This window comes from Balaenoptera acutorostrata, chromosome 8 (assembly GCF_949987535.1).
Source record: "Balaenoptera acutorostrata chromosome 8, mBalAcu1.1, whole genome shotgun sequence".
NCBI lineage: Eukaryota > Metazoa > Chordata > Mammalia > Artiodactyla > Balaenopteridae > Balaenoptera > Balaenoptera acutorostrata.
Window position 1 is genome coordinate 25,542,815 of NC_080071.1, and position 72,089 is coordinate 25,614,903.

Below are 72,089 nucleotides of genomic sequence, written 5' to 3' on the forward strand. Positions count from 1 at the left end.
ACATCTTTGTCTGGTTTTGGTATCAGGGTGACGGTGGCTTCATAGAATGAGTTTGGGAGTCTTCCTTCCTCTGCAATTTTTTAGAAGATTTTGAGAAGGATGGGTGTTAGCTCTTCTCTAAATGTTTGATAGAATTCACCTGTGAAGCCATCTGGTCCTGGGCTTTTGTTTGTTGGAAGATTTTTAATCACAGTTTCAATTTCAGTGCTTGTGATTGGTCTGTTCATATTTTCTATTTCTTCCTGGTTCAGTCTCAGTAGGTTGTGCATTTCTAAGAATCTGTCCATTTCTTCCAGGTTGTCCATTTTATTGGCATAGAGTTGCTTGTAGTAATCTCTCATGATCGTTTGTATTTCTGCAGTGTCAGTGGTTACTTCTCCTTTTTCATTTCTAATTCTATTGATTTGAGTCTTCTCCCTTTTTCTCTTGATGAGTCTGGATAATGGTTTATCAATTTTGTTTATCTTCTCGAAGAACCAGCTTTTAGTTTCATTGATTTTTGCTATTGTTTCCTTCATTTCTTTTTCATTTATTTCTGATCTGATCTTTATGATTTCTTTCCTTCTGCTAGCTTTGGGGTTTTTTGTTCTTCTTTCTCTAATTGCTTCAGGTGCAAGGTTAGGTTGTTTATTCGAGATGTTTCCTGTTTCTTGATGTAGGCTTGTATTGCTATAAACTTCCCTCTTAGCACTGCTTTTGCTGCATCCCATAGGTTTTGGGTCGTCGTGTCTCCATTGTCATTTGTTTCTAGGTATTTTCTGATTTCCCCTTTGATTTCTTCAGTGATCACTTCGTTATTAAGTAGTGTATTGTGTAGCCTCCATGTGTTTGTATTTTTTACAGATCTTTTCCTGTAATTGATATCTAGTCTCATAGCGTTGTGGTCGGAAAAGATACTTGATACGATTTCAATTTTCTTAAATTTACCAAGGCTTGATTTGTGACCCAAGATATGATCTATCCTGGAGAATGTTCCATGAGCACTTGAGAAAAATGTGTATTCTGTTGTTTTTGGGTGGAATGTCCTATAAATATCAATTAAGTCCATCTTGTTTAATGTATCATTTAAAGCTTGTGTTTCCTTATTTATCTTCATTTTGGATGATCTGTCCATTGGTGAAAGTGGGGTGTTAAAGTCCCCTACTATGATTGTGTTGCTGTCGATTTCCCCTTTTATGGCTGTTAGTATTTGCCTTATGTATTGAGGTGCTCCTATGTTGGGTGCATAAATATTTACAATTGTTATACCTTCCTCTTGGATTGATCCCTTGATCATTATATAGTGTCCTTCTTTGTCTCTTGTAATAGTCTTTATTTTAAAGTCTATTTTGTCTGATATGAGAATTGCTACTCCAGCTTTCTTTTGATTTCCATTTGCATGGAATATCTTTTTCCATCCCTTCACTTTCAGTCTGTATGTGTCCCTAGGTCTGAAGTGGGTCTCTTGTAGACAGCATATATATGGGTCTTGTTTTTGTATCCATTCAGCCAGTCTGTGTCTTTTGGTGGGAGCATTTAATCCATTTACATTTAAGGTAATTATTGATATGTATGTTCCTATTCCCATTTTCTTAAATATTTTGGGTTTGTTATTGTAGGTGTTTTCCTTCTCTTGTGTTTCTTGCCTAGAGAAGTTCCTTTAGCATTTGTTGTAAAGCTGGTTTGGTGGTGCTGAACTCTCTCAGCTTTTACTTGTCTGTAAAGGTTTTAATTTCTCCATCGAATCTGAATGAGATCCTTGCTGGGTAGAGTAACCTTGGTTGTAGGTTTTTCTCCTTCATCACTTTAAGTATATCCTGCCACTCCCTTCTGGCTTGCAGAGTTTCTGCTGAAAGATCAGCTGTTAACCTTATGGGGATTCCCTTGTGTGTTATTTGTTGTTTTTCCCTTGCTGCTTTTAATATGTTTTCTTTATATTTAATTTTTGATAGTTTGATTAATATGTGTCTTGGCGTGTTTCTCCTTGGATTTATCCTGTATGGGACTCTCTGTGCTTCCAGGACTTGATTAACTATTTCCTTTCCCATATTAGGGAAGTTTTCAACTATAATCTCTTCAAATATTTTTCTCAGTCCCTTTCTTTTTCTCTTCTTCTTCTGGGACCCCTATAATTCGAATGTTGGTGTGTTTAATGTTGTCCCAGAGGTCTCTGAGACTGTCCTCAAGTCTTTTCATTCTTTTTTCTTTATTCTGCTCTGCAGTAGTTATTTCCACTATTTTATCTTCCAGGTCACTTATCGTTTCTTCTGCCTCAGTTATTCTGCTACTGATCCCGTCTAGAGTATTTTTAATTTCATTTATTGTGTTTTTCATCGTTGCTTGGTTCCTCTTTAGTTCTTCTACGTCCTTGTTAAATGTTTCTTGCATTTTGTCTATTCTATTTCCAAGATTTTGGATCATCTTTACTATCATTATTCTGAATTCTTTTTCAGGTAGGCTGCCTATTTCCTCTTCATTTGTTAGGTCTGGTGTGTTTTGACCCTGCTCCTTCACCTGCTGTGTGTTTTTTTGTCTTCTCATTTTGCTTATCTTACTGTGTTTGGGGTCTCCTTTTCACAGGCTGCAGGTCGTAGTTCCTGTTGTTTTTGGTATCTGTCCCCAGTGGCTAAGGTTGGTTCAGTGGGTTGTGTAGGCTTCCTGGTGGAGGGAACTAGTGCCTGTGTTCTGGTGGATGAGGCTGGATCTTGTCTTTCTGGTGGGCAGGTCCACGTCTAGTGGTGTGTTTTGGGGTGTCTGTAGCCTTATTGTGATCTTAGGCAGCCTCTGTGCTAATGGATGGGGTTGTGTTCCTGTCTTGCTAGTTGTTTGGCATAGGGTGTCCAGCACTGTAGCTTGCTGGTCGTTGAATGAAGCTGGGTCTTGATGTTGAGATGGAGATCTCTGAGAGATTTTTGCCATTTGGTATTATGTGGATCTGGAAGGTCTCTTGTGGACCAGTGTTCTGAAGTTGGCTCTCCCACCTCAGAGGCACAGCCCTGATGCCTGGCTGGAGCACCAAGAGCCTTTCATCCACACGGCTCAGAATAAAAGGGAGAAAAAAATAGAAAGAAAGAAAGAGGATAAAATAAAATAAAATAAAACTATTATAATAAAAAATAAGAAAAACATTAAGAATAAATGTATTAAGAAATAAATTTTTTTTAATTTTTAAAAATAGATTTATTAATTTTTTATAAAAAATTAGAAAAAAATTAATAAAAAATTTATTAAGAAAAAATTTTAATTTTAAAAATAGAAAATATGAAAAAACTTAATACAAAATTTTTTTTAATTTCTAAAAATAGGAAATAAGGAAAAAATTATTAAGAAAACATATATTAGGAAAAAAAAAATTTTTTTAAGTAAAAATAGAAAAAAACAAAACAAAACAAAACAAACGGATGGACCTAACCCTAGGACTAATGGTGAAAGCAAAGCTATACAGACAAAATCTCACCCAGAAACATACACATATACACTCACAAAAAAAGGAAAAGGGGAAAAATTAATATATCCTGCTCCCAAATTCCAGCTCTTGAATATGGGGTGATTCGTTGTCTATTCAGGTATTCAACAGATGCAGGCACATCAAGTTGTTTGTGGAGCTTTAATCCGCTGCTTCTGAGGCTGCTGGGAGAGATTTCCCCTTCTCTTTTCTGTTCGCAGAGCTCCTGGGGTTCAGCTTTGGATTTGGACCCGCCTCTGCATGTAGGTCGCCTGAGGGCGTCTGTTCCCCGCCCAGACAGGACGGGGTTAAAGGAGCAGCTGCTTCGGGGGCTCTGGCTCACTCAGGACGGTGGGAGGGAGCGGTACGGAGGAGGCGGGGTGAGCCTGCGGTGGCAGAGGCCGGCGTGACGTTGCACCAGCCTGAGACGCGCCGTGCGTTCTCCCGGGGAAGTTGTCCCCGGATCACGGGAGCCTGGCCGTGGTGGGCTGCACAGGCTCCCGGGAGGGGCGGTGTGGAGAGTGACCTGTGCTCGCACACAGGCTTCCTGGTGGTGGCAGCAGCAGCCCTAGCGTCTCCTGCCCATCTCTGGGGTCCGCGCTGATAGCTGTGGCTCGCGCCCGTCTCTGGAGTTCGTTTAGGCGGCGCTCTGAATCCCCTCTCCTTGCGCGCCGCAAAACAAAGAGGCAAGAAAAAGTCTCTTGCCTCTTCGGCAGCTGCAGACTTTTTCCCGGACTCCCTCCCGGCTAGCACCGAAGCCGGACCCTCAGCTCCCAGCCCCCGCCCGCCCCGGCGGGTGAGCAGACAAGCCTCTCGGGCTGGTGAGTGCTACTCGGCACCGATCCTCCGTGCGGGAATCTCTCTGCTTTGCCCTCCGCACCCCTGTGGCTGCGCTCTCCTCCGTGGCTCTGAAGCAGTCTCCGCCCGCGAAGGGGCTTCCTAGTGTGTGGAAACCTTTCCTCCTTCACAGCTCCCTCCCACTGGTGCAGGTCCCGTCCCTATTCTTTTGTCTCTGTTATTTCTTGTTTCTTTTGCCCTACCCAAGTACGTGGGGATTTTCTTGCCTTTTGGGAGGTCTGACGTCTTCTGCCAGCGTTCAGTGGGTGTTCTGTAGGAGCAATTCCACGTGTTGATGTATTTCTACTGTATCTGTGGGAAGGAAGGTGATCTCCGCGTCTTACTCTTCCGCCATCTTGCCTCTCCAAGCTCCATTTTAAATAATAGTGAAGAATCTGGTTGAGTTTTCTCTTTGTACAAATAAGTATATCAATTTATATTTCAGTGCAATTTTACCAACATAATGATCAGTTCTTGAAAGAAGGCCAAATCTAACATAATTTTTAAAAAGATACAGGAAGTGTTTATGGTGTCTTCTCCTAGGAGTCCTTGGCCAGTGTTGTTGGCCTCTCATGGCACTAAATTCACAAATGTACGAAAAATTAAAAACAAATTACCTCCTCCTCTTTTTATGTTTTCAACAGTACCATTGTCTCTGAGTATTCCCCAATGGGGGTACACAGGGTCAGTTTGCACATAACTAGCAAGGTTTTAACACTATTTCAGTTTTGTTGCAATCTTCCCTTTATGGGAAGGCTAACATTCCAATATTATTAAAAATGCAAACCAATAAGACATGAAATGGCTTACTTATTGCTAACATTTATGCAAAACCACTTAAAATGTTAAAAAATATTAATCTCCTACCCTATGTAGCAATTAATGCTGCACAGATGATGACAATTGTTTTTTCCACTGGAAAATCACCAGCAATCCACATTCTCTTCTTCTGCTTAATTAACACAACTATATATATCCTTCAAAGTCACAGGAAACTGGTGTAATTGCTTTTGTAAGTTCAACCAGTCTCCAATGAAGAACAGATTGCTAAATTAATTGCAAGTAATTTGAAGCTTTAAAAAAAAATCAGGAATATAGACATTCTTGCCCCCATATAGTATGAGGTGATACAAAGGTCAGGGAAAGAAAAGAAAAAGTAAGAATTCCTGGACATGTCTTAGATTCTCTGTTGAGATATTAACTACATTTTAAAGACCATTTGTCAAGCAGACATCATGTTATATAAAACAATTATACTTTATAATCAACCGCAATATTGTTGTCAACATAGATGTGTGCTGAACTGATTTGGAATCAAAGACTCTGTGTGTGTGTGTGTGTGTGTGTGTAAAATAGCCCTAAAGTTTCTGAAAAGCAGAAAATAAGGATTGCAGAAACAAGGTGGAAAATAATTCAAAAAATTTCTTACTTATTTACTTTTATCTAGAGAAGATAGAAGAGAGGACAGTGGGGAAGTGGGAAAAGAGAGAGGCAGAAAAACAGAGATCAGAGATGAGGAGATACACACACACATACATACAATCCATCCTCATTATTTGTGGATTCTGTATTTATGAATTTGCCTACTTGCTAAAATTTATTTGTGACCCCAAAATCAATATTCTAGGCACTTTCATGATCATTCTCAAACATATACATAAGAAGAGCAGTGAAAATTTTGAGTTGCTGGACACACATTCCTAGAAGAGGCTAAATAAGGTGATGTTCTGCCTTTCAGTTTCAGCTGTAAACTGTAAACAAGTGTCCTGTTTGTGGTATATTTGGTGGTGCATTTTTGCATTTTTTGTGCTTTTTGTTGGTGCTTAACTATTTATAATGGTCCGCAGGCATATCGCTGGAGTGCTGTCTAGTGTTCCCAAGAGCAGGAAGGTGGTGATGTGCCTCCCAGAGAAAATATGAATGAGGTAAGCTTCATTTAAGCATGCATTGTAAGCTGTGGGTTGTGAGTTCAATGTTAATGGGTCAACAATCTGAATTAAATCAGGCGTCTTTAAAGAGTAACACACATAAAACAAGGTTATGTATTGATCTGTTGACAAAAAATGTTGCAACCAGAGGCTGGCAGGAACCTAGCCCTGTATATCTCTTAGGAGCAATGATTCAGTATTTGCTAACTCAGTTTTGCAATGGCTTTAGAAACATAACTACTGCAAATAATAAGAATCAACTGTGAGTGTGTGTGTGTGTGTATACAGTTGATTCTTATTTGCAGTGGTTATATTTGCATAGAGAGAGAGAAAGAGTGAGAGAGAAAAAGAGAACGAAAGAGCTATCTCATGTCTTGGATCAAGTGTGGCTTGCTTATCTGGAGACCAAATCAAGGTGTGTAAATAAAAAGTAATAGGATTAGGTGAACAAGTAGGTGTTTAACTCAGAGTGGAAAAATAATTAATTACAGTCTGTACAAAAAAGAGGGAACTTTGACCGTATGACTCTTTAACTCTTTTATTATACAGAGGGGGGATGTGGGGATGGGCATAGTGGTCAAAAGTAAGACTCCAGAGACCAATTGAAATCTCAGCTCTCATCCTCTTAACTTCTGGGCCTCATTTCATTATCTGTAAGCTGGGGATAATAATATGTCTCATAGGCTTGTAGTAAGAATTAAATAAGAAATCAAAGATTGTAGGAGAGTGTGTCATATATTAAAACATTCAATTAATAATGCAATTATGAGTAAGCAGACCCCAGGCTTATATTTACGTAGAATTTTGCTGGTGGAAACCAGCCCCCATTTCCTCTTATCCCCAGCTCAGTGTTTTTTCATTGCACCTTTCTTGGGCCATTGAGACACCATTTGGACTGATTTACCCTTAGATGCTGTTATGATGGTTGGCAAGGAAAGGTTTGTGTTCCCAATGTATGCTTTCATAGCATAGAATACAGAGTTGAAGGAAAAGTAATGTAAGCAGTAGTTAAGAGGAAGAGGGATGTCTGCCTCAGTTTTCTCCTAAAAGAACATCATTTCCAAAGAAGAGAAGTAATTTCAATCAGCTTGTATGTTATGGAGCAAAGGAAATAGATAGCTTTGGGGATGGGGATTAGAGGAAGGAATGCTGGTTGGTTAGTTGTTTTTTGAAAGACACTAAGGCATGTTTATATATTAATGGAGATTTGTCCATAGACACCCAAAGACTGATTAAGTAACTTAATAAAGAAGGCTACTGGAATTAAAAAAAAAAACGAAGAAGAGAAGTAAGAAATCATGCTAAGTTTTACTCATCCACTATGCAATCACCTGTGTTCATAAAATGGAATAGACTTTAATTCCCACCATGAGGATAAAGCAAACCAGTGTAAAAAGGAAGGGATTTGCCTTTTTTCTTTTTTTTAATGAAAAAAAGAAAAAAAAAACCCAGCATCCTCAGCCTCAGTTTCTTTATATACAAATGGGAATAATAATATCTACTCTATCAAATAATGTTAAAATCCCTAGAAAGTATTTATGATAGAATATTCCACCAAAGCTAGAAATAGAGGTCTATCCAAAGTAAAATTAGTTAGGATTTAAGACAACTTATTTGATCTCACTTTTCACCACTACAGAAGCCTTAGAATGAAGTAAAATTACAGTGCATTACCTTTCATATCATATCTAAATGTACCTGCATAGAAATTCTTTTCAAGATGTTATTAATAATAATAAAAGAATCTATTACTTCACATGTCAGAGGGAACAATTCAGGATACAACTACTATTTTAGTATATTTAGCCAATCCTTTTTATCAGTGTGAGTGACTGGTACAGAGCTGGTGAATGAAATCTACAGATTTTATAACTTTACAGTTCGGATTAGACCAGATAACATTGAAGAGTACTTCAAAGAATGTTCCTTTTATTTTTTCCCTTCTCTCTCTCCAAGGGATTCTGGCAAAGGTTCATATTTTCATCTAGAGAAGCTTACCATTTAAAAAACATATATTTCTTTTTAAACCCATTCAGTTAGCTGCCCACATTTGTATTAAATACAAACTGTTTCATACAATTCTTTCTAGAAGCCAACGACGTGCCTGTAATATACCTCTCCATAATAGATTCACTGAAAAAACGTGACTTATTTTACATTCTAAATCAAATAATGGTACATTTTAGCCATTTCTATTGCCTTTGACATAGGTATATTTCCATGAATAGGATATATTTATTCCTTAGGAGTTGACTAACAAATAGTATTTTAGTCAAATAGTATTTGTTAATTTTAAAAAGTATTCCATCAAACAAAATAGCATTGTTGTTGTTGCATTACTGTTTTTTAGTTTCATACTTATACAGACTGGGGCATATCATGAAAGGAGACAGAACTATACCTCAGTAAGTTGCCCCAAGTGCATACTATTTATTATATATTTGAAGGTTCCGTTGTAGCTAATGAACTCTGAGCCATAAAAATTCACCTCATTGAATTTCAAAAATATTACAAATAGGTAAGGAGATGCTAAATAAATCATCAGATTTACTAAATTTAAATGTTTATTTTTATCCATTTGTAGAGTAAGATGCAGGCATTTCTCACCGTCAGTGTAGGGTTAATGTATGAGAAGACCATTAAACTCCCATCGTTTAAACATGATAACTGCCCCACGTGTCTACATAATGTTTCAAAGCTATTTTTAAGGCATTTAAACTTTTCAATTTACACTAAGCATCCACCAAGAGATTTTCTATTAAATTTAGTACAATATTTTAAATGATCAGCGCAACTTGATTTTAAATAAATTCTAGAGTAAAAGTAATTTCTAAAGACATAACTTACATAATTTTCCTCAATGCATCACTGGTTCTGAATAGTGGCTTTCAAGTTTAAATCATTAAAAATCTTTTAGAATCCCCAGGCAGCTACGCTTTGTATAAATCTAGTGTACATTTTAAGGAGTTAATTGGTGCTAAAAATGACAAAATAAGTTTGGTATACTTACATGTTTCTGGTTGCCCCAAATAATTTAAAATAGCAAATGTTTCACAAAAGGTTGTATAAGCAACAAGTAAAGCACTAGAAAATTTTCAAATAAGAATTAAAATTATTCCTGTATCCTAATAAAATTTTTGATCTCCTAAGAATACTATTGGCTAGGATATTATTATGCCAACTAGTGCATCCTTGGGACATGGGATTTTGTGACTGGGAACATGGGAATTTCACCTGGAAAGAGCAGATGATTATGGGGAATGATTGGCTGACTCAGTGAAGACAGAAAGCTGAGGTAGAACACAAAGGAGCTATTGATGGCTTTTGTCTGTGGAAGACAGAAGCCTAAGGGAAGGGTGACTGCTCTCTCTTAGTGTCATGGATGTCACATGATAGAAAGTTTTATGTTTGTTTCTGACATTAGGCAAACAAAAACCTTTTGAATGCTGAATTAGGCTCTTGTTTTGAGCCTTTGAGCTGCTACTCATTCCTATTGATGAGTACTGATCTGATTGCAGCCCTTTTATTTTTATGGTGTTAACTGCGCAGGGAATGTGGGTAGAAGGCCTGAGACAGGACCACCGACCTTATCCCTCCAGAGTTCACATAGCTTTTGGAGTTTTCCTTTTTTGGGGGGGGGAGGGAGGAGGAAGGGGATATCTCAGGAGCTTACCAATCTCTTTGCTTAAATGAACAATATGAGTTAGACCTTCTGAAACCAGTTTAGCAAAAGACTCTTACTTTCTTTTCCCTCTGGAGAAGAATACAACACTATTACCACGATTCAGCTTTGCTTGTCTGGGTCTGTGCAAATTGTGAGGGAAAGAGAGTGCTTTGAGGGAGCGCTTCCTTTTCCCTTTGGTCCCTGTGATCTGTACTCACTTTAGGTTCTAGGTTCAAAATTCGATGACTTGGCAAGAAAAGATAAGTCCATTTTGTAAAGACATGGTGAGGATTGTATTCTTGTTAAGGGAGTCATAGATTGAAAAAACTGAAGCCATTTTTAAAGCCCTTGATTATGGCAGACTTTTAAATATATACATTCACTTTGAATTAAAAGAATTCAGAGAAATGAGAATGATTTCTGCTTTCTATGGCCAGACTTTGAAGTGGAGAAATGTGGAACTAAAAGCAAGTAGCATAACCTGTTTTAATCAAAAGGAGTCTAGCAAGAAACAATCAATTAAAGAACAGTCTGATTCTCTGAGACATCAATGTATGAAAATCTGTTAGACGCCAGATTGTGTCTCAAGACACATATGATGAACTGAACAAAATGACCTGCTAATAGCTTTTATGGGTAATAAATGCATCATGTTATTTGTAATTTTGCAGATGGTAAATCAAGCTAATATCGAAGCTGAAACAAGCTACTTGTTAAATATAGTTCAGAATGATCTCTGTTATTCAAAAACTGTATTGCAGAGAAAAAGAAGATGATTACTCCTTATATTTCTAAGCATCTCAAATGGATAAACATTTCCATTCTGCCATGGAGGCATTTAAAATTTTAAATCCTTTGGAGAAAGCATGCCTGAAATAAATTTAAGCTGAGAAACGCTAAGTTTATTTAGATTATGAGCAGGAACAAAAACGTAAAACCTGTGCTGAAATTGAAGTGTGACTTTATTGCATACAATGCACATTAGATATTTCCAATCAGCATTTGGAACACTGACCTGGCAAATTTGAACATTTGAGCCCAACACATATTAACAAATGAGGCGGGGGATGGACATGCCATTCATATTATAGACTCTTTTGAATAGTCTCATTTGCCTAAAGAACTCTTTAGCTTCAATTTTGTTCTCGTTGTTGTTGTTGTTGTTGTTATGAGATCTAAGGTAGATAGCAACACAATTCTTGGGAGGATGGGGAGGTTAGGAAAAGAGGAGCCAGGACAATGGTCCAAGAAATCACTCCTATAGGGAAAAAGAATAGGAAAAAAAAAGACTGACTGCCCATGATATACAAAGGGAAAGTCAGTCAAATGAAAGGAAAAGTTAACTTTGTAGATGGACAGGTCAGATATTTGAATCCCAAAATGGGCTCTTTCTATGTTTGAGCTGGTTATTATTAACCTTAAATCATTTTGTTTGCCATCTGTAATATATGTAATGTAAGTAAGATCAGTTCTGTGTGTATTTATTTATTTATTTATTTTTGCATGCAGGAAAAGCTTTATTAAGTCACGGAACTGTTATAATTTTTTTAAACTACAGTGTAGATTACTTAAACATTTTTAAATGACTTAGGAAACAATTGGCATATATTTAGTAAGCAAGTTCTACTTTCACAATTTTCTCTGCTCCCACCCTCAATGCTCAGCTATAGAACATTCATTTACTTATCATGTTTAGTATCTCTGTCTCACAGTCATCTGTCAGAGCTTTTGTTGCAAAAACATGTCTCTTAACAATTAAATACACAATGGGAAGATATGATCAGACATTTACAGGACTTGAAATGTTTAAGAATAATACACAATAATAGGATTACAAGAAGGGCAGTGACATCTTTCAATTCATTTTGCTATTTCCATTCTCTTTTTTAAACATTAATCTCTAAAGTCCATCCAAGTCCCATCCTTTAAAATGCATCCTGTTCCTTTTTCCTCTCCTCCTCCAATGTCCATATTTTAACAATTCGAGTTCTCTTGCCTGGGGAAAAGAAAAGTTACTGACTCACAAGGGACATTTATTGACATTTAATTGTTACAATCCAAACCACAGCACAAAAGTCAGTCATGTACAGGTGACAGAGCACAATGGGGTCGGTCCATGTTTTCAGCACACTGAAGGAGAAGAGGGTCGGGCTCCTTAAGGCTCAGGGTTCACATGATGATGCACTTGCCCAGCAGCTTCTCGGCGGTCTTGGGGATCTGGGATTTCTTCTGGGGAGGCTGGGCGCTGGCGGCAGCGGCGGGCTTCTTCTCGAAGTTGATCAGCATCTGGAACAGCTCCTGCACATTGATATTCATCTTGGCGGAGGTCTCCAAGAAGGGGCAATTCCACTCCGACGCGTAGGCAGCACCTTCCTTCTCGCTCGCCTCCCGGTGGCTCTCGTCGCGCTTGTTGCCCACCAGGATGATGGCGCACTTTTGCGGGTTGTTGCCTTTGAGTTGACGGAGCAGCTCATAGAGGGGCTTCAGCTCCTCCAGGGTTTGCTTCTTGGTGACGGAGTAGACCAGGATGAAGGCGTGACCCCTGGCAATGGCGAGGCGCTGCAGGCCCCGGTAGCGGCGGCCGCCGGTGGTGTCGGTGATGTGCAGCGCGCCCGCCTTGCGGCTGCGGCCCAGCGCCTGGAGGTGGGTATCTTCGATGGTCGGCAGATGCGCCTCACGGAAGTTGCCGCGCGCACCCACCTCTGCACCAGCGCGCCCTTGCCCACGCCGGCCGAGCCGAGCACCACCACGCGGAAATCTCTGCTCCTCCTCTGGGGCAGGCAGGTACGGGTGACGGTCACGGTAGGCAGAGGCCGCAGCCGCTTCATCAGCCGTTCCTTGAGGCCAAAGCAGGAGCTGCCCATTGTCGGGTATTGGCGGGGAGATGCGGGCACACCTTCTCTGGCATTTGGCCAGCAGTGAGGGAAGCCTCATAAAGAAAGGAGGACACCAGGTAAAACTCCAGCAGCCCCTAGCCCACACATATCCTGCAGTATTTTCTTCTTTGTCCATCCAAGGCTGATCTGTGTATTTATTTTTAAAGAAGGGTAATCTCAGATATAAATATAGAAAATCTCTAAGAAGGTTTATTTTTAAATAAATGTAATTTAAGGTATATTTATGTTTTTCGGATACATTTATGTTTTCATATATATACATAGGCATATACATATGCATATATACAGACATGTATACATATTAAAATTTTATGAACTGCCAATTACATTGCAATTCTAGGAAACCACAATAACTTGTTTCTTAAGTAAAAAAATATGTTTTATTTTTCTTTAAGGAGGTTATATGTGTCCAATGAAGTCATAATTCTAGTATTAGGTAGAATCAGGGGTCTAGAGTCTTTACAAATCAGATGAATTTTAGTTTTAGATTTACCTGTTACCTGGAACATCTACAGAAAAATCAATTAATGCCTTAAATTTCTAACTTTTTAACAGTAACAAAATGTTAGCTATTTATCACTTCTCTGTGATATGACTTTGAGGACAGTGACAGTGACAGCAGTCCTATCTTTTAGTGATTAAAGAAAAAAAAGGACAAAATATCACTTGTTGAAGGAATAGATGTTTGCAATCCATTAACATCCATTAATTCACTGTAGAATCAGAAATTTATAATAAAACTAATCCTAGGCCAAATTATGAAACTGGGTATTATTACAATCAGCAGTTCTTAAAATTCCCCTATGTAGTCCTTTTCACAGAGATTCCTGGTGTCCTTCCTAGTTCCCCACCTCTGTCTTCCCCATTTATTCAGTTAATTCAATCACTATAAAAAGGCATGTATAAGACAATATCTCTGCATTTTCTAGGATGTTTTCAGCTTAAAGTAACAGAAAATACAACTGAAAGTGGCCTAATCAACAAGGACATTTATTATTTCACATAACAAAATGTCCAAAGGGAGGTCACTTCCAAGTTTTATTGGTCATCTCAACATTAGCAATCTAAGATCTGTCTTGTGCTGTCCACCAAAATAATTTTAATGTTAAAATCAACTTATAAAATATATTTATTTACACATATTTTATATCTTGCTATACAATTAAGGAAATCATATTTCAATCAAATATGCAAGGATGTAATTCTTTCTCACTTTTCTTTGGTCTAAATGCTTCTCACTGTCAAGAAATATTCCAAGATAAATGATGGGAAGCAGCAGATTTAACACATGTTAATTGGTGAGTCTATGATGCTAGATAATAATTATACCTATTTTTGCTGTGTTGAGACAGGATAGAGGTGCTGACAGAGTTGGGGAATTGTAGGATGGTGGGCAGCACCAAAACTGGAGGAACTCTGACATTTATCCCTACAAAATATGTCCAGTAAAGGGTATTTTAAGGGGGTAGTTCTGCAGTCAACTCTAATAAGAAAGAGAAAATCAGAAAGTGGTGAGAATGTGGTCATGGTATGGAGTTCTTATTTCTTAGCAAGATCAGGCACAAGTATCTGGAAATCTTGGTTAGAAAAATGCATTGAAAATGTCATGCAGTATATGTTGGACTCCTCACATGAGCAACCTACTTTCCTGGATCATGGGGCATAATTAAATACTCCAGAGTATAAAACTCATATGGAATCAGAAAAGACCCCCAATAGCCAAAGCAATCTTGAGAAGGAAGAACAAAGCTGTAGGCATCACACTTCCTGATTACAAAGCTTTGGTAGTCAAAACAGTATGATGTTGGAATAAAAACAGACACATAAGTCAGTGGAACAGAATAGAGAGCCCAGAAATAAACTCACACATATATGGTCAATTAATTTTCAACAAAGGCACCAAGAATATAAAATGGGGAAAGGATAATCTCTTCAATAAATGGTGTTGGGAAAACTGGATATTCACATGCAAAAGAATGAAACTGGACCTTACATCATACACAAAAATCAAGTCAAAATGGATTAAAGACTTGGACATGAGACCAAAACCCATAAAACTCCTAAGAAAACACATAGGGAAAAACCTCCTTGACATTAGTCTTGGCAGTGACTTTTTGGATCTGACAGCAAAAACAAAGGCAACAAAAGCAAAAATAAACAAGTGGTACTATATCAAACTAAAAAGCTTCTGTACAGCAAAGGAAACCATTAACAAAATGAAAAGGCAACCTATGGAAAGAGAAAAAATATTTGCAAACCACAAATTTGATAAGGGATTAATATTTCAAATTATACAAGGAATTCATACAACTCAATAGCAAAAAACAAACAACTCAGTTTAGAAGTGGGCAAAGGTCTTAAATTAGGCAGTTTTCCAAAGAAGACATACAAATGGCCAACAGGATTTTTGGTGACTTTGCAGCTCGGGAGATCCTGGCCCAGCTGAGGACATCAGATCCCATTATCCTCCCAGCCCTTTGTACCACCCCCCCCCCCCCACCAAGCCCCTTAATAAAATGGTTTGATCCAAAAACAAAACAAAAAGCAAATGGGCAACTGGTGCTCAACATCACTAACCATCAGGGAAATGCAAATAAAAACTACAATGAGATATCACCTCACACCTGTTAGAATGTGTATTATCAAAATGACAAGAGATAACAAATGCTGGTGAGGATATGGAGAAGAGGGAACCCTGTGCCCTGTTAGTGAGAATGTAAATTGGTGCAGCCACTATGGAAAGCAGAATGGAGGTTCCTCAAGAAATTAAAAACAGAACTACCATATGATCCAGCAATCCCACTTCTGGGTATATATCCAAAGGAAATAAAATAATTATCTGAAGAGAGATCTTTACTCCCATGTTCATTGCAGCATTATTCACTATATCCAAGGTTTTGAAACAACCTAAGCTATTGACAGATGAATAAAGAAAATATAAATGCCGTTATATGTATATAATAGAATATTATTCAGCTTTTAAAAAGGAGGAAATCCTGTTATTTGTGATAACATGGATGAAGTAAACCTGGAGGATATCATGCTAAGTGAAATAAGCCAGGGAGAGAAAGACAAATACTTCATTCTATCACTTATATGGGGAATCTAAAAGAGAGTGAGAGAAAGACAAAGAAAGAATGAAAGAAAGAGGAAGGGAGGGAGGGAGGAAGAGAGGAAGGAAGGAAGCAAGGAAGGAAGGAAGGAGGGAAGGAAGTGACAAACTCATAGAAACAAAGAGCAGAATAATGGTTGCCAGGGGCTGGGAGCAGTGCGGGGAAGGTGGAGTGGTTGGTAAAAGATACAAACTCTCAGTTATAAGATGAATAAGGCCTGAGAATCTAATGTATAACATGGTGATTATCATTGATAGCATTGTATTGTATAATTGAAATTCCCTGAAAGAAGAATTTACGTTTTCTCATCAAAATACAAACAAAAAACAGATAAGTAGATATGTGAGGCGATGGATATATTAAGTTTTTATGGGATTTCTTTCACAATGTATACATATGTCAAATAGTCACATTACACACTTTGAATATATTGCAATTGCAATTTATTTGTCAGTTTTACCTCAATAAAGCTAAAAAAAATACTCCACAGTAAACCAAACCTGGAATGTCCACTGAGCTCTCTTGACAAGCTCTGTCAAGACATGTAGATATCCAGATAGTTATTCTTCTGATTGATAATAAAAATGTTTATTTTTATTTGTGTTTCTGACAATCAACTTTCTACTTTGGTAAGCCACTTTACTTATTTGGCTCTATCTGCCTGTGGATATTCATTCCTCCAGCCAGCCACAAAGGAACAACTATGCATGAGTACATATTCTATGTTGAAAAATTACATCATTTGCTAAAAATGCTTCTTTCAGACACATCAAGAAAAGAAAAAAGTGAATTGGAAGATATTCGTAAACCTTTAAGTCAGCAACTTAATGTGATAAATCCATTGATAAGCCATTGGATCATGTATAAAGGTGACAGAGGAGGAAAGTAAATATGATAAGATGAACAAAGAAAGAAAGGTTTAGCATAGAGAATTTTGTTAGCAAGCTCTTCTTTTAAGACATCTTAAAACGCTTAATGGCCTTGACCTGCATCAGTACCTTGGCTCTACTTTTCTGTTCCTTTCTCATGTCTGTGTACATTCCATGCTTTTTCTTCTATTTACATATCTAGTGCTATGGCATGGAAAGGAATCTTCTCCAGGGGCCAAAGAACTGCTGTGGTTCACAGTAGACCTTGATTCTGCTTCTAGCTCCTCTATTCATACTAGAGATATTATTCCAATGCTGATTCAGATTTCTCTTAAAAATGCAGTGAAAAAAAAAATGCAGTGAAGCTAAAATGTTTCAAACATCATAGTGCTATTACTGTTTTTGGTAACAGTGCTAATAGTTGTGCAGGTAATGCTACTGTATTGTGCCATCTCCTTATAATGTAGTTTGTTAGAAGTTGGAGTTCAACCTGAGATATGTCCATGGCTTTAGTTTCTCCAATAAGATTTAAACAGAAGGACCTCATTATACACCGGTCTCATTTCTAAGACCAATTCACATCATGGAGTCTGAGGGCTATTATATGGGAGGCTCCGTGTTATTAGCAGATCATTTATCACTGGGGTAAAAGTAATTACGAGGCATCTTACTAATCCTTCCAACATTTATGAGATATTTGTTATGAGTTATTAGCAATGAACAATGAATAAATGAGCTTTTGACAAAAACATGAAAAACCTTCCAACTTTTGTCTCTTTCTTCTAACATCTTGAGGTTTTGCTGTCACTGGCTGATGTGGAGGTAACCTATTTACACAGAATCAAACTTGTTGACATTTAAGTGTTAAAAAAAACACGATCTAAGCAGTAGAAAGAATATAGGAATGACATTCACAGATATTTCCAGCTGTCAACAAGTCAGGTTTCTTACTAACTGTAAGCCCTTGAAGTATTATGTTCTTTGGATAGAGTGAGAAATACTGTTACTTCAGGTGTTTTTTATTTTATTTTTTTTTTGTATCCATATAGTTGTCTGTACTAATTAGCAAAATATCATGAGTCTTTCTACTTCTCCCATCTCTGATGTGCCTGATTCTCCTTTTAAACAATAGCAGAAAAGAATTTCTCATGCATTTGGCAGAAAAATGGAATAGACTGATCATTCACACAAAACCAAGGAAGGATACCACCATCCCATAAGAAAGAATTTAATTAAAGATATATTTTTAGTAAGTAGGTAAGTAGTAGCACGAACTGTAAAATATTCTTAAATATAACCATGGGAACAAAAGATTAAACAGAAGCACCACATTCCTTTTATCTTCTTGAGGAAAACGTAACTTCTCTTGTGGACATTGAATGAAGAAACCCTCACTGTAGAGCACCCACCTTATGTAAGTGACCACTCTGTTACTGGGATGAGTGGGACTGTATCTCTCCATCTCCTTGCTTCTCCTTTTCTAAGATGATTTAAAGGCAAAAAAGGCAAGACGTGCAGAGGAGTTAATACCACATCCCTCTTTCTTCTAAGTACTAACTTTACTGAGAAAGGGGTCCCTACGCTATCCATTTAATTATCATTGTGGGAAGGGATGCACTTACTTGCTAAAAAGAAAATTGTACAATATAGTGATTAAGCATATTGAGCTAACCAGCCCAATCTCTGGTCTTAGCTCCACCACTTACTAATTGTATAACCTTGGCAAATTTGTTGATTTTCTGTTGCCTCAGTTTTCACATCTGTAAAATGAGGGTTATAAAAGCACCTACTCTATGGTTGTTGTGGGGATTAAATGTATTAATATGTAAAGCACTAAGAACAATGTCTGGTGCATACTAATCACGATTTTGCTTACTACTCCTGCTATTCCTTCCTTGTCCTTGTCTCACCCTTCTAACTGCTTCAAATAATTTTGGAAGGTGTCAACTTCCAGATTTTTGAAGAAGTTAATCAATGGTGTGATTGTGTGTCACCCTGGAAACTTGAAAGAGATAGGTTTAAGACCAGAGATACGATATATTGTTTTATGGAGGACTTAGCACTTTGAGGATGCATGTGATTGGAGGACTTCTGAGTAATTCCCGACACTCCAGATCTCTCTTTTACTATCTATTGGAGTATGAGTTACCTATGCATATGCTAATATGTGCATGGTGCAGTAAATTTCTCCAAAACTTAGCAACTTAAAACACCATGTTTTAAAACTTTCAATTTCTGTAGGCATAGCTTAGCTGGGTGCTTCTGGCTCAAGCTCCCTGATGAATCTATAGTCTGTTAGCAGGGCTGTGGTCTCATCTGAAGGCATGACCGGGGAGGGATCTATTTCTTAGCTCACTTACATGGTCAGCTACAATTTCTCAAGGCAATCCTTTGGAAAGACCTATGTGTAAGTACCCAAGGCTTTCTGACAACCACATTCACTTTATAGGTCAAAGTAAAGAATTTCCAATTGAATATTAGGCTTTTATGTTCTTCAGGCCATTCTATGACTGAAATTTGTCCTGTGATAATTCACACTGACTGGCACTCATGAGGGAACTGGCTGTTTAGTCTGTCTTCATTCTTCCTCTCATCTTTCTTCCTCATCTACTTCCCTCAAGCACCTAATTTATCTCACTATGCACAGCAACTAAACAATCTCCAGTGGTTATTTCCATTCTGACCATTGCATAACCCAATTCATTAATATGCTCTGTAAGATCAGAAGATCTTCTACTTAATGGAACTCTACCCCCCTGGAAAACCATTATTGTTTTAAATAGCAATTATTTTTCTTCCAGTGTGTTCAAATTTACTTAAGGTTTTTAAGTTCTTGTTAGGTTTTACCTTTGGGATTTCTGTGGTTCTAGAGCTGAGAAAGTTGGCTGTGAGCTGATTCAGTTTTTAATTGTTATAAAGAGTTTTAACTAAGCTGCCTATCCCCTGTCTGTTTATAATGTTGTGGAGCTGCAAACATAAGGTTTCTTAAGTTTTTATTTTTGCAAAATGTTCTAGTCAATTTCATGTCTCCAAAACACTTGAAATGTGAACAGCTGAGTTTATATCAGACACATGATTTTGAATACAAGTAGGATGAACAAGGATTAAAGAGAATGTCCTGATATTTTGTCATATTCTCTGGGCTCATTTAGTTATATATCTGTAGGTACTCTCAGCCTTTATTGTTCTTTTTCCCCTAACCGTTGTCCTGTGTGGCTAAAGTTGTAATTTTTGTCAACTTCTCTCTTTTAATTCATTTATTGTTTCATTAAGTTTAAAATATATAGTATCTCTTTCAGTACTGTAATTGCAAATTGGAAATTACAGTAAGAGAGTTTAACTCATTCTGCTCAAGACTTACATAACTCCACCCTACATTTAATAAATGTTTTGAGGCAATATTTCTTTGTTTTGAAATTTTTACATTACAGTATTCATGGAAAGAAAAAGGCAAATAAAAATTCTTTAAAACAACCATACAGGGCTTCCCTGGTGGCGCAGTGGTTGAGAATCTGCCTGCTAATGCAGGGGACACGGGTTCGAGCCCTGGTCTGGGAAGATCCCACATGCCACGGAGCAGCTGGGCCCGTGAGCCACAACTACTGAGCCTGCGCGTCTGGAGCCTGTGCCCCGCAATGGGAGGGGCCGCGATAGTGAGAGGCCCGCGCACCGCGATGAAGAGCGGTCCCTGCACCGCGATGAAGAGTGGCCCCCACTTGCCGTAACTAGAGAAAGCCCTCGCACGAACCGAAGACCCAACACAGCCAAAAATAAAGAAATAAATAAATAAAGTAGCTATAAAATTAAAAAAAAAAAAAAAAAAAAAAAACAACCATACACATAGAAGAACAGAAGGGATAAACAAAGCAAATGTATTATTTATCAATAGAAAAATTAGTATTAACATGTGAGATAGGAATAAAACAATTTGCAAAAATTAGTCGTAATATCACCAAGAATGCTATAAACTTTCAGGTTCTTTTTTTTTTTTTTTTTTTTAATACTTTATTTATTTTTATTTATTTATTTATTTATGACTGTGTTGGGTCTCTTAGTTTTCGTGTGAGGGCTTTCTCTAGTTGCGGCAAGTGGGGGCCACTCTTCATCGCGGTGCGGGGGCCGCTCTTCATCGCGGTGCGCGGGCCTTTCACTATCGCGGCCCCTCCCGTTGCGGGGCACAGGCTCCAGACGCGCAGGCTCAGTAGTTGTGGCTCACGGGCCCAGTTGCTCCGTGGCATGTGGGATCTTCCCAGACCAGGGCTCGAACCCGTGTCCCCTGCATTGGCAGGCAGATTCTCAACCACTGCACCACCAGGGAAGCCCCACTTTCAGGTTCTTAATCATATTTTCACAACAAAACAAAATTAAATATCCTACATATTTCAAATAACATTAATCATTACACTGCTTTTCTGAGTGCTTTTCTGAGCATAGGGATTAATGTAAACTTTTATTTTCAGCTTTTCTGACTATCCATACTACTTTTTAAATTTATAAAGTCAAATAGATTTTATAATTCTAACTTTTAAAAATAGCAATAACGACCTAAATTCGACTTCCCTTGTTGACAGTGTACTTAATTCAAATACTACAAATATTTTTAAATTCAGAAGGAAAAAATAAGAGCAAAGGGCAGGGTAATGTACTAAATTACCTGAGAGGAAAAAAAAAATTGGGGGGAATTCGTGTTCACACTAACCATTTGAAAATCAGGACAAAAGTGATGGCCTGAGCTCTTTGCCAGAAAGTGTCTTCTTCAGAAAATGTTAATAACATTCCATTTTTAAAGTAACTTTTTCTTTTGACAGTCACTGAGCTGTACACTTAGATGGTAACCTTTAGATGCCATCAAGGAAATGTTGAGAAAGTTCTAGGTTTAATAAGAAAAAAAGATTATTATTGACACCTTTCATTCTATTTCAACCCAAAACATGGAGTAGGATTTCCACTCAGTGAAGTTCTTTCTTTACGCATTGATTTTTCCCCCCCACTTGAAACACACCTCACTCAATGCTCCTGGATACTTTCTGGGAACAGTGCAGGGAGGTTGGCTAGCAATAGGGTAATGTTTCTTGGATGAGGCTTATATTCCCATTTTTGTATTTTCCTACTCATGGCCACAGGAAAACTGAGAATAAATATGCTGACCTAGATGAAAAATTGAATTTAGCATCATAAGGTAATCTACCAAAACTCACTGCCCAGAAAGTAGTGTGATCAGAATTTCAACCCCCAGGTGACTTTTTGGTATACAGGGGCCAATATCATGAGCTGAGTATATGCACATGTATCAACTTAGAGAGTTATTGGCAGACACCGGAATAGCTCACAGATTTGAAACAAGAGGACCTTAGGGACTGGAATGGAGGATGGGCCACTGCTAGAATCCTCTCCTCAGATGTCTCCCATTCCTTCTGCTTCTGCTCCTCTCTGGGTGCTAGTGTAGTGGTCACTGGTGTCTCTGGAGTCACATCTTAATAGCTCTCTAACCTGAGAGAAAGAAGAAGCTTTTCACTGCCATCTCCAACATGAGCAACTTTGGAAGGACACAGAATGATACTATAAGTAATAATAGTTTATTTCAGGCACTGTGCTAAGAACTTTACACTCTACAAAACTCCTAAGAGCAAGTTATTTTTATCTCCATTAATTTTTAACAAAAAAGAAAACAGGCTTAGAGAGGTCAGGGAACTTGCTCAAGGTCCAATCGTCAGGAGGTGGTTGTGCTGCTTTTCCCAATTAAGGTAGTGTGACAAAAGATACCCTCCCTCTAATAACTACTCCATATATACTGTTACCTATTGGCCTGACTTGGGTCTCATGCCCATCGGTGAACGAACTGCTATGGCTAGGATGATGTTATCCTACTGGTTCAGCCTGGGTCTAGTGCCCAGACCTACAGTCAGGGGACTGAATTCTGTTACAGAAAGAACTGACCACCTCAAGACTTTCCTGAAACTATACCTGCAGTGAATAGGGGAGCTGACTAGGAAACTAGCTCTGCCAGAGCCCAGACTCTTCCCTTACCTATTCAACTTCATAATAATACTGTGTATTGCTATCTCATTCTACAGATGAGAAAATCAACATGGTGAAGTCAAAATATATCCAAATTAATGTGGCCAGAAATAGGGGGAAAGAAAACCTGATGGTAGCTCTGTCTGTTCTTTGATCCAGTGTTTTGTCCACCCAGCTATTCGGCTCCATGGTGGTAGGTTATGGAGTGTTTTCATTATACTTATTTCTAAAGAGAGTTGGTCTAAAGCCCCTCACCATGCAGAGAGGTGAAAAAGTACAAGATACAGTGGTAAAGTCAACTGTGTCTTTAGTTTCTGTATTAGTTTGATAGGTTGCTGTAAGAAAGTACCATAAAGTGGGTGTCTTAACAGAAATTTATTGTATTATAGTTTTGGAGGCTGGAAGTCTGAGCTTAAGGAGTAGATAAGCAGGGCTGGTTTCTTCTGAAGGCTGTGAGGGAGACTCTGTTCTATGCCTCTTTCCTAGCTCCTGGTGGTTTGATCTTTGGCATTCTTTGGCTTGTAGATGCATTGCCCTGATCTCTGCCTTCACATTCACATGATGTTTTCTCTGTGTGGGTGTATCTTTGTGTGCATGTATGTGTCCCAGTTTCCCCCTTTTATAAGCACACTGGTCATATTGGATGGGGGGGTGTAGTCCATGCTATCCCAATATGACCTCAACTTAATCAACTACAGCTACTACAGCCCTATTTCTAGAAAGGTCACATTTTGACATACTAAGGGGCTAGGACTTAAACATATGAATATTGGGGGGGACACAATTCAACCTGTAGCATTTCTCTGGTAAGAAAGAAACTAAAGGAAACATACATAGCTTTTCTACTAGGAAGACTTTCATTGGCCTTTTTATTTAAGCTAAAGAAAGAAACAGTTAGAAAACTAGCCTCAGTGGGTAGTCTGGAGGAAAGTTAGGAAAATGGGGTGGGATGAAAGAAGAGAGGGATAGTCAATAAAGGGGATGGAAAGTAACAAAAGCATATTGAGGTGGCCAGGGCAGCCTTTTGAAAAGCTTTGAATCAACTTGTTGTTAATTGGTTCTGATCCAAAATGCCATTGAGATTGTAGAAAGTAGGTGGTATAGCCAAAGCAACAGGTGTGAGAAGTCAACTTTGGCCTCACTATTGAAGATTAATCATTGAAGGAGGTGGTAAAAACATTAGGAGAAAGAGAAGAAGCCAGAGATCAAAGATTAGAATGCAGAGTCATTCTTGAATTCATCAGAAGGGTTAGCATTATTATGAATAACGTCTTTGGAGCTACTTTTGTTCAACAAACCACTTCTGAATATTTAAAATGCAATTAGTGATTTAGTTTTTCGATATGCATTTCCTGGAAGCCAATTGGATCTAATAAGCGCTGCCCAAAAACATTTTCTTTAGAATTTATAACTAATGATGATCCATGTAATGTAAACTGAAGCCTCATTACTCATGGGGTTCTTAAATGAGCTAATATATGCAACACGCTTAGAATAGTGCCTGGCACATAGCAATGATATGCAAGTGTTTACTAGTATTATTAGGTGACTTTTTAAAAGTTAATTAATTTATTCATTTATGGCTGCGTTGGGTCTTTGTGGCTGCGCGTGGGTTTTCTCCAGTTGCAGCGAGTGGAGGCTACTCTTTGTTGTGGTGTGCGGGCTTCTCACCGAGGTGGCTTCTCTTGTTGGGAAGCATGGGCTCTAGGCATGCGGGCTTCAGTAGTGTGGCTCGCAGGTTCTAGAGCGCAGGCTCAGTAGTTGTGGCGCACGGGCTTGGTTGCTCCGCGGCATGTGGGATCTTCCCCGACCAGGGCTCGAACTCGGGTACCCTGCATTGGCAGGCAGATTCTCAACAACTGCACCACCAGGAAAGTCCCTATTAGGTGACTTTTAATGCCTCATAGGATGAGGGAAATAGAACAAAGTGTAAATGGGCTAGAGTAGGTTTGCTCAAGCTCCTGCCACATTAATGAATTTACTTTCAGATGCTCCTCTGATTGTCACTGAGATAGTGTAGTGTTGAAAAAAAATCTCCATATTCATGTATAAAAAATAAAAAGAAGCAGTCTTTATGCTCTCCATTCATTCATTCATTCATTCAACATACAATTGACAGATTAGATGCTTAGTATTTTTAGCTTTCTAAAACTATTTAGTAGTGAATCACTAAAAGTTATCAAAAAACAACAAAAAATCTAATGGCATAAAACAGTTTGAAATGTTTTGGTAATTGAAAAGATAAAATATTGATAATTTTAATTGATATTAATTTTGAATAGATAATTTTGCATCTTGGTCAATTACCATGAGAAAGCATATTAAATAATTTTGGAATATCTAAGCTTAAGCCAATGTACTATTGTGATATAATGTATATTACATATAGGTATATGTAAGTTCTTAGGGCTGTACTGTAATTCATAAGGAGGTTGCAAATGAAGTATAAGGCATGTTTCCTGTTATTGCTATTAATCACTTTTAGCATTCTTGTGTAATGATTTTACTGGAAGTTTTATATCAAGCCTCAAATACTCATTTGTATAATTTTAGTATAATTCTGTTTTTAGTATAATTTTAGTATAATTTTGTGTTCTTTGTCCATCTTGGGTGCTCAGTGAATATTGTTAATATTGCTACGTTTGTTTTTTATGTAGTTATAGATGTCTACAGTTTAACCATTAATATGTATATTTTAAAGACATCTTTAAAAGGCTGTGTACCAAGGCATCCAACACTTATAAAGTCATACCCACAAGAATTATTACTAAATCTATGTTACATTTCTCTGCCTCCTTATACCTGATTTTATATGGTGGCCTCTATAAGTGTCCAAAACTAATATTGAGATCCTGCAGTAGTTTTCCACCTGGCTATACACTGGAATCATCTGAGATGCTTAAATTTTTCTACGATGACCAGGGTCCATCTCAGACCAAATTAAGTCAGAATCTCTGACAAACAGCCCTATTCATTGGGATGTTTAGCAGTTTTGTGGGTGATCCTAATGTGTAACTAGGTTGGAAATCTCATAAATATTATCCTGCTTTTAAGAGTAAATAATGTATAATATGAAAGACTTGAACATTCAAATATAAGGTGGCTTACTTATGTGAGGGATACATTTTGGCAAAATTTTTTACTTTCCGTACTTTAGGCATATATGGCAACAAAGCAGTTCTTTGGTACAGTGGGGAATATAGGAAGTCATAAAACTAATGAACCTACAATCAAGTCAAAGAAAAATGTATCAACCAACACAAAAGAATAAATTCTTAGGTCAATTTGCTCTTCCACTGCCATTTGTGCTCTCTCTCTCTCTCTCCTCTCTCTCCCTTTCTCTTTCTCTATTTGACTCTGACTTTTGCTACCACGGCAAGAAAAACTGAATCTGACATTCTGTTCTTTTTGCCAGTGCTAACCAGTATTAACACGGATATTATGAACTGATGATGGGGAGTGTTACTTCCCTGCCACTGGAAGAAATCCAAGTGAGAACACATTAAAATCATGTACATTAATTAATCACTTTTATTTTTTCGTTGAAAACTTGCATACTTTTATATGTTTGAATATATGTCTTAAAAGTTAGCTATAAAGTACTGTTTGGGTTTTTATTTATTTGCGCTTATATTTTCTTTACTAGTGCAATACAGTGGACTTTTCTTTCGTTTTTTTACTGGCAGCTTTTTAAAAAATATATCTTTTTGACTGAATAATATGTTTTTAACAGCTTTTGGTTCAGGCCTTAAAAAAGTTAATACCTAGGCAAAAATCAGTTAAAGTAAACGTTGCTTTGAAAACACCTTTATCTATAAAATAGAGTGCACATGGCTTCATGTACATATAAAATAGTGGTTTGGGGAAAATTTCTGTGGAATATATGTATATTTCAGCATTACTTTAAATGCTCTCAAGACTGAGGGTATAGCAGGGGAAAAAGCAGGTGGAATCCCCTACACATTTAAAAATTGTTTTCCTCCTTCCTTCCTTAGCATCGATTTCTAAATTAATGTGAACTACATGAGTTTATGAGAAAACTCCTTAGTATTCTAATTTCCTTAATTGCATTGTGTAAACACAGAAGCAAAGTGGACAGAAAACTAGCCACCATAATACTTTTACTGCCAAAAAATACAGAAGCGTCATCTTATTTTCCTTGATTTCATGTTAGTACTTAAAGGTGTCAGCAAAACCCATGTCACTAAAGTATATACTTAGAATGTTAAATGGCCAAGAAGAAGGCTTGTACTTAGTCAGTTAAAAGTCTGGATGATATTTTTAGTCAATATATTTTTTTCTAGCATCTTGAAAGCAAAGCTTTTCTCGGCTGCCAAGGTCCATCTGCTTCTGAGTTCATTAATAGAAACTGTTCCTAATAGCATAAAGCTAATAGAACCATGAAGTGGAAATGCAAACAGCCCCTGTAATTCTAACTTAGAACCACACCATGCTCTCTGACTAGACAGGAAGAACTCTATTAAATATCTCTTTTAACCGCCAAGGAGTGAATAAATTTAATCTCCCTTAGGTTTAAAGCAGCTTTACTCCAAAAAAATGGGCCTTCCGCATTGATTCCTAGGAAAGGAAAACTCCCAAAATTCCTCTTGTAACTCTTTCAGAATGTTTGAAATTTAATAGTAGGCAAATCATTTACTTTCAAAAAATACAAATAGGTTTAAAATGCTGCTATTTCAGAACAGTAACTTTTGCTGTAAATTAATAGGTAGGTCCAGATTTTGGGGGGTAAGGGAGCCATGAGTTTCTATTTCCCTACTAGAAAAAATCTAGGGTAGAGCACTAGTAAAAGACCTGGAGACTCTCTTTAGTACTTTTTGAGGCTTTTTCTTTTTTAAGTTCTTAAAACTTGGTATCCCTGAGACCTACCTTGATATTTCCTCCGTTTCTTTCATCAAAAGTCCCAAGGACCTCCAAACATCTAAGGAAAAGGTAATAATGGCTCTCTCTTCTCAACTCTGGGAATAATATTATTCTTCTCCCCTTCATTTAGGCCAGCCTTGCTGGGGCAGGTTCCAAACTTCATTGTTCAATCAATTTTGCATTTCTATGGTGAATCTTTTCTTTCTCTACTCATCATTCCTTTCACCTCATTCAGTTTAGTTTCCAAAGATAATCCTTGGGAAGAGTGGAGATGGGAGTTAGTGAAAATGGGGAGAAGGAGGGATGTTCTGTGGAAAGAGTCTGAGCTTTGGAATCAAACTGTCCTGGGTTTGAATCCCTGCTCCTAAAACACTGTTTAACTAGGAGACTTTGGACAAATTACTTATCCTCTGAGAGTCTCAATCTCTGGACAGTAAAAAGGAGGTGATGGTGATCTCATTGCTTCTCTCAGAGGTGGTAAGAAGGTAGCAGTGAGAGTAAAATCCTAGGCATCTGTCTTTTTCATTTCATCTTTAATGAATCTGAAGTCCTTTCCCCCTAATATCTCCGCTCACTTTACCTCAAAATTTACTTAAATCTGACCTCCACCAAGTCTTAGCCCAGGATCCTTTCCAACATTTTGGTTTCTATAATTTATTTTTCCTCTTGGAGGGTATGCTCCAAGAATGAACTCTTGAAATACTGTTCTCATTAGAGGGGATTTATGCTTTACTATAGGAAATTTCACAAAAGTGCACACAATAAGTTTGCTAGTTTCAACTCAAGAGTACAGATTTTAACAAGATTTTCAAGAAATATTATAAAAAAACTAGTTGAGTATGGTCTCTGAAGATTATTTGATTAGTGAAGGTGACCTAGTTCCTTAATTACCACCTTCAATTTCTGTAACTGTAAAACAGGGATTACAATAGTACCTAAAACAAAGTTGTTGCAAGACTTAAAAAAAAAAAATTATATGTAAAGTACTGTAACAGTCCTTGGTGGGCTAGCTTTTACTGTTTTTACTTAGTATAATTTAATATGAGGTAAATTAATTGGGGTCTAGAACCAGATTTGACTGACAAGTTAGAAATTCTGTCTAGCATAAATGTACTCAGTTTAGTCAAAAATTCATCTTATCCATAGACTGTGTGTCTAGGTGGATTTCTGTTTGCTTACTCACTCTACTTGGCTATAGCACTTAAATTGGAAGGGGGAACAAAAGTCAACTTTTTTTTTTTTTTTTTTTAGTATTAGAAACAATTGGGAAATGAATTTAAAAATAAGATTCCATTTTAAATAGTGACAAACTACATAAAATACATTGGAATAACTCTAACAAAAGATGTGCAAGCACTATAAGGAAAACTTTAAATTACTGCAGAGAGAGGTTAAATAAGACCAAGTAAATGGAGACATAAACTATGTTAATTGATTGGAAGACTGACTTATTAAGATGGTGATTGATTCAACGCAATCCCAATCAAAAATGTAAAAATTGGCAAATGATTTTAAAAGTTATATGGAAATGCAAATGATCCCAAACAGCAAATAATATTTAAAAGAACAAGAATGGAGGACTAATACCACTTGATTTCAAGACTTTTAAAGCTACAATAATCAAGGTGGCTTCTGATTTGCTAACAGATGAGCATATAGGTCAATGGAACTCAGTAAGTTATCTAAAAATAAACCTACACATATATGGTCAATTGATTGTCAATAAAGTTGCCCAGGCAATTCCAGGGGGAAAGAAGAGTCTTCTTTACAAATGGCTCTGGTAAACTAGATATTCACGAGAAAAAAAATCAACCTTTACCTCACACCATACACAAAAAATTAATTTTATATGGATTATAGACCTAAAATCTTCTAGGAGAAAACATAAGAAAAGGACTTTGTGACCTTGGATTAAGCAAGGATTTCTTTGTTTAGGGCACACAAAAAATGAAACCATTAAATTAAATTTTATCAATGTTAAAAAAATCCCTTTTATTTCTCTACAAAAAAAAAAACAGAAAAGGACACCAAAACTGGGAGAAAATTTGCAACACAAAGATTAGAGAAAGGATTTGTATCCAGAATACACAAAAATACTCTTACAACTCAGTGATAAGACAAACAACCCAATAAAAATCAATGAGCAAGACATTTGATCATAAATTTCACCGAAGAAGATATATGATGGGAAATAAGTACAGAGGTGCTTATCAGTATTATTCATCAGGTAATGCAACTAAACCAAGTTACCCTTTCAAGAATGCTGATAAAATAAAGACTGACCATGGTAAAAATGTGGAAGAATGGAAATTTTGATACACTGCTGGTGGAAATGTAAAATAGTAAAACCATGTTGGAGAATAGTTTAGCAGTTTTCTGTATATATTTCTTAAAATACTACCATATAGTTCAGTCACTTCATTCCTAGGTTTTTACATAAAGGATTGAAAACATATACCCATGCAAAAACTTGTACACAAATGTTCATAGTAGCTTTATATGTAATAGCCAAAAACTGGAAATAAACCAGAATTACAGCAATAGGTGAATGGGTCAACAGATGGTGGTATAACAATACAATGGGATACTCTTCACTAGTAAAAAGGAAAAAATTACAGACGTGTGCAACCCCATGGATGAGCCTGAAAAATCGTTTTGCTGAGTGAAAGAAGTTAGACACAAAATATACATGTAAACTAATCTAGAGTGATAGAAAGCAGATTGGTGGTTGTTTGGGGACAGGGGTATAGAGAAGGATAGACTGCAAAGGAAGCATAGGGAAACCTTGTGATGTTATGGAAGCATTCAGTATTTTTCTTGCAGTGGTAGTTTCATGGATCAAACTTATCCAATTGAACACTTTTAATATGTGCTATTTATTGTATATAAATTATAGGTCAACAACATTGCTAAAAAATAAAAAGGAATTCTAAGGAGTTTAACCTCTATTTATACATTTCAATATTTTATGACTTATTGAAACTAATATTTTAATAGACCTGTTTAAAAGGGGACTTCCAAGGCAAAATATGAGGTGAGGTTTAATTATTTCCTATCCCTGAACAATGGGTGTGTGTGTGTTTGTGTGTGTGGCAGTGGTGGGGATAGGACAGAGGGAGGGGGAGAATCTTAAATATCCTGACAGATATAAACTGAGCTTCTAGTTGTAAAAGATTTTCTATTTAATCCAGGAAAGTTCAAGGACACAGAGATAAATCCCTGCCCACAGAAGAGTGGAAGAGAGTGTGGGAGAGAGAATAGGTCCCATAGGCTCTCTTTTAAGAGAAGACAGTCTTAGGAAAAAAGATTTTTTTTTAATTCCTAAAATTTTGCCTTTCAAGAAAGCCTAAATATTTTCCTTAAAGATTCCTTTGGCAAATAGTAAAATATGTGGGGACAAAGAGACTTTTATGGACAGAGGATAAGCTTGAAGAAGCACTTTCATCAAATCTGAAAATCATAAAATCTGACCCTGCCATCTGCCTGTCAGGAGAGTTCTTACTCGTTACTGACTCAGTCTTTCCCACCTCAACTCTCCAGATTGAGAAAATAATTTCTTCCCAGGTGCAGAATTATTGCAATAGTTCCTCATCAACATCAACTTTCAGGTTTCTTTACACAGACCTTCTAGTACTGGGCAGATAGTTTAGTTTACTTCTCCCCACAAGTACTTTTTTTTTTTTCTTTTCTTGTTGTTGAAGTGTAATTGACTTACAATATTATGTTAATTTTAGGCATACAGCATAGTGATTCAGTATTTTTGCAGATTATACTCCATTATAGGTTATTACAAGATAATGAGTATAATTCCCTATGCTATACAGTGTATCCTTGTTGCTTATCTATTTTTTATACAGTAGTTTGTATCTATTAAAATACACAAGTCTTCACTAGTCTGTGTGCTATCATGATCCATACTGAGTGGCTTGGAACATCTTTCCTCATCCTTACTACCTATGTTATTTCTACCTGGTCAGACAAAGTCCGCTTCTCTTTGAAGCCCCAAGTCTACCCACTTTCTTGACCCTCCTTGTCCCATAGAACACACATTTCTGCAGTAGCCTTTACCCATGCTGGTCTGTTCATATTTATAGCATATTGCTTTCAGTGATCAATTATTTTATTATTTCCCTGGTTACATTGTAATCTCCTTGAAAACAGGAAGCATGTCAAATAATTATCTGGATCCTTCTTAGCGTCTGGCCTAGTATCCAACACATAGTATGTATTGAATAAATATTCACTGATTAATGTATTATAGGCCATAACAGAGGAAGTAAGGGAGCTGTATACGAGTGAATTTTCAGAAATAGTAATAACAATTCTGCATATTTGTAAAGTGTGACAGTTGAGTGCATGAGTTTTGGGGTCGCACAAGCATGGGTTTAGTTCAAATCCCAACTCTGCACCTCACTGGGCCAAGGCACTTAAACTCTGAGTCTCAATTTCTTCATCTATAAAACAGGCATAATAATAGGGTCTTCATAAAAGTATTGTACAGGTCAAATGAAATGTTTGTTAAAGTCATTAACATGAAACCTGTCTAAAATTTTCAATAATTGTAGCTTTGTGTAGCCTTTAACGTTTTAGCGTGGCTTTAGAATACATTCCTTAATAAAACCAATAAAGCCTCAATCATATATAGGGAATCAATAATCTCTGCTTTACTGATTAGCAGACATTGTAATTTGTCTAATGTCAAACTCTTTGTTAGTGGAAAAGAGAAGACCGAAATTCAAATTTTCTGACTCTACTTGTCCTGAATTATCTGTTAATGAAGAAGCATTGTGGTAGGAAGCAAGAGTTGATAATAAGTAATAACAAATTTGTGATTATCATAGCATTTAAATTAATGAAGATGAAACAATAAACCCTTGCATTTGGTGCTGTGACCTGGAACAAGTACATTCTAATTCATTAAACTAATTTTACCCATAAAGTAGAAATGCCAAACTAAAAAAAAAAAAAAAAAGAAAAAAATTAGGTGGCCAGTCAGAAACAAGTGAAAGGCAAAGAAGAAAAAAGTGTGGTTTATGTCCCAACATCCATTTCATCTATTTTATCCCAGATTTTAATGTCATGTAATCTATACTTGTCTATGATTGATTCAGAAATGAGCATGTGATCCAATGATACAATGCAAACAGAAGTTGGCTAGAGAGGCTTCTGGGAAATTTTGTTTTTCTCCTAGGATGCAAAAAAGGAAACAATCTCTATCTCTTTTCTTTTTCTGATTGTTTTCATGTCTAGATATGCCTCTTAGAATTGCTGTAGCCATCTTACCACTAATAAGAGGAAGGTGATACCTGCAAAAGTGGAAAAGCAGAGAGATGATAACGTCTTTGGACATATAACTTCACTTTCTTGGAACCCGCTGGGTTTCTAGTAAAGTGAAAATATTCATGTCCATAGTGTTTAAGCCAATTTTAATTGGGATTTCTACTGCTTGCCGTTGAGAGAATTTTAATATTACAGTGAATCTCAGAAAACTTTGGGAGATGAGAATAGGACAGTGTTGTTTCTATATTGGAGATTGAAAAAATATCACAAAGATTGAACCTAATAACAGCTTTTAATCCAAAGACCCATTTATCCTTGCAGACTGTATTTTGTAGCATCTCTAAAAGTGACAAGGATTGCAAGCTCGCTTGTCAATGTCCTTAAAATGTGCATGACATTTTCAAGGAGAGGAAATAAAGTAATTGCCTGAGCCAATGGGCTTTTTGGAGCCATTTTGAACTGATGGACCCCCTTTCACTAGGTGAAAATAAAATATATGAGTGGAGGCAGGGAGGGGGATTTCAAAATGCTTTGAGAAAACGTCAAATGTAATCTGTCTCATTTGATGTAATAAAACTATGGGAATTCCTAGGTAGGTGCTTGATTAGATGAAAAAAAGACCAGAAACTTCATCAAAGCCAAATTTCCAGAGGAATTTGTGTCCTGTCAGTTGGGAAGACTTGCCACAGTGGAATGTTTTAGCTAATGGTTTGATTTTTGCCTAAATCATATAATCTCTTTGTTTCAATTCTCTCTGGCCACCAAACAAAAGAACTAATTCCTGTCCAGGATATCTCAGAGTGATTGTGTAGCAATAATAATGACATAATATATTTCCCAGCACTCAAAAAGGACTTGCCCACAGTAAGCACCTGATAAATATTTGTAAAGTGGTGGAAAGTAGTTTGGATTTAGAGTCTAAACAAAAAGAGTCTAAATAAAACAGCTAGATCACTGATCAGCACATCTACATGGAAAAGGTTTTTTACTTTGCCCGACATCAGTCATGGTTTCAAATGCCTGGCAAACAGTTCATTGGTTTGATTTCTGAAAAATACCAGAATATAATTGTCATAAATTCTTGATATTTTAAGGCTTATAACAGATATATTTAATTGGAAATATGTCTTGTAATACAAGATTTCACTTTTGTTAGTGTTCCCATATTAAGTTATATTATTTTTTAAAGAAACACGTAGACTTGCTTTACTCCATTGCTAGCAGGTAGTGTCTTTCAAGTTAGAGGCCTTTGTGAAGATGGTCACTTCATGTTTTAGGATCAGGCTGTAAAAGCTTATCAGGTGCCCAGCGTGAATGGACAGCTTCACACTGTCCAGTGTGAGGTAACATGTCTGGGTTATTTCTTTAGGAGCACCCTCAACTCTGTATCAGTAAATATTTCCTTTTGGGCTTATCATTTTCTCCACAAAGAAATCTTGCAAGCTCCCGCCCATGATTCATGAGCTTGAATGTCAATGTTCTTAGAGTCAGATAACAGAAGAGAATTGGGGATTTCCCTGTTCAGGGAACAGATATTTGTGATATCCCTGAGATCATTCTCTGACCCGCCCCAGAGTCTCTTGGAGACTCTTTGCTGAGAGTAAACCTATTGTCTTTTTCTGGGGTGGGGGTGGAGGAGAACCAGGTATGCAATAACTATTTACACAACTTTTCAAATAATTTTCCCATCTCAGTCCCAAATGCTTCTTAGTTCCAGAAGTCCTGTTCTTCAGGGGTCCTTAGTATTTCTGGGGTTCTCTGATGGAGATTAACATGCGTTTGAGATGCTTCAATCAATATAACAAATTTATTCAACAAATATGTATTATCATGTGCCAGGCAGGGATTAGGCACTTGGGATACAATAGTAAACAAAACAAAACTCCCTCTTCTCAAAGAGTTTACAGAATGTAAGAAACAGTCAATAAACAAGACACATACTAACTAAATAAATTAGTTAATATTCTAGGGACTGGTAAGTGGCATGGAAAAAAGATTAGAATAGGGTAAGGGGATGGGGGGTGCCAGGAGATAAAGAGCAGGTAGCAATTTTGCAAAGGGTAGTCATACTTAGTGAGAGTGTGAATTTTGATTAAGATTTGATGAAAGCAAAAAAGTTATCTAAGGTAATACCTGGGGCGAGGGTGTTGCAGGCAGAGGGAACTTCCAGTGCCTAAATTCTGAGGTGAGAATGTACTTACGTGTTTGATGAACAGCAAGGAGGCCAGTGTAGCCAGAGTGGAAGGAGTGAAGAGAAGAAGACTGTGGGGTGATGAGGAAGGCAGGGAGGTGGCAGGGGTGGGAGCTGGTGACATGCTCTGCTTATTGTGTAAACATTGTATCAACACTGTTTTTTTACTCTGAAGGACATAGCATGCCAGTACAGGCTGCTAATCACAGAAGTGACATGATCTGATTCATATTTTAGGGATATCACTGGTGCTGTGTTGAGAATAGATTGAATGAGGGGCCAGGGTAGAAACAGAATACTTAGCTAAGAATTAGTTCATTAGTCCAGGCAAGAAATAATGGTAGGCATACTTGTTTCCTGGGGCTGCCACAACAAATTACCACAAACTGGATGGCTTAAAAAACAAAAATTTATTCTCTCACGGTCTGGAGACTAGAAGTCTGAAACCAAGGTATCACGTCAGAAGGGCCACGCTCCCTCTGAGGACTCTAGGGAAAAATTCTTTCTCACCTCTTTTAGCTTCCAGCACTCCTTGTTTGCCAGTAGTCCTTGGCATTCCTTGTTTTGTGGCACCACAACTTCAATCTCTGCCTTTGTCTTTATTTAGTTGTCCTCCTTCTGTGTGTGTCTGTATCTCCAAATCTTTATTCCTTAAAAAGACACCAGTCATTGGTTTCTCCCTAATCCAGTATGAACTCATGTAACTTTATAACATCAACAAAGACCCTATTTCCAAATAAGGTCACATTTATAGGTACCAGAGTTTAGGGCTTCAAGCTATCTTTTGGGGGAGCACAATTTAACCCATGACAGTCAGTAGTACTAGTAAAAGATGGTGGGAAGTGATGAGTTTCTGGGTGTATTTTGAAGGTAGAGCCAGCAGAATTGTCTAAGGACACGGATGTTGGATATTAAAGAGAAAAGCTCCAAGGCTGACTGACACCTGAAGTTTTCATCTTCCCTTGTCTGCTAATTCAGTTACCACTCACGCATCTGTTTTTTAGCTTTCTAAATTTTGTTGCTTTTGGATCCTTTTCAGTATTTTCTCTCAGGGGTTTATAACTTTAAAAAAAACCCACTAGTTAGGCATTTTAGTGGGGTTTGGAAAGGAGTTGTAGGAAACACATATGTGTATCGTCTGCAGTGTTTATCCAGAAGTTCTCTCCAGGGGTGATTCTAAATTTTGTGGAGCCTGAAGCTTAGACATTTTCAGGGCCCACTTTAAGAAAAATAAATAAATAAATAAATAAATAAACAAATAAATCCAAAATTAGATACCATAGCAGCATTGCCCTTAAACCAGGATCCCTCTCTGGACACACACACACACATAAACACACAAGTGTACACACAGTTTATTAAAGAACTTGGGATCTGACTGTCAGCACTACTAACATGGAACAACCTGTAAACCCAAACACGTGCCCTCATGACTAACACCTTTCAGATCTCAGGAAAGTCTTTTCCACATCTCATGTTCTACGTCCTCAAAAAAAAAAAAGTTACCATGTCCATACTGTGAAGATTTGGAGGTTTTGCTGATGTGAATATCTGAGAAAAACATTGCTTTGGAGTTTGAAGAGGATTTGAACAGCAGAAATACTTGTGTAAGAGAAATACTGAGTATCTTGTCAATTCCTCTCTCTGAGTAAGCATGACTGCAAGAGAGTCTGACTTCTTAGCGTATCATTTTCCAGTAGTGCCAAGAATTCGTTCATTCATTCACTTATGCTCCTATTCATGTCCTAACATATGATTGCAGAGGTACTCATAAAATCAACATGGTGTTCACAACATTTGCACTAAAGGCAGCTGAGAAATGTTTTTCAATATTAAACAATTCATATTAGTCTTAAATTTGTATATATACGTAGCTCTAGTTATAAGTGCTTGAGATTAATACAGATTCTTCACCTCACTATGTGAATCTAGATATTGCCTTAAAAGATATGAAATTACAATATAAGTAGCAGCTATTCATATGATAAAATTAAAATGTTTTGTAATATTTTCTGTAATAACAATAAGATATATATAACTCCTTGTAATGTTTGAACATAATATTCAAAACTCAAGGTTCATTTCTGAATCTAAGTATTAACTTAAGAAGTTTACTGACAATTCCAGTTGCTATTGCCCCAACAAAGCAAAGTTTCTTCAAATTGAATTTAATAAAAAATTATAAAATAGTAAAAAAAGTTGATAATGTGGCATCAATATCAATAAAATAAAATTATCTGAAACTCTTGATTATTATATATAGTGCTTTTGATAAAAAGAAAAGAATTAAGGCAATAAATATCTTTAATCCATGAATTGTATGCATGTTTATGTTATTATTACCCCAAATTATCATTCCATTAATAGAATACCCAGCTGTGTACAATAATTAATTTCAGTCATCTTTGAAAGTTGATTAACTTACAGTCACCTAAAACCAATATTTTTTTACATTTTTCCTAATTTATCATTATGGAGGTAGAGTTGTCAAGGTTGGAGAAAGTATTTTATTTATAGTCATTAGCGTGTTTAAACTTTGATAATTAGAATGTGGTGTAGGTGCACTTTTGTTGTACTCTTCCCTAGGTCCCAAGAATGTTAGGAGTGATGGACCTGTTCAAATGTAAAAATTTGCTTAAAATGAGAAAAAAAATCAGGACAATTTACAAACTCAGGAAAAAAAGGTCAAATATACAATTTCTACAATTCCAGAAAAATAATCACAATTTTCTTTTTTATACTAATTTATTGACTGGTATACCTATATTTTTTTCCTGTAGTTTTTGAATAAATACTCTTTGCCTCTTCATTTGATAAAACCTTTTATATTTTAATAGACTATTAACGTATATAATTCAGTGTCTCTTATAGCATGGCAATTCAAAAATTTTCCATAATATTAATAGTTCAGAAAAAATTTTTCATCTTCACAAATCATTATTGGTAATATCCTGGAAATATTCAGTTGTTATCAAATTTGGAAAAAACTCTATCAAGTTTTTTTCATGTGAATTGTTGCAAATACTTTCTGTTGTCACTGCTATAGTTTGTGTCCTATAAACATGGGAATTCTGATAAATCCTACTTTGTGCTATTCCCATCAAAAGAAATTGGAAGAGCTATACAGAGGTTGTGTTTAGAACCCAATATGGTACATGATTAAGTCTGTTCCTGACAGGAAATAACTTTTATATTTACTGGGTGTTGATGAGATTCTTATTCTTTGCTGACAAATTTACAAGTCTTGTGATTATAACAGTTTTCCACAAGGACACTTTCCTGTCCTGCTATAACCTCTGGCGTTGGGCTTGCTGTCACAATGCTAGGTACGCTGGCGCAGTGGACCATAGGAGGATACCTGGGAGCTGCGTCTACATTTAAATGACCACCAACAACTTAACTCTGCCACAGACATGCCTGCGAATTTTACAGATACATTCCAGTAAGCTCAAACTAAGTGTATGTCCAAGTCAACCTCTTTTATCCCAGGCCCCTCAAATGCCCATGGCTTTTCCAATGCCACCAGACACCCAGTGTGAGTGGAGAAAAATACGACCCTTTAAACAATTGTAGTTATATGCCCTAGTTTTGCAAGTTTAAAGAAAATATGTGACCATGCAAACACACTGCTAGGCTCCTCTCTCTGGGTCTCGGCAGGCACCTGTGCAAAGGAAGGGCTCTGCAGCTTAAGCTTCATTAGCTTCACAGATTCCTGTCTGCTTCCTGTATGAAGTTGCCTTGCTGTTGCCATTGATTGCTCTGAAAGCTTGGCTGACCAACATCTTGCGGGGGGGTGTTCTTCAACTTCTGATGTTTTCAGTCGCTTTATATTGGATAGTGAATACAGTGTAGACCGTATAGAATTCAGCTTTGTTTGCACAATTCAGTCATAGGGCTTTTACAGTAAAAATAAAATCAGTTAGTAGATAACCAACTTTTGTTTCTCAGAAGCTAAAAAAAGCAAGTTTAGAATTGAGTCACACATGCGGCAGCACACGGCGAAGAAGAATGAACTGAAATGAAAGCACAATCTGGAAGAATAACTTCAAAACAATGCAGCAGGATGAGAGCCCTGCTGCTACCGTTTATGATTCCCTCCAAGCCCAATGCTCACATCCGTCCGTGTGAGGCCGTGGCACACTCCTAGGCAATGAGCGGGTCAGGGGGCGCAGGCTCTGGATTCCCACACAGTAAGGTGAAGAAAATCAATTTCAATCCTCCAAGGAGGATACACTGCAACTGAAGGTCGCTAAACACTCTCAGTTCTCTTGAGACCCTTGAGGCTTGAGAGGAGATTTCCAAAAATAACCACACCTCAAATTTTGGCTCTTTAGATGAAAGCATATACTGTATTTTATATTTCTACCCATTTTTACCTATGTAGGTGGGAGGAAGGGGGAGAGACATGTACAAATATGGATAACTATCTGAACAGTCTGGTTCAAAAACATCTGCTTCGACAGTACATCCCAGGAGTTGTAATCAAACCTATAAAAAGACTGCTGTACTCATCCATGAAAGGAAAAGTAACTTGCATTTTTTGGGGGAAAAATCCATTTATTTTACCATTGGCTGCAGGCACTTTGTTTTGAATAATGCCTGTGCAAGTTAAGTATTTTAGTGGGATTTAAAATGATCAGTGAAGGAATAGTAAAGTGAGAAACATAAAACTTATACGTGTGTGTCTCAAAGCAACCCCCTCCTCCTTTGCTTGTTATGTGGCCTAGCTTAATTCATTTAATTCCTGTGACCCTCAATTTTCTCATCTATAAAAGGGGATAATAATGTCCAGCCTACCAATATTAAAGGATTGTTATGAAGATCAAATAAGGAAACTGTATGTAGAAATGCTTTTTAGAAGGAAATGTTACAAACATAAGACATTACTATATATTTTGAACATCTGAAACTAATGCCTTAAAGAAAAACAGGTTTTTGGGTTGAGGTGGGAGTGATGTACGAAAAGTAGAGAAGTGAAGGGACGTATTGAGAAGAAAGTAAGCTTAGACTGGTTGGTGGAAAGTGTGAGGGCATCACAGTGACCTTGGGGGAGTTTTGAATAAGAGAGTGGGACAGCCAAAGAGAGTGGGTTGGGAAGGTTGCTAAAGGGGACTTTACCTACTTTAAAGAATAATTTTACAAATTCTAGGTGGAAAACATCCAGGGATATTATATGCCAAAAAACACAATGGACACAATATAACATGGTTTAGTGATTCCCTTACACGTTAAGCATGATCAGAAGACACATTGACCTTTTCAAGTTGCTGTCCCTTCAGAGATGCATAACACAAACTAGCAAATCATCATCCCCCCAAAAGTATTTATTAAGAACTCATTTGTCCACAGTGCTAGTGGGTGAAATCTAATGGACTGGGAAACCTATTTCAGTTTTCTGTATAGGTTCAGCTCTTTATATGCTGCAGGAAATGGCAGGGGTTTATTATGTGATTTGTAGACACAATAAAGTTAGTGCTCAAACTCTGCCTAGTTGCTTCACCCTAAACTCAGCATTTTAGCGATTCAGTTTAAAAAACAAACAAACAAGAACAAAAAACATCTAGTATGACTATAACGGAGAGTATTCGCAAGGGTACCAGTGAAACCAAATTCAGACTCCAAACTTTGAAAATATTCTGCTCTTCTTAAAATGGCTAGTACACTCACATATTGAAGACCTGGATGATGATGATATTGATTTTGAGACTCCTATTATGAGAGACTTTAACTGGCTGAAAGCAAACCTGATGTGAATCCTGAACAGGAGAGTATTTTGTTCCTGACCTCTGGCCCAAAACATGCCAGATTAAGGTCTTTCACCACTCTTGTTTTTACTAAGACTAGGCTGTTTGGTGTCATCACATTGTGAAGAAGGCACTTCTTTCCTGCACCACCAGTTCATGCTTGGGAATCTCAGTTTCACAAATGAAATAGCACACAGAGCTTGGCTCCGCTTGGGTATGCTGTCCTGCATCAACTCACGTGAACCTGGCAAGTTACCTGCAGTGATGGATAGTGGCCAGTGAGGGCAGCAAAGAGCAGCATCCCAGTAGCAAGTGGACCGCAGGGATTTCTGGCCGAGACAGTTATCACCCAAGAGCGGGGCAAAGTAACAGCAGAAACCTGGGAGAATTACATGTGTCAGGCAGAGAGGAGAGCGCTGAGAGATACAGAAGAGAGAAGGAATTATGAATAAGAGCCTGTAGACACATAAAAGAAATGCCAGATAGAGTTTGGAAGTTAATGTGATGGATAAGAACTCAAGTAGGAATCCAAATCTGAGACTGCTTATGGAGTTGTAGAGAGAGTTGTAGACAGAACTGTCTGCTGGATTCCCAGCTTTTGCAAAACTCGTGTCAGTTTTTGTATTTGGAGATTATTTAAATCCCTATTTTTTTAAGATTGACTGTTTTATACTTGTCCACAGCATTAATAAAAAACCTATCTAATAAAGTCAGTGAATAGTAATTGTAGCTGATACGTAGAGTATTTATCGTGTGCCAGGCAATATTCTAAGTATTTTCAACACATTATGTTAAGGAATAAAGGCAGTTATGTGTTTAGAGTTATTCTTTGTTTTTATTGTTACTTAGGCTAAGTTTTTTTTTTTTTTTTTTTTAAACTTTGGGTTTTATTTATTTTATTTATTTATTTTATTTTATGGCTGTGTTGGGTCTTTGTTTCTGTGCGAGGGCTTTCTCTAGTTGCGGCAAGTGGGGGCCACTCTTCATCGCGGTGCGCGGGCCTCTCATTATCGCGGCCTCTCTTGTTGCGGAGCACAGGCTCCAGACGCGCAGGCTCAGTAATTGTGGCTCACGGGCCTAGTCGCTCCGCGGCATGTGGGATCTTCCCAGACCAGGGCTCGAACCCGTGTCCCCTGCATTGGCAGGCAGATTCTCAACCACTGCGCCACCAGGGAAGCCCCTAGGCTAAGTTTTGAAAGCTCAGCAATGGATATTGTTAGTTTCCTATTCAGCATTCCTCCTCACTTCCTCCTTCTTAAGAAAACCCTATTTTCCCCATTTTTATTTTAATTAAAAAATTTTTTTTTAGTTATTCATCCTTCTTCCTACAGCTTGTGGATCAGTTTACCCTCAAGCCCAGAAGTGAGCCATGGTTCATTTTGTGTAGAGTAATTTTTACCCATGCTCAAGAGTCCTGATTGACATATAATTCCAGCCAATGAGAATGAAGATAATTATTTTAAAGTCCCACTTAACTCTTCCATGAGGACTCTGAGGAGTAACTACTTTATAGATGACACAGCCTGGTTGTAAGGAGTTGGGATTCGATCCCAGAGCTGTCTGATTGCTACAAGCCCAGGCTCTTTCCACTATAACACTCAATTTCATTCTTAGTCAAATAATGCTCTCCCTCCTCAAAAGATGTATACATACATCTTAATCCCTAGAACCTGTGAATATGTTACCTAATATGGCATAAGGTATATGTTACCTTATCTGCAGATGTGACTAAGTTAAAGATCTTGAGATGGGGAGATTATCCTGGATTATCCAGGTGGTCCCTGCAAGGATCCTTGTAAGAGGAAGGCAGCAGGGTCAGAGTAAGAGAAGGAGATGTGATGATGGAAATATATCAAAGTGATGCTGCTTTGAGCCAAAGAATGCAGTCATCCTCTAGAAGTTGTAGAAGTTTCCACCAGGAGCAGATCTTCACTTAGAGCCTCTAGAAGTAACTTGAGGTTGCCAACACCTTGATTTTAACCCGGTTTGTGGCCCATCTTGGATTTCTGACCTCCAGAATGGTAGGATAATAAATTTGTGTTGTTTTAAGCCATTAAGTTTGTGGTACTTTGTTACAACAGCAATAGGAAACTAATATAACACATAAGCATAAGTTTACTATTTGAGGTCTCAGAAATATGATCAAGTTTCTCAAGAAACAAAGTAGATGTAAATTTTGAAATTTAATTAACTTACAACTCTTGTTTGTTGTGCCACAGTACGAACATTACAGATTTTTCATCAAGCAAAAACAGAAACCGCTTCTATGGTATTTAGGTAATTTGACTCCTCTGTTAGTAATGCAACCTGTATATCATCTGAATGTTTCTGTTAAGTGTTTACGACTATCTGCGTGTCTTCATTTTGGCTTAAATATCGTATGACGTCCTGAATGATTGTCCACTGCCGATGGTAGATGTGCCCCCCATCATGAAAAATGTTTATGTTGGAAGAAGATGCTGGCTAGTTCAGTCTACCTTGTTTTAAAGTATAAACAGAAATAAGAGAGCTTCCTGAGGAACTGAAGCATTTCACAAAACAGTAACATAAATTACCTGCCACAAATGATATTTTTTTCCTATGGAAATTATATTGCTCTTTCAAAAGACAGCCATCCTATTATATTGGCTAAGCTTTGTGAAATGGATTTTGGAATCGTTCTCAAGGAGATGGTTACTAAGAGTTGTGTCTGTGACCTTGAATTGATTTAGTTATTGAAAGACCATCAGTTTACTATGCATAATCTGCCAAAGGTACCCACTTTTCCACGGAAATGGGAATAATCAAAAAGCCGGCATATATCATGGATATTGATTTTTGCAGGACCACAAAAGGAAGGAAGGCCTTCTGTGCAAGGCCTTTTTTAAAGCACTCTACTCCATCTATAGCCACAAGTACAGACCAGAGGTGGCATTTAATTCCAGCTCAAGAATCACAGTGAAGTATTGTTTCTGAAGTAAGGTTCACCATTAATCCTCAATTAAGCTTATGCTGTTTGTTGATAAGAACCTCACAGAAGTTGTTATCATGTCTTATACAGGAAGATAACAGCCAATAGAAATCACCAGATTTTCCACCTCCCATCTGTCACTTCCCCATCTATCATAAAAATTGGCCTTGAGTAAATAGAACTGGGAAGATTTCTCAGACCTCTCTGTAATGGTCATAGTTACCAATAAGGAACCTTTGGGGGCACAAATCCTGCCTCCTTACTAGCTACCTATATAAATTTAGTCAATACAATTTATTTTCTCTAAATATCAATTCCCTATTTTGTAAAATGAGACCAATAGCAGTACCTGCCTCATAGGATTGATGTCAGCCTGAGATAATTCACTTATAGAATCTGGTGTTTATTAAATATTCAAAAAATAGTCCTAGTTATTATTTTCTTCACCCAGTTTTGGTTGAGAATTTACATGTCAAACAAAAATGTATTCTGGCTATCTCATGGTCTGTGTTTACTATTTTATTATTTTTATGGCAAGACTTAGTCCTTGTTAGATACTGTAGAACTGGATTAAAGTGAGTGTCTATTAATCTAATTGAGATCGTGAGGCCCTTTCCATCATATAGTGCTGTCTTCCTCTTTTGAACTCATTTGAACCACAAGGTGAAAGATGCAGTAATTCTTTTGGGGCCACCAAAATGATGAAGTGGGAATACCTGTTAATTCTATATCTACTTGAAAAACACATAATTCATAAGAGCTTTAACAATGAGGTTAAACTCTTAAGCACCCTGCTGTGCTTAAGAGTTTATATCAGCAAGTGTGGGAAGGAATATGGTATAAGCTGAGGGAAATGTGCCAAGGAGCCAGAGTGCTCATATTCATTTTGGCTTCCTTAGTGTCCCATACAGGAACATTCATTTGTAAGCTGTAAGAAGTAAGGTATAATTAGTTAGGGAATTGTTACTTGTAACTAAGTTCAGTCCTGGAGACAATTAAGCTTCTGCTTGTTCCTAATCATCCAAAGCACTATAGGTTTATAGAGAAGTGCTCTGATATAATCTGTGCCTTTCAGGAGGCTATAAGGAAAAAGAGACAATTTGAACATAAATATACATGTTAAAGAGGAGATGGATGATAAAATACCAACAGAGTGTTATGCCTTCCAGGAGAATAATCTTGTATTTTATAGTATACATTAATAGTAGGAAATCCTCATAGGACCACTGAAGGTAGCCCCCTAGAAGCACAGGTTTGAACACCTTGGAATCCCTGAGAAATTATCTCTCTGGAGAGCAGACCAACACTGAATATCTGAAGATAGCCTCTCTCTGAAGAGTGCGATTGTCAGGGCTCCTGGAAACAATGAGAGTTCCTTCCTCTTGTTAGGATGGATCCTCCATTGTCATGCAAGGAGAATGTAATCAGAACTATCTTGTGTGGTTCTAAAGGGAGAAGTAATCTCCATTCACAGAAGGGTTCTTTCTGGATCCAGGCTTGAGGCCCCAGGAGTGGCTATGCCTGGAAACAGAAGCACCTGTAAGAAAGATCATGATAGAGCAAACACAGAGAATAGTGCCTGCTGCCATGTTCTGGACCCAACTTCTAGGTCAGAACCTACCAAGATCCCAGAAATTCCTTCCAAGGTCCCCACAGGAGACCCTGGTCACTATCCAAGTTAAAAGCTTCCTCCTACTTCTGGGCTGTCAGTATGTCTTATCCAGGCTCCATCTTATCCTAGTGCTTGCTCTCCTTGAGGTTTCTGGGAAGGAATAGTGCATCCCTGGAACACATCTGATAACAGGAGGCAATGTACTCTAACAGTTTTGGACTGTCACAGTACCAGGAGATCTTTGGAAACTATGGAGAGGCTAATAGTTCCAGACTTTGTGCTGTCCTGGCTACAGGCTTGAAGGCTTGAGTCAGTTTATCTGGTCACCAACATTTTGGCATGTCCGTTATTCAGGTTTCTGGAGAGTGTTCAGCAGTAGAAAAATGACTCAATGGCTTGTGATGTAAGAGAGGAGAGAGACAAATCTGCATAAAGAAATATCACAAATGACAAAAGAAATATAATTCTAAGTGGATATTAAAATAGGATGTTTTGTGTCTGAGATGAGGTCCCAAAGGCCAACTATACAATAAGTGCTAAGAATTAGCACTTATTGTATAGTTACCCCCGGTTATTCTGTCTGGAGGTAGAATTACCATGAAGCTAAAGAAGCTTAAGCTTCAGCGTTTCTCAGGTGCATGAGATCCTTCCAAGGCCCTTTATTTAAACACGTACTAAAACTTTGTACTTTTTTTTTCAAGAGGGCTCCTAGAATTGTTTAAGCTTAGGCACTGAAAATTTTGGATCTTCTACTGGGGACCAGTGGTTTTCACACAGGAGTTTAAGTGTACTTTACCAACACTTTCCAAGAGGTATGCAGCATAGATAGTTTTAAGAGTATCAGTCTCCATATCCTCAGCTTCTATATGTATTATTTTAGTGGATTGATTTACCTAAAAATATGCCTCTGGTCCAAGTGTCATGCTGGTTTTTCTTTTCCATTTTCTGTTTGCATTCCTCTTTCTCTTACCTTACAAAAGAAACTCATAACTTGTTCTGAATCTTAACATGGTGACTTTTCCCCCCTCTGGGTTTAAAAATATTCAGGTACCAAAGAGATTTCATAAAATATTGCCCTTGGAGAAGATCCTCTAATCCAGACTTTTAAAAAATCATTACCTGACCGCTTCTATTAGGAGTGACACATGACATAAGAAGTGGAATATTTTGACCATGTTGGCAGGTTCCAAAGTTAGATAATTATTTTCATTTAGATTTGTTGCCCCTTCCATCCACTGAATATTGATAAAGAATAGGAAGACTATGAAGAGTCCAATAAGGACAAAACAAAGAAAGGTGGGAGTGAAGTGCCTTATTTCATCCATACAGCAAACTCCTTGACCTGTCTGTCTACTATCTATCTATCTATCTATCTATCTATCTATCTATCTATTTATATCTATGTATCTATGTATCTATCTATCTATCTATCTATCTATGTATCTATCTCTATCTATGTATCTATCATCTATCTATCTATCTATCTATCTATCTCTATCTCTATCTATCTATCTATCTATCTCTATCTACCTATCTATCTATCTATCTATCTATCTATCTATTTATCTCTATCAGTCTCCTATCACTGTTGTTAGCAAATTGCTATAAACTGGGTGGCTTAAAATAACAGAAATTTATACTCTCACAGTTCTGAAGGCAGAAGTCCAAAATTAAGGTGTTGGCAGGGCTTTACTCCCTTCGGAGACTCTAGGAGAGGATCAGTTCCTTGTGTCTTTCGGCTTTTTGGTGGCTGTCTGTACTCCTGGGCTTGTGGCTGCCTCACTCCGATCTCTGCCACCATGGTCACATGGCCTCCTTGTCTTGTCTATGTGTATCCCTTATAAGGACACTTGTCATTGGATTTAGGGTCTGCTTGGATAATCGAGGATAATTTTCTCATCTCAAAATCCTTAACTGAATTACTTCTTCAAAGACCCATTTTCCAAATAAAGTTACAATTACAGATTCCAGAATTTTGATATGGATATCTTTAAGGGGCTACCATTCAAATCACTATACTATCTAATATCTATCTGTCTATTCATCTATATCTATATTTATATCTATTTATCTATCTACCTATCATTATCTTAGAATTAGAATTCAAAAGAGAGATTGTTTTCATTGGGGCACAAATTAGCACATTTATTTGAAATGAAAAATGAAGTCAGATTTTTTAATAGAAAGTCAGTCTGATTGACTTGAAAATAAGGACTTGCTTTGCCTTTAGGTTTATAATAATTATTTTCCAAAGGGACAATAAGCCAAATCAATAGGCCCATGGTTTTGATAAAAATATGTGAAAATATAAAAATCCTTTTTCCACCAAAAATATTTTGGGAAAGAGTACTTAAATAAACTGTATTTTTCTTTTTTCAAACTATTTCTGAGTATGTAAAGTTAAACAAGTTGCCTCTAAGTAGAAGAATAATGGGATGACTGTCATTTAATAAATCTTGGTTTACTTACTAGAAATAAGGAAATGAATTACTCCAATGATGGAGTAATCCATCCTTTTTAAAAAGAGATGATTTCCTTTTATTTTATTTTTTGAATAAAATTGAAGCAGGGACTAGTCAAATTATTATTAAGAATAGATTATTATTAAGAATAGATTTGTTATGATCACCATGAGACTTTTGGCTTTTAATTTAAGAGTAATAAGAATTGAAAACATTACTATCATGAAAGTCCTTGTATTACCATCATCTTACTTATGTGGATAAGTTTTCTTACTTTTATATGTATAAAATATAGATAGATTTGATGCTAAATCCTGTGTTATTCCAGCAAAAATAATATTCACCCAGGGATTCATGAATTACCTGAAAATAAAAGCCAAATCTTCTCATTAAAATATTTCTTTCCAATAAAATTGTAATTTTATCTTTGAAAATTATTTATCAAAATTTAATTTAATATATCTAAATTAAAATATCTAAAATTTAATATATCTAAGTTATTCTGATCAATTACATGGTAATAGTAATGGTAATGAAGGCTTAATCCAAAATAATTTTTTAAAATACTTAGAAACTTGTGGTCACAAAAGATTTTAATTTTTTTTGACTTATATACATATTTTAGTCCCATAGAACTATAACAGGGTGATTGCAAAAGTAATTTCAAGCATAACAATATAATACATTAGGTAAAATTCCTATGGAGGGAATTGGGATGGGACTTTCAATTCAAAGAGTAAAGAGGGTGATGTAAAATTTCCAACTGTTAGAGAAGAATTTGTTCATGTATTTTATTTTATTTATTTTTAATAAATTTATTTATTTATTTATTTGCTTGTTTATTTATGGCTGCATTGGGTCTTCATTGCTGCACACGGGCTTTTCTCTAGTGTGGCGGGCGGGGGCTACACTTCCTTGCAGTGCGTGGGCTTCTCATTGCGGTGGCTGCTCTTGTTTAGGAGCACGGGCTCTAGGCGCGGGGGCTTCCGTACTTGTGGCTCACGGGCTTCGGTAGTTGTGGCTCATGGGCTCTAGAGCACAGGCTCAGTAGTTGTGGCGCACGGGCTTAGTTGCTCTGTGGCATGTGGGATCTTCCTGGACCAGGGATCGAACCCAAGTACCCTGCATTGGCAGGCGGTTTCTTAACCAGCGCGCCACCAGGGAAATCCCTTGTTCGTGTATTTTAAAAGGATAGTGGTAGGTGTCAAATTGCTGTGATAGATTTCACTGGATACATTAAAAGAGTAATGAAACAGGTTTTATTCTAATGCCAGTAATTACATTTTTCGTAGCTTTTAAAATATAGGATAAAAATTTAATTATCAACCTAAAAATAGGCATGAAGGTACCTAATTTAAAAACTTGGGGTTACATGAAAGAAAACAAAATGCATTGTTTTAAACCATCTAAACACATCTTTTCCATGCGAAGAGATTAGTAAAATCATTCCTCTCAGTATTAAGCATCATCTGCCTCCAGCCAGGAAAGAGTGGCTGGAGAGAAGTTTAGCTGGAGACAGTTGTCTATAGGCTGAGCTCCCATCCCTGTCCCCAGGGGTGAGGGATGGTAGGGGCTTTTTCCTTACTTCATGCAAAGACAGAGTGGCTTCAAAGAGACAGCTCAGTGAGCTAAATATGGGGACCCAGGACCTCATGTCTGAACGGGTTGGGGCAATGTCTAAAACTGTGAGCCTGTAACTGGAGCTGCTCTCTTTGGCGGCAGAACCTGGTGGGAAGGCTGAGTTGGGAGTGAGCCACACTTCCAAGAACAATGGGATATGTTTTTTGGGCACTTGATATGAACTTTGGTTTTAATCACTCCCACCACAATGATAGACCCAAAAGGCTGGGGATTTCTGCCTTTTTTGGTTCATTTTGGTATTCCTGACACTTGGAACAGGGCTTTGCACATAGTGGTTGCTCTATAAATAGGATGAATAATTTAACGGAATCCTAACCCTTTCTAAGCATCAGTCTACCTGTTCAGCACACTCTTTGGGAACCAGGTCAACCCCAAATCTTCCCAGCCTGCTTCTGCTGAATGTCCCCAGGTCTCCAGGGTTGAAGTTTCCTTCAGTCAGAAATCCTGGAGCCCTGATTCTCAGCACTGGTCTTTTGGCCATCAGTAACCTCTGGCCCGAGGCTGCCAAAAATCCTGTGCTGGCTCTCTCTGTTGGAATTCTGCCTCCACCCACTTCCTGAGCCCAAGCTTCCACTCTACAGGTGCCGCTCGGTCCTGAAAAGGAAGAGGTACTTGGTTTGAAATTAGGAAGAGGGGCAGCACCACCCTAGACCATCAGATTTTTTACAACAAGAGTAGCTGGATAAAGTTATGATTATGGTGATTTTTGCTACTTTTTAAAGAGAAGGATTGAACAAATTTGTTCAAGCATAATTCAGAACAAATCATTTGTTGTTGGTGGATGTGTGTGGTTGGAAACATTTATAAGGAAAAATGTGGCTTCAGAAAAGAAAATTAGAGAAGCATAAGTGGGTCAGATACGTTAATGGTCTAATTGAAACAAGCATAGCATGTGTAGAAATGTTCCTATAAGCACCTCAACATTGTGTGTTTCCTGCATTTTCTTTCTTTAATGTCTATCCATTGGTGCGATCATGCAGTACATATGGATTGAGTTTCTATGGAGTAGGAGGGGTAGAGCACCTTTGTTAAGAGTGGGGCTGCAGAGTCAGATGGCCAAGCTCAACCTCTGCTTCTGCTGCTGATTGGCTGTGTTACCTTGGGCAAGTTGCTTAAGTCCTCTGGGCCTCAGTTTTCCCATCCATGAAATCAGGATGATAATAATATCTGCATAATGGGGTTATTGTGAGGATTAAATTATATAATACTCCTAATGCACTTAGAGTCATGCTGATTTATACTGATAGCCTAATTATTATGTTAATTGGGCACACAGCTCTAATATTATACTATTATCAACAGCTATATGTCAACTTAAAGGCTAATACTTAGAGATGTAGAAATTTTGCACGGTCTTCACAGCATGGTGATTTCATTAAAAAATAGTATAAATTTTTAAAGCATTCATTTATTCTTATAGACCTGTGAATTCAGAATGCTTAGCTTTTTAAATATTATTCATATTTAGTATGTTTGAGAGTAAAATATATGCATTATACATTTTATGCAAAACAGGAAGTGGTTAAATCTAGAAGTTTGGTCCAAAAGGGCAGTGTTTTAGTACATTCTAATTGGATGGAAAAGACAGTAATGTGACTTTATGATAAACATTATTAATGCATATATTTGATGGTTTTTTATTTAATTGAAGTAATTAAATATTTTAGATTTTAATGAAGAATAGCCCATTTTGTCCAAGGCAGTACTGCTTATTTTATTTATTTTATTGTCTTAAAGATAATATTTTGGTACTTTTGTGATTCATATAAAGCAAAAAGAATGATGCTTTGGGACTTCCCTGGCGATCCAGTGGTCGAGACTCTGCACTTCCACTGCAGGGGGCACAAGGGGTACGGGTTTGATCCCTGGTTGGGGAACTAACATCCCACATGCCATGTGGCACAGCCAAAAAAAAAAAAGTGATGCTTTGTGAAATTGAGACTTTTAATGGAATAATGAATAACGAGTAGCCCTTCTGGTGACAGTTTGTGTAGCAATGGTAGAAATCCTTCTACTAGGAGAAGTCTTAAGGACCTAGAATAGTACATACTGGGACTTGACCAGTTTGGGGTGAAAAGGAGGATAAGGAGAAAGGTAGATGATTAAAAAATCTGCCCCAGAAGTGAGGCATCCCCATATTACAAGTTCAGCTTTGGGGACCAGATCTCTGACTTGTCTACCCAACTTTTCAGTTGGTTTTCTGTGTTCAAACCAATGGCTCCTCCTGTGTCTCAGTAAACATAACTTCTGTACCCTCACTAGACTCTTCTAGCTGCCTGCTACTCTCTATCATTTTACAGCCATCTCTCAATGAGACAGCCAATGCTGATGAGTCTAATAGTTTTCCTGGAAAATGCAAAAGAGTTATGTACTTCATATGTTAAGACTCAGAGACCTAAGTATTGGTGCCTTCCAATACCAAGAAAAAGACTTGAAAAAAAACATAAAACTGGCATTGCTGTGACACAGGGAAATTGAATTATTTGGTTGAATTTCAAGTTTCACCTGCTTTTTTCAAAACATTGCTTTCCAAACCCCTGATCTTTGATTTGTTGGAAAGTTATCTAGAAATTTCCATTTTATAATAGAGAAAAGTTTTTCTTCTCTGCCTACTTCTGTGACAAAACTTACTGAGCCCTTCATCAGTCTTTCCTGAGTTTTCTGGTTGCAATTTTCATTGTCTAAAGGGCAGGCAGCCTTCTGAAACTGCTTCTTGTAGTGGATTCTGCACTTCCCCGGCTTCCCTTTGTAGTCCGTTAGAATCTCTTGTCTAAGAGGATCCCAGCTTTGCATCCAAAGGCAGATAAGCTCAGCTCAGCCCAACACAGTGACACCCATCATGAAAAGGACCAATCAAAGCACTGAGAGCAGGACTCCTCAAATGGAAATTGGGTATGCCTTAAAAACAGGAAGCATTCTGTTAACTCTCCCTCTCCCTTCCTTCTAGACCACAGACTTCACACACACACACACACACACACACACACACACATGCTCCCCTCCCCAAATATATTTTTGCTTTCATTACTACAGTTGAAAAGAATTGCTGTGTCAGTGTTTTGATGCATCCAGGGACTGAATGTAAACAGCATGGTACAACTCTAGAAACTGCCATCATAAAATATTTTAAGAGGCAGAATAGAGTAAAATAAAATAAAAATGTCTTTTTATGTGATATCTCAGAGTAATTCAGGATTTATGGTACCTTAACCTTTAGAATCCAAAATATTAAGCTATGTTTCTTAGAGATAATAACTCGGTTGTCCCTCACTTATGTGTCTTAGATAAAAGCCTACTGCCACAGAATCCATGAATGCTCAAATACCCTTGCGGGCCTTTAGTAGTAAATCTTATGGAATAGCTTATGGCCAATGTAATGGCCCACAGTAGCCTGCGAATATCATGAATTCTAATAATACTTACATCAGTAGAAACATGAAGTAATGTCTCCATTGTAATTAAATGATGTATTTAGAGCAGTGGACTAAATGGTCCCCTAGTGTGTTGGTGATATATTCTAATAGTCTTCTCTTTACAGCCCCACATGGTAATATTCATGCTTTATTCTGGAGGGCTTTGCTTCTGACTGAACATTTGAATTGCAACATTAAGTGGTAAAGTGGATTACAGAGAGACCCCATGAATATGGATCCTGATCAAGAAACTAAGTGCTTAAAAAAATAAAATGTTACTATTTAAATAGAGTGATTACAAAAACATTTTTATGTGGAGGAATTTCAGACATCTTTGCCAACCCCCCTCCCTCCTTATTCTACATCCCAGAAGCAGAACATATTTGCCACAATTAAAAATTTAGTAGGATGAAACAACGGAACTTAAATCACTGTAATTTCTACTGCGTTTATTGAATTTAATTTGGGCTGTTTGAGGTACAAATTAGTTTTGATAATAATTACATTATTCCATTTTTTAAACATGTTCATTTCGAAGATTGTAGCCAAATACAGAGCATATTCGTAGGAAGAGGATACTTTTACCAGTGCTGAAAAGAAATTATCTAGCAGTTGATTAGTTACAAGTGTCACATTTTGAATTTTCATTCTTTATTTTTCCCTCCAACCAGTCACTAAAGCAGTAGCTTGAGGCATTAAGAGCCTAGGGCAAAGCTGAGGGCGTTTCAGTCTATCTAGTCTAGCAGTTAAGAATAAGTCAAAGAATAGTCTATCCTGGTATTTGATAATTGAATTAGACAGTGTGCCTATATATTACATAAAATTATACAAGAAAAAACCAGTTATATATTTATTTGATGAACTTAAATATTGTAAGATATTTTCCATTATCCATTGAATATTATATTTCTTAGAGTTTTTAAACACACTTTCTATGAACAAGGAAAATTCTCCACCCCCGTTGATAATTCCTACTGCGTATTTGTTCAATGAATGTGGATTTCTAATGACGAAGCACTAAGTTTATGTACAGCTGCCTTTTCTACTTGACTAAGTTAATATTGACGTGTGGGTTTGCATGCTGTGTGTGTGTGTGTGTGTGTGTGTGTGTGTGTGTGTGTGTGCAGCGTGTGTGGTATGTATTTCAGTGTGCATTTGTCTACTTAGGGCATTATAGATTTAAATTCACTGAGCACTTGTAAGACTCCATGCATATCACTGAAATTACGTATGTGATGGCATTTGTTGCTCAGTTGTTTTATATTTAAAAGTGATTTGGCTTGCCTTATTTCCTAAATTTGCCTTCACTGTATAATGAAAATTGGCTTCTGTTCCACAAATCCAGGAGTTTAAACAAAATCCCATTATTTTCACCACAGAACTTTGCTCTAGTGGGGATAATTGGTCGTTCAGGGTAAGTTTACATTAACTCCCCTTTTATTTTGTATTGCTTTAAAAAATACATTTTTTTAGTGCTCTCAAAGTTTTGCGGAAAGTCAAAGAGCTGTCCATTTATGTAGTGGTAAAAACTTACTGCTCTAGAAGAAAAGAAAAGCAAATGCATAGGAACTTGTAGACACTGCTCAAATACAGCACTCTAGCTAAATGAAGAGCTCTTTATTTGACCAGTTTAGACATGGCTTTGGTTGGCAAGCTAATTCTTTGAGCACCACCCTTGAAAATCATGCTAATGAGCCTCTTCACTTCATCAAGTAGGATTGTGGACCTTTTTGTCTGCATCATTAAGGCCCCAAATTGCCCCATTAGCAAGGCCTCAAATTGCCCCTCAGGGTCAATATTTAATGCAGGTGAACTTAGGTTAACTACCCTCAGAACCCTCTGGACAACAAACAATGTGGAGTACCTGTTACAGGGAAATTCATTTTCTCCCCGAGTTTCCTTTGTGAAACACCATGTTCCATATTCGACTTATATTTTAAATTTATTTTGGGAAAAAAGACACGTTAGGTTTATTTTCTGCTGCTGATTCCAGAAAAGTGAGTTTTGAAATGGAAGACAGAAATTCTTCCATCAGGAACGCCCACCAGCGTGCTTTAATCTTTCCATCTGTAAAGTGGGGATGATTATACTTTTCCCCAAGTACCTTCTGAGGATGATGCTGCCTTTAAACAAAGATACAAGAACCCAAAGAAAATAACAAGAGTAATATCAAGAGTTAGCAAGGTCTTACAGAATTTTGTTCTGCAAGATTTTAGCAATTTAATGGCTATCCTTATTGATTACTGAGCTAAAAATACATGTAAGGTTAGAACTTTAAGTAGTAATTGCGATGTGTGCAAAATTAAAATTCAGAATAGGAATCTGTGCTGTTAACACTGAGATAATTTGTAGGACCAGAGTGTTGCACACATTTAAAAACATAAATATAAAATTTTTCTTACTCATTAAAATTTGAAGTAGGAGGGAAAGGCAAAATGATTCTTCTTGTATCTCTATTGTCCATTTGGCTCACTGCAAACTGGTTAATACTCAAGTGCTGCTAGTTATCTCTGGAGACTCTCAGTGTTTGTGGGGAATAGCAATTATCTCCCTGAGCGTGCTCAGCAGGATCTACTGGTGATGTCCAGACATGAAACCTTTCATGTGTAGCAACTGAAAGATGAGAGCCATGGTTACAGTTTCCAGCAAGTATGTGAAACAGAAGCCTCGAGATTATATTCCACATCTAAGTAGAGATAGCGTTGATGTCTCCTGTGTTCAGGTTAATTTCCATGCATTTAGGGCTCCTGAAAATCCTCATCACCTCTGTGGCTGGTACCTGCAAAGTCAGTTTTGCTGCTGAATGGGGCCCCAATTAAGAAGTGCTTGCTGGTGTCCTTCCAGCAATATCTTGTGAGTTTGAACAATTTTAGTGAAATAAATGTAACAAGGAAAAATGAATTCTCTTTAGCCTCTATTCAGCCAAAATTAGCCTCCGTGGATTCTGGCTCACAAAAGCACCACGGGCCTCTGGCTGTGCTCTGTAGCTGTGAAATAGAATCAAGATTCCATTAGGCATCCCAAGCTGCCTCCTTCTCCAGGGCAGACAATAAAAATGACAACAGGGGATTGTCCCTCAGCTAGTCTAACAAGGGGGTGGGTTCTTTTCTAAATGACTAGATGTCTGTTTAGCTGAGGGATAAATTTAAAAGGGCCATGGGACAAATTTTTTTCAATTCTTTGGCTCACATGTTTGTTTCTTAGGTCATCTTCAGAAAGACCTTGAATTCTACCTCTGTTGGTACTTAGAGGCCATAGATTTTTCCCCCTTCTTAACAATTTGTGTGCTGAGACAAAACTAAGTGACCATATGTAGTCCAGATGGTAGCATTATTCTGTGAGAGATATCAGAAGTTTCAGAAATGGCACATGATTTATTGGTTTGCGGAATTTTTTTTTCTCTCACGTGAGGCATAGAGACGCTTCTTTAACCTAGACAAATTCTAGACTGGAGACAGATTTTCTAATTTCAGAATTTATGTATGAATAAGAATACCGAATGGATGAATTTATCTGGACAGCCTCGTGCTCACGTGAACATGGAAGAAATGGGGCTTTACAACATTGGCTTTGTAATACCGTTGTATGTTCCTGTGGTCCTCATGGGGTCAGACCTTCAGGCTGTCTACATTGGAGGGGCCCCCAATATGTTATGACCTTGCAAAAATTCCTTTTGCCATGAACTCCCAATCGATTTCTCAGTTTCTTTCCTGTATCAAAAGTGCAAAAGTCTGAGAACATTTTCTTCCCCTATCCAAGGATAAATCTGATATAACTTATTCAGACCTCACATAAATTTGATTGAACATTCTTTCTCTTTCTAATTGGCCCAGTAAATACAGTTTTGTATTTCCCTTGACAGGTGCCATAGAATGAAATTTAATATAGCTTGTCAATGAGGATCAGAAAGTTAAAGAGTGCATCAACCATTCGGAGTAATTGTACTGTAGTCATATAGAGTTATAAGTGTATATTTCATGGCCACTTCTCCTTTGCTTCAATCAAAATTACTGGCAGGAAGTCATATTATATAATCCATGGTGTTAGTTACTAATGGTAGTGGCAAGTAAATCATAATGTTTTCATTATCGAATTGCTAATACTTAGAAGTTGTAATATTCCATATATAAAGTCTTTAATAAGCAATTATTTATGTGCTCACTTACTGGATGTTGCTGAACCAAGGCATTTCTTCAACACTAAGTGGAAATTCTATTCAATAATTCTTTCTGTAAAGTCATTCATTGATATTATAGTTCTTAAAGTTGCTTAAAAGAATATGTAACATATTTGTTATGGCATTTTAACAAAAACTTGAAATAAATGGCAATGCAAATATTAAAATATGAATTGCCACTTGTAAAATATCATAACTGATCCTAAGATAAAAAAACCAACTAGATTTATCTTGGTTTTGGACATTGTAGCTGAGATCTGAATCTAATGAATTCATGGTCAGAATGCCTGAGTTCTAAAATTGCCTTTGCCATTTATAGCTTATTGTATGGCCTCAGGAAATATTCTGAAAATCTTTGAGACTTAATACCCTTATCTGTAAAATGAACATATTTTACTATCAAATATTTTATCAGTCATGTTGTGAATTAACATATTTTGTTAAAGATCATTATACTAAAAAGGGCAGACTAATTAAATCATCAACTTATTAACATCTGAGCTTTCAGAGATGATGTAAAGAGTGGGTTATTTGTAAGTGTTCAAACAATTGTAAGTGTTCAAACAATTGTTAAGTACAGCTCCTAAGCACATACAGTTGTTACCTTTCTTTTGGTATTTGGTCTGATAAGGGTCCTTTTTTTGTTTATTTGTTTTTAGAGTGGCTGTATCTTTTTTTTTTTTTAATTAATTTATTTATGGCTGTATTGGGTCTTCGTTTCTGTGCGAGGGCTTTCTCTAGTTGCGGGAAGCGGGGGCCACTCTTCATCGCGGTGCGCGGGCCTCTCACTGTCGCGGCCTCTCCGGTTGCGGAGCACAGGCTCCAGACGCGCAGACTCAGTAGTTGTGGCTCACGGGCCTAGTTGCTCCGCGGCATGTGGGATCTTCCCAGACCAGGGCTCGAACCCGTGTGCCCTGCATTGGCAGGCAGATTCTCAACCACTGCGCCACCAGGGAAGCCCGGCTGTATCTTTTTGACACAAAATGAATTTGGACATTTCTAGGGTGCATAAGATCAACAGATTTTTTTTTTTTTTTTTGCAATGCTTTACAAGGTTATTCTGAAGTTAAAGTAAAAGGAAAGATAAAATATTTATTGTTTGTTTATTTAATAGTTTGTGTTTTTTATTGTATAGCTCCTACAAAAGTCAGGATTCCTTTACATTTGACTACTAAAAGTTCTGACAATTACAAAAATTTGCCAAGAAATCTTTAAATGTTTCTGTAAATGTGACTGTTCTGTAGTTATTGTGCAACATTTTATGAAACAAGAGACATTGAGGTTTAGGTGCACAATACTAAGTCCTATATTTTAAATATGTATACATGTACAGTGATATTTCAGATTGGTTGCTGCTGCTTACGTCAACTGTGATTGGGCTAAGTCTTCATCTTACTCCATGAGAAGTTCATTCGGAATGACTAAGAAACAACTGTCACAATCCTTAGTGATTTCGGGTTTCTCTGAACTTCCCAGATTACCTTAAGTATTTTCACGGCTTTCAAAGTTTCAATACAAGTATTCTGTTTTTAGTCACCATGGGCCAGCTGAGCACTCAATCTGGAATTAGGCAAAGGCATTTGCAGTTGGGATTTCTTGGGGTAAAAATGAAGAAAATTGCTCCACACCAGATGGAGCAGTAGAGTCAACTTTACTATTTGAAACCAGAGATGAGATCAGGGGCTTCCATTTGTAGGGAAAAAAATTGAAATAAAGAAAATGTATACTTTCAATAATTATACGGTCCTGGTTTCTGTTTTTAGCCAGCTGCCGGCTCAGGGAGACAGGAGAACACAGAGCCACATAAATGGGATCTTTAACTAGCTACCCGTTGGTTCTGTAACTGGATCCACAATATTGGCAAGACCACCATGGAACAGGAACACCCAAATGCATCTATAAGATTTGGTTCTGGTCAGGGGACCAAATGGAGACATAAAAAGCTGGACAACTAGGTTGAACAGAGTGAAAGAGGAGAACAAAGGAAAAAAAAAACTAGATTAAAAAAATCACGCTCAAAATAAACTCACAGACAAGAATTCCAAACTCATGAATAGAATGATGACAGTCAGAGAGAGAGAGGGAGGCTGATGGAGAGATATAGAGAGAACCATAGGAGAATAAATAAGAAATTAACACACAAAAATTACTCAAATTGAGTCCAAATATTAAAATTCTAAACAAATGACTAAATCAAGTAGTAAGAAAGGCAGGCAACAAATTTAACAATTGGGGCATAAATTAACTCCAGATTAATTGTAAGGGATGTTGAGACAGAGATTTTTGGGGTCAGCAGACATTTTGGTTTTGTTCAAAACGTCCCTAAGACATTTGGTCCATGTCAAAAGGTTCCTGATATTTGGTCCTGTTCAAAACCATTTGGCATGAACCAAATATGCTCATGGACATTTTGGATAGGACCAAATTTCAAGGACCTCCCTGCATGGACCAAATATCTTATGGACCAGCTGTCCTATGGTCATTTTGGACAGGACTAAACATCCTGCAAAGGATTTTAAAATAAGCAGGCTTAGGATAGTCGAAGTTATAGATAGGGTTAGTAATAGTTCCAACCTCACAGGGTTGGGAGGCTTGAGTGAAATTGTTTCTGACACATAATAAGTGTTCAATTAATGTTAGATGTTCTTATTATTACAAATCTTCTAAAACACTTGGTTCATGGTATTCAGCCAATATTTCTTCTCTATTCCTTTCTGTGGAATTTTAACATTCATTTGAACCTGGCTGCTAATCTTTACGTTCCCCCTTTAGACTGAAACTTATTATAATTTCAACAGAGTAGAGAGCACTTTCATGACTTGGAACCACCTTCTTTCCTATTACATAGGGTCAAGAGGAAGTGGGCAATATCTAGAGCTCAAGTAAGGAGAAAAACAAACAAACAAACAACAACTCTACAACTCTAACAAAATGCTTGTCTTCCTTCTGCTTTGTATCTGATAAAGAGTTTAAAACATCTCAACAGTGTTCAGATTAACTTGGAAACCTTCACAGAGGAGGTGGTTTGGGAGCAGTTCTTTGAAGGATGTAGTAGAAAAAAGGAAAAAAAAAAACATTCTGAGTTAGAGAGACATGTGTGACTAAGGACCAGTAAAGGAAATAGGTAGGGCAGTGAGAAATTTCATAGTTTAAATAGAGTCTAGAACCAGAAGACTAGAAGGTTGCAGAGGATCATAAGACCTCGTAATGGTCAAGCTTGATGGGAACTTTTAGATTACAGAGTCCAGTGCTTTTCAAAAGTTAAGTTCAGAACTAGCTATTCAAATAAAACTTTAAAAGTAATCAGAGCCTTACTGCTCTGATTAATGAAAACCCTGCCCAACTGACAGTTCTCCCTCATGACTCGGCAGTATCCCACAAAGCACCTGCAAAAAAGCCCTAGGGTTTAGGGTAGCACAATTTTATTAAAATCTTAGTTTTAATAGTTCCAAGGCTACTATTGATTCATATGGTACCTTTTTGCAAGTTAGAAGAAAGCATTCTCATTAGGTGGATGTGGCCCTATAGATGCATGGCTTGGCAAGACGGCAGCACCTTAAAGAATTAGCAAAAGATGCTCATATTTCTGGGTGGCATCTCTACCTTTTATGTCCAAACTCTAGCCAAACGTCACATACAGCAACCCTTTGGCTATTTCTCTGGCTCTAGGGTATACTCATCCACAGCATAGTCTGCTTTTGGACAGCTGACCTGGGGAAAAGGATAACAGTGGTCACAAGTCAGTCTGGGCAAGAAATTCTGAGGTCCTGAGCATGGTTTTGTCAGGGAGAGAGTAGGCCTGAGTGGCCATATCTTTTTGGCCCTGAAGACTCTCCTCCATGTAGAGAATCAGAGTGGGGCTCTTGAAAGCATTAGGCCGAAGGCAGAAGCCCCTGTACCTCCATCTAAAGATGGCACGCGCATTGAATAGTACCACCTATGAGTTGACCAGTCATGAGAAGTGAGCAGATAATGGAATGTGAAGACAGAGAGGGTGCTGTCGACATGAGCACCTTATAGGAGCTGGACGTCTGCGCTGTGTGGGCAGCGAGGCTGTGGCAGAAAGCAGCAGGGGATTAATAAATGGAACTTAGTCTCTTCCCCTTCTGACATCTCCTGTCGCTGTTCTCCATTGGCCAAACCCAGCCAGAAGCCAGAGGACAAAGGAAAAATTTGAGGTAGTCAATAAAGGTCAGCATCTGGGACAAAGGACAGGATAGAGAGGCTGGATAAGGAACCTAGAGGGGAAACAGAAGACACCCAGCAGGCCTTCCCAATAGAGAAATAATCCAGTTTATGAAGTGTTTCTTCACCAGTGTGTAGGATGACTGAAGACTGAAGAGCCTGCAGGTAGGAATGTCCTCTCAGAGGCTACGGCAAAGTAACAAAAAATTATTAGTTATGTAGCATAACTAGTTTATCTTCCCATATGTTACCTATTGATTCTTCACAGTAATATAACCATGTGATGAAAAATAATAAATATTATAATACTGTAAGACCTTTTTTTAAAAATGAGGAAAACCAATAGTCAAAGATTTAAGTGACTTAGTCTAAGACCATTCTGCCTTTCTGACTCCTTGCTTGTTTTTCTGAGCAATGCTGTAGTCAATTGTATCCTGGGCATTGGTTGTGGGGAGTGTCAGAGAATCTAAGATGGGATGGCTGAATAGGAGACTTTGCAAGATACAGTGATTCTTAGCTTTCTTTTATCTTCAGCAAACCTGAGGGCTGAGAGAGGAGTGGTGTGGTAAAAAGCATTATCAAGATATTCTCTAGCCATTTAAATAGTAGAGATTATTCAAATCCTAATTTTAAATATTTTATTATGCTACTCTGAAATCATAAATTAAAATTTCAAAATTACATGTCACATGAGGTTTTAAAAATATTTTCTTTTTAGAAGATTTAACAAGATGACTTTCCTAATTATATTATTAAAAATTTGGTCCTACTAAAAAGTCAAAGAACTGTATAATATGTAAGGAATGGCAAGTCTCAGGTCATGAATATATGGAAAGTAGTTCTTAAACAGTATCAACTGTTATGGAAGAGGATAATAAGTATTCTGGGGGTGGGAGCAATTTTGCAAGTGTTCTGTAAGTCACATAGGATTGGAAGTGTTACATGGTAGTTCATCAAAGGCTCTGAAAAGTCCTGCAGTGGTGAAACTAATATAATTTGCTTAACCTGTAGAAGAGACCCATGATTGACCACTATCAAGATAGAGAAGCCAGTTAGAACTCAGCTCTGTTTCAAACCTTTGTTTGATATATATTCATATCCTTACTATTTTGATGGTTTAAACTGGAGAAACAGTGACTTACTTTGAAGTGTTTTTTAGAGGTCATAATGTCTTCCTAACCCTGCTGATATGAAATGTTATGTTTGAGGAATATGATGCTGAAAGTCTTTAGTGAGTTAATTTTCTCAGGAGTAACGGAAAGTTTTGTCTTCCAAGATGTCAGAGGACCATAAAATCTTCAATATCACACTTTGATTTCATTGATAGAGAACTTGCTCAAATTCAGCAATTGTATGAAAAAAATTTCCTTCATCTAAAGTAATGTCTAAGACTGTGCAGTCCTCTTATAAGGATATTATAATTGTTTCAATAATAACTCAAAGCATTTCCTCTTTTATATTGTTTAGCTAAAAATACTCATTCAAATTATTATAGCAGTTAATGGAATTTCTTTACTAATGAAAATAATTTGTTCTTATATTAAATATCAAGGCTATTAATACTGTCTTTCCAGAATTCTTTTCCTTTCCACACTTCTTCTGGTCTTAGACCCTACCCCCAACACACACACACACACACACACACACACACACACACACACTTGAGCCAAGATTGGCCCAGGAGTGCCTTAAGTCAAGCCATTCAAGAGCCTTTTCCAGGATAAAAAATATAACTGGAGAGCTTGGAAAGGGAACATTTAATTTTTCTCTGGTAGTAGAGCTATTGGTATGTAGATCCCATGCTGCTGCTGGCTATGGTCCTACCCCAAGACAGGAGAACTATGGCAGCAGAAGAGAGTAAGTATAATGTACAAGGAGAAAAGAGACAGAGGCAGAGAGAGCCAATGCATTTTTCTTTTGTTCCATAAGCTCATTGGAGTTGAGATTCTAACACTTGCAACTGAAAATGATCTGATGAGCACACTAAGGAATAGCAATTATTTGATTCTTTGATATTTATGCCAGGTGTCGAATTTTTTTATCTAGCAATTCTCTCTTTGGAGGTGATTCACTCTGGTGATGCTGACTGCAGCTAAAAACTAAATCTTTTATTTGAATATGCACAAATAAAATGAGAAAGAGACCACTTGTAATTTCTTATAAATTAAAATTTGTCATATTTTCTCTTATTATCTAAAGCAAGAAAATTGCCTAAGAAAATATGTGTCTTCCAAATTCAGGGACTCATTTCATGAGTATAAAGGTTTTGGAAGAAAAGTGTAAAGTTAGAACTCCATAGCCTTCAGCCTCTGTATATACACAATGTATAACAATTCATAGAAAATGATGTTTGTAAGAAAATTGGGGTCTTGATTATTGAGAAGTGGATTACTGCTACTTGAGAATTCTGTTTTTCAGTATAGGATTTCCACTTAAAATATATATTTTATATATATTTATATTTACACTTTATATATAAAACATATATTTTTTTACAAAAGCAAACTATCTATTCTTGTTTAGTTATCCATCTCTAGTCAGCCAGAGAACAGGATGCATTGAAGACGGTTGGTTACTGTTCTGGATTTCAATCTGTCTGTTGGGGAAAGATTTTGTGAGCAGCTCCTGTGTGTAGAACATGTTGAATGATAATGGGGTTTATAAAAATAGGAGCCCGTAGAGAGCTCCACCGACTGCTGCTGACAATGATATTTTGAAGTTCAGCTACTCTGAAACACGCTGGTCTCATATACAACCAATATTAGAGTGCTTCACATTCTATACTTTATCTCTTAATAAATAACAACTGTGCAGCAGTTATGGTTTAAAAGGGCTTTTCATGTGCGTGACCTTATTTAATCCTTATAACAATAGTTTGAGAAAATTATTATTATTCACATCTTATAGAGGACAAAACTAAGATTCATAGATTTTTATAACTTTCTGAAGGTCACTCAGCAAGTGGCAGAGCTGCGATTGAAACACATTCCTTTTGCCTCAAACTCCTAAGCTTTTTCCAATATTGCCTTTCCAAACTGAACAACGAGGTATCCACTTTTTATGTGGAGGGTTTAATTTATTTGTTACGTTAAAATATAATAATAATCCCTCTATTATTAAAATAAATTCAATGTCTTTTTAAAAAAAACCTCTGACTTTTGCATTTTACTACTTCATTGTTCACTTCCCTCCCTCAACCCGGGCAAAACAAAGCTGAGGTAGAAGAGAGATGGGTAGATTCGCTTCACACTTTGTTTGCACTGCCCTTGCCATACAGAGTCAGGCAAATGAGAGGCAAACACAAATCCCCCCATTTGACCACTTGTCCAAAGGTGAGGTGAAAAGGTTTTGTGGGAAAAGTTTGACATTTTATCCCCAAACAAATATTAAAGATTATCTGTGGAATTAAATTATCCATATGTACACAGTCTAGGGAATTAACTCTATCTGAAATGGTGGATTATGGCAGAAATTGAAACTAAGCCCTTAAGGCATTCCTTTTACTTTGTTCTCTGTATTTTTTTACAATGAGCTTTTAGATTATGTTGGCTATTTCGATGGCTGTTTTTCAGTATGTTCCTATTCGGTATGTATTTGTGCACTGCTCTAGCTGGTTTGAACAATTTTTTAAAAAGTATTCCCTTGATAGCCCTAGAAGCAGACAAGTATTACTTGAAGGGGAAAAAGAGATTTCTATTAGGTTTGCGAGTCACAAGTGAACAGAAGAAATTTGAGAAGTATAAAATACTCCACGGACTGCAAATCCAAAACCAAAACATGACTAACAAGGTTTTGACAAAATAAAGATCCCACTGGTTTTTTTCCATATCTTTTTTGTAAGCAGTATTTTTAGTGAGTTATTCTTTTTGATATATATATATATATACATTTTATATTACATATATATGTAATTTTTACAATTTTTATATGACCCCCCAGATCTGAACAAGAATCAGGAAAATCAAGCCAAAAAAAATAATTATGACATTGTTCTCACCACATTTTGAAAGCCCAGGAAATTATTTTAGTGATGGAAGGGATATGTAAAAGCAGTAAAGCCTTCTTAGCTTATTATTTAAGTCAACTTCTTTAGTTTATTATTTGCTATAATTATTTGTTGCCATGTTGCTAACAAATTCAATAAATTCAACTTCTCCGCATGACTTTGAGTTTGGCAATATAGTCTCAAAAAGAGGGGTGGTGAGTGAGGGATCCACTAGGAGAATTACTTTCTTCCCCTTATTCCTGAAATTTTTGCCCAGGATAAATGGTACACGTGAGTGGAAGCACGTTCAGGCAATTACCTAGAAAATTTTACACATTTTAAATGTCACAGAGACTAAAAATAGTCTTCACTTTTATTTAGACTGCATCTTAGATAGTTATCCACTGTGAAGGATTTTCAACAATCATAGTAGGCTTTGTTTTATAGTTTGAGTTAATTGCATGATCTGCTGACATATTTCTCATACCTGTTTTTATTTCCACAGAAAAGGTGGAACCAAGCAGGACCCTCTGGGGCCTTTCCGGGACAGACCCCACCCCTCACTCCATATCCTCTGCCTGCCTCTTGTTTGTAGAAAAACTTTAGCTTCCCCTAAGTTCCAAAGAATAAATTTAATCAGAGAAGTGAGAAAATGCAGAAACAAAGGAAAACAGTCAAGCCAGACAAAATAATAATAGTTTAGGCTTTAAACAAAGTCAAGGACCTTTAGTTCCCCCTCAAAGGCTAGAGATAATATTCTGAGCCATGTCCTTTGAGCTGTTCTGCCGATACTGAAACCCCAACCAATGGACGAAGTTAACTGTATGCGGACCACAAGCACGTAGACCCCAGACCAGTTAGAAGCAGAAGGTTGATCATGTTGACTCCCCTCCTGATTACCTTACCACCAACCAACCAATCAGAAGAATGTCCGCGAGCTGATCACACACCCCTGCAGCCCTTTCCCTCACCCTGTCTTTAAAAACATTTTCCTGAAAGCCTTCGGGGAGTTTGGGGCGTTTGAGCACTAGTTGCTTGGACTCCTTGCTTGGCGCCTGGCAATAAACACTGCATTTTCCTTCACCACAACCCGGTGTCAATAGATTGGCTTTCCTGCATGCCGGTGAGGGGACCTCAACATCACGTAGCACTTTCTGGCTTTCCATAGTGAGCAGGGTAGAATGCCATGGGTTCTGCTTTATTATGTCCGTCTCTTACCAGCACCTTGGGCCTAGTGAAGTGACCAGGAACTGAGACATACAGCTCTATATACCCATTCTGAAATGAGCATCTAAAATTCATTGTGAGTCAGTAACTAAGAGTAATTGGCGTTATAGTGTGACCAAGTACTAAATAAAGGAATACCTTGTCTGAGCTTTATCTAGTAATACCCAGTTTTGGTGTTTTTAGTTACTGCTGGGGTGGGAATCTAAGACTTATTGAAGACCGTCTCACAAACTATGACTCATTCATTCATTTATTCCTTCATTCAGCAAATGTTTTATTGAGTATAGCAATGCTTTCTGGACTAAGAAATGGGCCTCTGCTGGTGAGGTAAATTTTAAGACAGTCATATAACTTTAATTTGCATTAGAATAACCTAGAAGACTTGTAAAAATACAGATTGTTGAGCCCCCCTGAAATATTTCATTCAGAATGTCTGAGGTATGGCCCAAGAATTTGCTTTTTTTTTTTAAACTTATTCCCAGATGCTGCTGATATGGCTGGTCTAGGGGCAACACCTTGAAATCACAGCTCTAAGCTACTGCCCACATGTAGCTTAAATTACTTCTTTCACTGGAAATCGGTTATAGTTAGAAAAAAGACAAGTCTCAATGTGTCACATGCTATTTTAATCAACTGCATGAATTCATTCTCGAGGGAGCAGCAAGGATGGTGAAAACCGGTGTTAAGAATATTTTGTATATTCTCCGAGAAAGAGGTATTTGAACTTACTTGAGTCATTTCAGAGGTTAAATATTTTTCAGGGAGTGCTCAGCACTGACTGATTACTTCGTGAAAACACATAAATAAGGATGGTAAGATGTTTGAAATCTTTCGCAGAATCTTACTATTTTTAAAAAATATTTTTTATTTATTTATTTGTTTGTTTGGCTGCGCCAGGTCTTAGTTGTGGCACACAGGGTCTTCGTTGCCCCCTGCAGAATCTTTTAGTTGTGGCATGAGGGATCTAGTTCCCTGATTAGGGATGGAACCCGCCCCCCTGCACTGGGAGCATGGAGTCTTAACCACTGGACCACCAGGGAAGTGCCAGAATCTTACTTTTAATCACCTTTATTTCTGTGCAAAAGTTTGTATCGGGGCTTCCCTGGTGGCGCAGTGGTTAGGAATCCGCCTGCCAATGCAGGGGACACGGGTTCGTGCCCCGCTCCGGGAAGATCCCACATGCCGCGGAGCAACTGGGCCCGTGAGCCACAACTACTGAGCCTGCGCGTCTGGAGCCTGTGCTCCGCAACCGGAGAGGCCGCGACAGTGAGAGGCCCGCGCACCGCGATGAAGAGTGGCCCCCGCTCGCCGCAACTGGAGAAAGCCCTTGCACAGAAACGAAGACCCAACACAGCCAAAAATAAATAGATAAATAAATAAATAAATAAATTTATAAAAATAAAAATAAAAAAAAAAAGTTTGTATCAAAAAAATAAAAATTTCAAAAGGGACACACTCAGGAATGATTTCAATGTGATAATCCTCCCAGAGGAGATTTTATTTTGTGGGAGTAAAGAACCCTGAGAATCTGAACTAAATTACTCAGGCCATTAAGACATCTCTGACAGTTCTAAAGAGTGCTCTGAGAACTACACCAGAACAGTAATATTCCTGAAGTCTGCACTTATTCCCATAGAGTAACCAGTGTAACAGAGAGATTCCCCAGCCCAAATATTACATCATGCACATAAAAGCGATGTGCTGGTAAAGATCTCTGTCTCACATTTCACCAAGAAGTTTTAATATGTACTATATTGGATTCTTTCCAATTTGTTTGTAGTGGTTTTGTGAATTTCACATTTATTTTTATATATCTCTGAGGTATGTGAGTGCTCAAGAAAATATATGAGAAATATAATCATTAGTATAGTTTTAAAACAGTAAAACAGAGTTAATATAAGCAAATGTTAAAATATGGTACAGCAAAATTTTTCCGTATATGCTATTTGGAATATTCTAGGAGGAGAACCATTGGCTTCCAAATTAGTTAGCAGGTTTTTCCCCTTGCACATGAATAATATAACTAAATATTAATTTTTATTGCTATTTCCCTTATAAAATATTTATACTATGTAGAATTTCATGTTCAAATATTTCTTTTTAAATTAATTTAATAAAATATGTGTTTTTTTTTCCTGTAAAACTCCTGATTGCCTCTTATAAAATGATGCAATGGGTAGAGGTCATTTCACCAGAGGTGAAGAACATAAAAATAATTGTTGAGAAAAAAATGAAGCATTTTGCACACAATTTTAATTCCAGCCTCACCAGAAATTGGTCGTTAACAGGAAAAGCTGAGGAAACAATGAACACAGTTTAATATTGCAGATAGGAAAGTAAAGATGTGAAATAACTTCCCAGTTTATTTACTTTGTTTTCAGCAGGCATTATTCATTGAAACTATCATTTGTGGTCCTAGAACATAAAAATTATGCCACTATCTATGTTTGGTGATAGAAAGTTGTGATTCCACAAAAAAAGGGCAGCTATTCAACCCTTTGATGACAAACCTTGCTTAATTTAGAGGGAGTTTGGATTCCTGTTTTTTCAGAATGTCACCTTAATAACTGTTTCATTTAATATATAATATGAATTCTCAGTAGGAAACTAGGCAGCAAATTCCTTGAGAACAGGGATTATGTATCAATCAGTGCTTATCAATGGGCCTCGCATTTAGCAAGTGTTTAACAAATCTTTGTTAATATTTAAGCTCTACTGAGGGTAGGCAGACCTCCTGGTGAAGTCAGTGTTTCATCCCTCAGCTCTGCACTAGCTAGCTGCCTGATTTCTAGGGCGCACTTTTGTCATCTGTAAAATGAACGGATGAGAATAAATGGTCTCTAAAGTCCTTTCTACCTCTAACATGTTATTCTGCATAATACAGTGCTGTACAAGACTACTGCACCGCACTGAGCATAGAAACATTGTATGAATTCAGACAGTGTAAATTACAATGTACTCTCTTTGACATGACATCCTCTTCTGGTTCTTCTCATCTCTACTCCCACTCCATCCAATCTTTTCATCGAGGCCTCCAGTCTCAGCTCCAATTCTCCCTGCTTTTTGTTGTACCCAGCTCAGAGATCATGGAATAATATTTCAACTCCCATCATTCTGCCAAACTAACCCCTCTACACCAGAGAGCAGGATCCACACAGCCTGGCACTTCTGGCTCGGGCCCTGGAGTGCTAAGAGCCACTGGAGAGGAGTTACCTTGACTTGCATAATACTGCTGTGGCAAGAGTGTGGCAAGGACCCTCGGATGGGCCATGATATCAGAGATCTTTTTACATGCTGCTCTTCATCTCACACAGAGGCAACGTCAAACCGCTATCCCACCAGGTCCTTTTTCTCCCTGTAACAGGTGATCTAGCCTCCTCATTGACAGATAAGTCCAACATGGACTTGCTCAATTTCCCACTTTCCCACCAATAAATCCATCCTTGTTTGTTTTCCTCTATCCCATAGAAAAAGCATCTAAGTTCTCTTATTTGAAATCTATTATGAAATCCAGTTAAGACTATCTTTTAAATAACTCCTAAACTATCCAGCCAGCCTCCCTCTAGACTTACCCATTGTTAGTTTGGACTGCTACATTTCTTCCCATTGACTATTGCTACAGCTTAACTTTCCTCTATGCCACCCATGTTCTTAAGTGAAAGCAATTTCCACATTGCTGCACAATGATGCTGTTGGTTCTAAAATCCTGATTCTTTAGCTTAAAATCATTTATTAGCCCTCATTGTGTACAGAATTAATTCTTCAGTAGTGCAGACAGCATCCTTGAGGGTATGACTTCACTTATGTTTCCAAATGGTTCATCCACATAAAGATTTGATATTGCATACTCCATAAGGAGGAATCCATATGCTGCTTTACTTTGGAGTGCCTCTCCCAAAATCATCTTCATGGAACTTCCTTACTTATCCTTCTTCCTAGATTTATCATTAAGAGTGCATCTTAGAACATCCCATCTCCCTCTCTCCACAGAATCATATGCTTTAGAATGTAGTCATCCTCAGGGCAGGAATCTGGTCTATTTTATCTGTATATCCCCATCACTTGGTGCCCTTGATCATTGGGCTCCCTAAATTCTTGTGGATTGAATGAATGAAAAGATGAATAAATACTATTTAACATATACAAATTTAAGAACATTTTCAATTCAGCGTCAGTAGCTAATTAGCATGACATAGGAGGGAGGGTGTTTTATCAATTATCAGAGATTCAAAATCATACTTCTGTCCTCAACTAGGCATCTGACATCAGTTTCCTCATATGTAAAGTGAGGATGATTATGATTCATGCCCTAGCTGGTCAATTGGAAAAATGTAAGTGAAAGTACTTTACAAATGTCAGTTATTATATATGACTGGGAGCTCATTTCATTCTCTTTTGTCTTAATCGTTTTGTATGCTCACTGCCTGACACATAGTAGCAATTAGTTTTTGACACTCAACTTTTTATTCTCTCTATTTCATGGAATCTGATCAATGTTTTCTAAACATTTTTACTTCAAGAGTGGGTTTCTGAGGTAGACTTCAGAATATATATCTCTTATTCTATCTTTCTCTTTTCCACATACGCATTACGCAAGCACATTGCATCCTCTTTTATCCCCTCCCCCATACACACTAAAGAAAGAGGGACTGTTTCAGGTAATTTGCAATGCCATACAATTTATTCACATTTTAGATAACTTATAGTTTATATGCCTATGTTTATTAAAAATACAATCCTTTTTAAACAACCAACTCTGTTTTATGGAAAGTAAAAGAGAGTATGCAATCTAATATATTAATAAATTATGAGAATTTGAGACCCAATATATAAATGTAAATCCTTTCATTTTCATTGACATGTGTATTTAATGTCTTGTAAGCACAAAAGAGATATTTTCAATCTTGTGAAATTTATAATCTAGTTAGGAAGGCAAACTTGCAGGTATGTAAATACTATAAACCAAATATCACAGACTTGCCCTTTTGAACATCATACATAATGTTCAAATTTTTGTGATTCAACCTCCAATTGCTTGGCTTCAGAATGCCTAAATTTTTATAGGTTTATCTTTTGTAAATAATTTTGAAAATTTTTAGAAATGCTCATGTGTGTCCATGAATGGCTCCCGTTGATATGCACCTTGGCTACTGATGGGTTTGCAAGAGTTGCCAACTGCCAGCTACTCTGAGGCTGGACTTCAGCTCCCGTGTTTTTTTTTGTCTCGACTGTTTCCATCTGTGATGCTCAAAGTCAGGGAGATTGAAGAGGCATTGCTCTTACCAGCAAGAGACCTTTACACTTATTCGCGCTTGACAATTAAGGGGAAGAAAGAGAAGGGCTTGCTGCTCAACTGTGAGAGGTGTGGTCCTCCAGCTTCCAGCTCTCAGCTCCTTCAGGGTCTTCTGCTTCAGCCGCAAAGAACTTCTTCACCCAAGGGCATAACCTTCCCAGGGCAGCCTATGATGCCAGACAGGTCTGATAAGCAGTTTTCATCCTAGAGCTCCATGTTGGGTTGACCAAGGCTTTGTCTAGTCTGCACCACAATTAAGTTGCTCCCACTACCCAATCCCTGCTTCCTCCCCTCTTCC

The 72,089-nt window shown here is 37.4% G+C and overlaps 1 pseudogene; it reads right to left on the reverse strand.

Moving 5' to 3' along the window:
* Window positions 1–10,877: 10,877 nt before the first annotated feature.
* Window positions 10,878–35,680, reverse strand: LOC103016346 (GTP-binding protein Di-Ras3-like; annotated as a pseudogene).
* Window positions 35,681–72,089: the final 36,409 nt, after the last annotated feature.